The 72,089-nt window shown below is 36.3% G+C and overlaps 2 protein-coding genes, 1 non-coding gene and 2 pseudogenes across 4 annotated transcripts; 3 read left to right on the top strand and 2 right to left on the bottom strand.

The window, feature by feature from the left end:
* Window positions 1–26,651: 26,651 nt before the first annotated feature.
* On the top strand, window positions 26,652–28,044 carry LOC146926414 (aspartic proteinase CDR1 pseudogene; annotated as a pseudogene). Its single transcript, XR_015034128.1, has one exon. The product of XR_015034128.1 is annotated as an aspartic proteinase CDR1 pseudogene (transcript).
* A 1,055-nt stretch (window positions 28,045–29,099) lies between these two features.
* On the bottom strand, window positions 29,100–35,028 carry LOC146926413 (uncharacterized). Its single transcript, XM_085706905.1, has 3 exons — window positions 34,429–35,028; window positions 33,322–34,056; window positions 29,100–29,360 (listed from the first exon to the last, which is right to left on the bottom strand). Exons 1-3 carry the CDS (start codon window positions 35,026–35,028, stop codon window positions 29,100–29,102), a joined length of 1,596 nt encoding a protein of 531 aa, XP_085563031.1.
* Window positions 35,029–52,096: 17,068 nt separating this feature from the next.
* LOC146926412 (aspartic proteinase CDR1 pseudogene) lies at window positions 52,097–53,472 on the top strand (annotated as a pseudogene).
* Window positions 53,473–54,747: 1,275 nt separating this feature from the next.
* Window positions 54,748–57,559, top strand: LOC146926411 (PKS-NRPS hybrid synthetase cheA-like). The gene is made up of 2 exons (XM_085706904.1): window positions 54,748–55,177; window positions 55,272–57,559. The coding sequence occupies exons 1-2, from the start codon at window positions 54,748–54,750 to the stop codon at window positions 57,557–57,559; spliced, it is 2,718 nt and encodes a 905-aa protein (XP_085563030.1).
* Window positions 57,560–61,186: 3,627 nt separating this feature from the next.
* On the bottom strand, window positions 61,187–61,292 carry LOC146926410 (small nucleolar RNA R71). Its single transcript, XR_015009228.1, has one exon. It is a non-coding gene; the product is annotated as a small nucleolar RNA R71 (small nucleolar RNA).
* Window positions 61,293–72,089: the final 10,797 nt, after the last annotated feature.

Raw genomic sequence — 72,089 nt, 5'->3', positions numbered from 1 at the left:
ATATTCAGCGAAGTGACAATTATATGACATTTCATTACTCAATATAAATCAAAGAGACTTACATCCGTCAAGACCCTCTACGCTCTTGAGGCTTCTGCCTAGGCTTGTTCACAAGGGAGGATCTTTGGAGTGTGGGCAGTTTCTTCTTCACAATGAAAATGCAGTGTCTTGAGCTGTGAGCTTGTGACTTACATGTGGTTTTTGACTTCAATGTCAGCATCAGGATTCAATAGTATCACAATAAGTTAGTCCAGATTTTCTCGCATCATTTTTGTTGTTTGAGCTGCTATATGGAAAGCATTATCACCATCATCATCCTGCACAAAAATTACATTAGAATCATAACCTATTTATCAAAATCAGTCCCAAATTTGCTAATACACCCAAAATCAGTCCAAAATTGCTTTAAAAACAATGCAACAAGACAGCTCCCCAAAGGTTCACAACCAGCTAGCAAAATCAAAACCATACCTGAAGTGACTTAGCGTCGATAGCCATCAAGTTGGTTATTATTCCAGATGCACATTGTTTTTTGCGCTTCATGAGTAAGCGTTAGAAACCTGCGAAATATTGCAGCCACCTACAAGGAAGAAAATTGGAACACCCATGACTTTTTGAAAATATTGAGCTTCACATAACACTCCCAAAGACCTACCAAACTAAATTGTTCAGATATCATTAATCAGATTCATTTATTCAGATTCATGTATTTCAAATATCAGAAATTGTTCTTGTAAATAATTTCAATACAAATTCACATAGTATCTCTTCCATTGCTAACATGGCGGATATAAGTTAATTTCAGTTCAAGATCAAAGCTTCTAATTGAGCCTTAAATGCCAACGAACATGTTATCAAAGCTTCTACTTGAGCCTTAAATGTCAATTAACATGTTATCAAAGCTTTTGGAAAACAGAAAAATGAAACAAGAAATTAATATGCAGAGTTTCAAACAACTCCAAACTATTATTTTTTCTTGTATGATCAAACTCATTAATTGACTTATGAGAACCAATCAACCATATCAGAATTCAGATATATAGATGTGATGCAACAAATTCAACTGTACATACACGAAAGAAATGTAATTCATGTGTCATTAATTGAACAATTCAGCCACAGAAAAAGAAAATAAGAGCTGAGTTCACTTATTGCTGCATGATAAAAGAACCGAACTGCTACCCCACAACAACCAAAATGTCATATAAATACCCACCAAAGAAATTTAAATTGCACCTTCAGTGAGTTAGGTATTGCAGCGAGAACACTCTGAAATCCAGCCACAAAACTCTTATACTAAAGACGAGCATCTTAACAAGACGTCTTTTCACAGTCATCATCAATCTTAAGCTATAATCAAGAGAAATCAACATGATTAATATACACCTGAATAGAAAAGTAATGACAAACCAGAATAGAAAAGTTTAATAGACACACCTGAGTTCCAAGAAGTTCAGACAACCTTTGGCACAAGTGCCTTCAAACTGTATTTAGGTGTTACACCCTTTGGATGTCCCTAAAAACATCAATGTCATGAAAAAACTTCAGTTACTACCATCACACTTCTCTAACACTTATAGTTTCTCAAACTCTTCATCAGGAAATCAAAACATTCAAACATCAAATACGTAAAAAGACAACTAAAATGAAAACCCCATAACCATATAAATTCAAATACTAGATTAATAAATCACAGCAAAGCAAAATAAACAAACAAAAAAAGAAACAAAAACATTTCACCACAACCAGAAATAGAGAGAAATCAGTCAAGCTTTCCAAATGGTAGAATGAGAGTTGGAGAATTCAAAATCTCTTCAATCTCACTCATTTCCTCCAAGAACAGTCAAAATGCACAATATGAATTCAAATATGATTTTAACCTAGTGTTTTATCTTGGTTTTCGGGTGTCAAACATTGATTACGTTTGAACCTTTTAAACCGGTGATATCTTATTTTTTTCTTGGGAAGGGAAAAAGTAAGCAAAACCCTTGAGAATCGAGGTCCGGGAGTTGTTTTCGCTACGGGAAGGTGTTAGGCACCCATAACGACTATAGTATCCTATAGGAACCATCTTTAACTTCTACGCGCGCGCTTTATTTTTAAATGCTATTTTGAAAGTGTTTATTAAACCTAAAAGTATTCTAAGTGAAGAATTGGAGGGAGAAGAATGTTTTTGAATTTTTATTTTAGTTGAATTGAAGGAATTTTGTTCCTTGCCTACGTACCCGTTTAAGGGATCAAATCCACCGTAGTTCTCTTCCAAAAAAGGTTTTTTGTTTTTGTTGGTTGATTTTAAGTTTGAAAATGGGAATTTGAAGAATGGAGATTGAGAGGCCTTAAAGGCATGAGATTATGAAATTGTGAGGTTGAATTAGTCATTTGCAAAATATGGTCTAAGTATGATTAGAGTTCATTAAGGTTTTGATTAAGGAAAAGAAAAGGAAAAATTACAATGGGATTTTGATCCCAAGGTTTATTTAGAAAATGGTTTGAGTGATGTTGTTCACATTTTTTTTGGAAAATTGGTTTTTTCTAAGTGTAAATCCTAGGCATTCATCTAATCATACAATCCTAAACATACATCTAAACATGCATATTCTAACTACATACCTAAAGTGATGTGTGTGCATGTGTCGGTGCTTGTGTCGGTGTACATTATTAGAGTCCATTGTCCTTTACATCATTGGCCTAGATACATTCTATGGTCTTGCAAGGAATTTAAAAAGGTATGAGGAAGAAATATTACAAAATTTCCTAAGTTTTACACTCTACTTTTTGCATGAGCTTTAAAGTGTAGAAAAATAAAAGGATGAAGATGTGAGATGGAAGATGAGATGCTCATGATGTGTGAAATACAATAGAGGAAATTGTTAGTAATATAAGGCATAGAGAATAGAGATATAGGTAAGTAAAGCTATCATAACCAAAAAGAAAAAAGGATGTAAGATAAGCAAGAATAATGTATAATAGATCTAAAATTTCTCACCAAGGCAAGGCTTAACTATGACTCAAAATTCTCATGGTTCAACATATTTTCAAGACATGAAATCCAGGTTTAAAAATGAGGATCTAAGAGTTTATAGTGAGCCTTACATCTTAATGTGAATTTAGACCTATTTACACTATTTACTCACCAATCATTACTTGCAAAGCAAGCAAGTAAACAATATATGCTCATGACCAGTAAAAAACATTCAAACTGAGGTAAACTCTTCACCAAATCACATATCATGAATCACAAGTGCACATCAAGAATTAGAAACAAAATTAAGCTAATTTTTACCAATTTTTAACATGAAATTCAAGAAATGAAACAAGAAACTATCTCAAAAAAATTTTATCAAGTTTTTCAGCATAAAACCAGCACAAAAACATCACAAGAATATTAAGGAAGCTCTAAAAAAATTTCTAAAATTTTCTGAAACATTTTAAGCATGCCAGGGGTGCAAATACGAAATACAGCGTAGGAAATAGCAAGAAAATTGCAAGGAAGTGTGGTCTGCGCAGAAAAACAGGCCCAGGCCCAAAGGTGGATGGATCTTGGATCATCCAAACGCACCAGGGGCGTTGGATTGATCCAGATCAACCTAACCTAGATCAGACGGTAGCTAACACATGGTTCAGGAGTGAACCAGACTGGTTCAGGTGAACCGGTCTGGTTCACGCTCCTTTAAAAGTTCAAGAGGCCGGTTCAATCTTCATTTCCCCTTTCTCTTTCTCTCTCTTCTCTCAAGTCTAGTGTGAGAAGCTCTCACTTCTCTCTAGAGCTCCGTCGTCTTCTCCGACGAGCACAATGGTGCAGGTACGGTGGCTCGCCGGTGGCGCCGCCGTACCTGAGGCTTTTTCTAAAAAAATTTAACACCATTATGCTCGTCCTGGCCTCCTCTTTATGATTCCGATACTGATTTTTTGAAACAGGGCTTTGATGAAAGCAGATCTAGGTTTGAACTCTACGGTCCTTCAGGTTTTCAAAAAATTTCGAAACTTCTTGAACTGAAACCCTAATCTACACTATTTTCTATGCTGATTTCGAATATGTGCTTGAATTTGCGAAATAAATGGTGAATCTTTACAGACTACATTTCTAGGGTTTCGGTTTCAATCTTTTTCGAATCTTTTTGGAATTTCTGCTTCGATTCACCGTTTATTTATGCTTATAAACCTTCGATGATGATTCGAAACAAAAAATGAGAAGGTTTTGAGAGTTTACCTGGAGATTCAAGCGAGAATGCGAAGAGGATCTTCGTGAATTTCCTCTGAGTTTCTGGTGAGTGATTTGTTGCTGCGAATTGAACCGATGAACTTCCTCTTCTTCTTCTCTGATTCGAATCTTCTTTGTTCCTTCTTCTTCTCTCTCAAACTCTCTGTGATCGTACGAATTCCCACCTCTGGTGGAGGATTGGTGCTTGAATTGCAGAGGAACTCCGTTCGATGATGAAGACTCGTCTTCGAGTCACTGAGAACGGTGAAGAAATTCTTCAATTTTGCTCCATTGGTGATTCTGGAGAATTAGGGTTTGGTGATTGTTCTTGTGTTCTTGGAATTTCTGTGTTCTTGATCGTAACAGAACGGAGAGAGAAAGTGTGAATCTGTTTGTGATGATTTGGCACTGAGTGAATGGTATATTCTGACACATGTGATGAGTTGGCTGGTATTTATAAGCCAGCTTATAAATTCTGCTCCAATGAACCCTGGACACCTGTACTGGACCGTAACTAACTCTTCCTTGGCTGGAAATTGGTTTTGAGGACCTTTGTGCAATTCTGGAAAGTTGAGGGACTGACCTGCAAAATAGAAAAGACTAAAAAGATGACCTGGACAAGAAACGGACCACTTTGCAATATTTTGGACAAAAAGGACTTGTTTGCAAAAAAAATTTTAGAAAATGTTTAAAGGACTGCAGAAGAAAAAAAAAGGACCAAAAATGCAATTACTAAAAATTAAAAGACTAAAAAAAGAAGTGACAAAAAGGACTAGTATGCAATTTTTAGGAATTAAAGGGCTAAAGTGCAAAAAATAAAATAAAATTGAATTAAAATTGGTAAAATTGACTAAACGTAAAGTGAAACAATTAAAACTGACAAAACGGACTAAAATGAACCAATGGCTTAAATGAGGTACTTTAAAGTAACCTCTCTCTGCCGAAATTTCGTCTGAAATGACCAAAATGCCCCTAGGGCTAAAACGACTAAAAATGACTCAGATGCAATTTTAAAATGGGTTTTTAACAAGGAATCAAAGCAAGAGCTTATACAAGCAAGTTAAAAGACTCAGAGACAATTTTTAGAATTTAAACAGGGCTTTAACACATGAAAAGACTAAAATGCCCCTAGGGGCAAAACTGACTCAAAATGACTTCAAATGCAATTTTTGAACTGGATTTTGACACAGAATTGAAATGAAGACTTATCAAACTATTTGAAAGAACTCAAACAATTTTCAAGGATTAAAATGAGTTGAATGCAGGAAATGACTAAAATACCCTTCTATCTGAATTTTGCAAATAACATTGAAATAAAATGCAGAGAAAGATGTAATTGATCAGAGACAGTTCAAATGACTTATAATGCAAGAAAAGAAGAATTGAATAAGTATTTTTAGGTCCAAAATTAGGGTATAACAGCTGCCCCTATTTAAGTTTCTTTGTCCGGAGAGTCAAGAGACGAAGTCTTTGAGTTGACGGGACGAAGATACTTAAATATTAACATTTGCACTGCTTTTGGACATAAAAATACGCTTTCAGAGTTGCAAGGATATGAATGCCATGCAATACTTTGATTACGAATGCAAGACAAACAACTGGAGCCCATGGAACATGTCATGTCACTGGGGATTTAGATGGACATTGACAGGGTGGACAAACCAGGGGATAGAAAATAAGGTACAAGTTGTTCTTTGGATCGAACTAGCCACTTGACCAAGGAATACAAAACAAGAGATAGGTACAAGCTGCTCTTGGGATCGAACTTGGCACTTGACCGGAAACATAGACATATAGGCAGATGCAAGCTGTTCTTTGGATCGAACTTGACACTTGATTGGAGATACAAACAGATAGGCAGACACAAACTGTTCTTTGGATCGAACTGGCCGTTTGGCTGGAGATATAGACGGAAGGGTGGATACAAACCGTTCTTTGGATCGAACTTGCTGCTGGATCATCACCTCATCATGTCGGTAGGTGCAAACTGTTCTTTTAGATCGAACTTGCCGTTTGACCGATAACAAAGCACAAGCTGGGTACAAACTGTTCTTCGGATCGAACTTGTCGTTTGTCCGGAAGTATAGGTATATAAGTGGGTACAAGTTGTTCTTTGGATTGAACTAGTCACTTGACCGATAACAAGACATGTTGGAAGTCTGATTTGACAAGATACCTATTGAGGGTGAATTGTCATTGACTTGATTTGAGGGTAGACATGACCATTTTTGTTGGCCCAAAAGCAAATTGAGAGTGAATTGACATTGATTGGAATTGAATTGGAAGTTGACATTGAAAGAGACATTGAGATTGATTAGAAACATAGACGTAGACATTGGATTGGAGATTTGAAATTGACATTGAGATTGAATTGGGATTGAATTGAAAATTGAAATTGACATTGCCATTGAATTGAAATTGAGATTGGATTGAAAATTGGAGATTAAGATTGAAATTGAAATTGAGATTGCTTCGAATTTGACACTTGAAATTGAGATTGCTTCGAATCGAGATTGAATTGAATTGAAATTGGAATTTGAGAGTTGAGATTGCATCGAATTTGACAGTTGAAATGATTTGAAATTGAGATTGGAGATTGCATCGAATTTGACAGTTGGATTTGAATTTGGCAGTTGAAATTGAATTGGATTTGACAGTTGAAATTGAATTGAATTTGACAGTTGGAATTGAGATTGAAATTGAAATTGAGTTTGACAGTTGCAATTTGGATTGGAATTGAGATTGGAATTGATTTGAAATTGGAATTGGAAGTGGAAACTGATTTAGATTGGAAATTGAAATTGGAAATGCAGCATGTATGTTGTTTTATCTTGGTTTTCGGGTGTCAAACATTGATTACGTTTGAACCTTTTAAACCGGTGATATCTTATTTTTTCTTGGGAAGGGAAAAAGTAAGCAAAACCCTTGAGAATCGAGGTCTGGGAGTTGTTTTCGCTACGGGAAGGTGTTAGGCACCCATAACGACTATAGTATCCTATAGGAACCGTCTTTAATTTCTACGCGCGCTTTATTTTTAAATGCTATTTTGAAAGTGTTTATTTAAACCTAAGAGTCTCTAAGTGAAGAATTGGAGGGAGAAGAATGTTTTCGAATTTTTATTATATTTGAATTGAAGGAATTTTGTTCCTTGCCTACGTACCCGTTTAAGGGATCAAATCCACCGTAGTTCTCTTCCAAAAATGTTTTTTGTTTTTGTTGGTTGATTTTAAGTTTGAAAATTGGAGTTTGAAGAATGGAGATTGAGAGGCCTTAAAGGCATGAGAATTTAAGAAAAGGTGAGGTTTGATTAGTCATTTTGCAAAAGAAGTCAAGTATGATTATTTTTCATTGAAATTTGATTAAGAAAATAAAAGAGAAAATTACAATGGGATTTTGATCCCAAGGTTTATTGTGAAAATGGTTTGAGTGAAGTTTATTCATGTTTCTTTGGAAAATTGATTTTTTCTAAGTATAAAGCCTAAACATCCATCTAAACATACAATCCTAAACATACATCTAAACATGCATATTCTAACTATATACCTAAAGTGGTGTGTGTGCATGTGTCGGTGCTTGTGTCGGTGTACATTATTAGAGTCCATTGTCCTTTACATCATTGGCCTAGATACATTCTATGGTCTTGCAAGAATTTAAATGACATGAAAGTAAAAATACAAAATGTCCTAAGTCTTTACATTCTAATTTTTGCATGAAACTAAATTACAAGAAAATAAAGCTATAGCCACAAGATGGAAACAAAAGGGTTAGTGAACCAAAATGCATGAAATGATGGAAATATGGCATAAAAGGAATGGTAAAGAGCATAGAAACATTGAAAATACAAGAGGCAAATTCACATATGGCATTTCACTCATCTTGGAAGCAAGAATTTCAGCCAAGTCATAGGACAAGAAAATTGCAATTAAGCACATATTTGAAGTATTTTTAAGGCAAGAAAAGTATCAAAACATAGGGTAGGAAAAAAAATCATCATAACATTCATTTAGAATCATTTTCAAGTGCAAGAAAAATTAACCAAATCACAAGTAAAAGATAGAATAAATTTACAAGGCATGGCACCTATTTTTTTGGAGCGTTTTTTATGAGCGAGAAAATCAAACAAAGTGCAAGTAAAAAAGGAGTCATTATTAACAACTTGCGAAGAAAATTGAAACTAACAAAAGATAGTATACACATTTTTTACATTTTTAAGAACGAGATTCAATCCTAAAAATGATCAAGGGACAATCAAAAGGAACAAAGCATATGGAACTTTCATCTACATTTTTTACAAAACATTTATCAAGAACTAAGGAAAAAAAGTAGCAATATCAACTACGTTTTATACATATATTTTTCTAAGCAATTCTAACATGTAAAACACATCAAGAATTAACAAAAATATCAAGAAAAATAACTAGCAAAGTTTTAGAAATTTTATTAAGCAAATTAAGGCAAACAGGGGTCTACCTGGCAAAAAGTGGTGTGCAGATAGCAAAAATACAGCAAGGAACAAGAACCAAGCCCAGGCCCAAAATCAGGAAACGTGAATCATCCTTCTTCCTCGTTGCTTATCTCAGCTTTTGTTCATTATTGTTCCTATAGCTTCTTCTTCTTCTTACCAAGATGTGTTCTAGTCTCTCTCCCTCATTATTCCTACAAACTTTCTTAAACAATTCCAAAGCCACCACTTGTAACCGTTTCCCCCAATCAATAATCCTCTTTCTCGACACATCTTGTTCCGAAACAAGAAGTTTCTCAACAATCTCAGGAGCAGAATCAAGCAGCGAGACCAGCACTTCGCCTCACGCACAGATGACAATGCTCCAGATTCGACAAAATCGAAGGAATCAACGGTTCAACGATCTCAGATTCGTTAATTCGCGAGAATCGGATTTACCGGTGATTTCGAGGTAGAGAAGAAGGAGCTTCTGAATGGTGTGATTGTCGCAAGTGAGGACATAACGGATGACGGTGATGAAGCGTTGCGGGATGGTTTCGCCGTTAGGGAGAAGCATGATCGCTTTTTGAGAGCTTCGATTCTCGCCGCGACGTCGTTTCCTTCGAGAGGTTCTTTGATTTTGGTTGCAAGTGCTGGTGTTCCTTTGTCGAGAGGGACGATGAGGCTGCATGATTTCTCCATTGTTGAAGGTTTGAAGGTTGATTGAAGGTCGTTGATGGATTTTGAGCAACAATACCTTACTGTTATGAACAAGAAGAAAGAAAAGGAAGAAAAAAAAATGAAGAAAAAATGATGAGTGTGGTGGTTAGGGATGAAGATTGAAGGTGGTTAAAGGTTGTTGTGGTGGTTGAAGGTGGTGGAAGAATTTAGTTAGGGTGGTGGAAGTTTGTTAGGGATGAGAAAGTTAGTTAGGAGAGAGGGAAAATTGAGAGAAAATAATTTATGAATTTTTGTGATTTTTTTTGTGGAATTTTTGTGAAAAATGTGATAATGATTTGTTGAATGAACCTTGACCAACTTTGACCTATTTATAGATGACATGGTAAGCTTTGGACCAATGACTGGCTGCCACATGGCACTGGACTTGTAACAAACTCTTGACTTTGACTTTAACAAACTTAAAAAGGGATTAAAATGCAAATAACAAAAATACAAGGACCCAAATGAAAATTAAAAATTGAATTTGAAAAAGTAAATTGAAAAATTAACGTAAAGCGAGACGATTAAAAACAACAAAGCAGATTAAAATGAAACAAAAATATTATGTGAAATGACCAAAATGCCCCTAGGGGCTTAAAACGACTAAAATGACTCAGATGAAATTTTAAAATGGATTTTTAACAGGAAATTAAAGCAAGAACTTATACAAGACTCAGAGACAATTTTTAGAATTTAAACAGGGCTTTAACACATGAAAAGACTAAAATGCCCCTAGGGGCAAAACTGACTCAAAATGACTCCAAATGCAATTTTTAAAATGGATTTTGACATAGAATTGAAATGAAGACTTATTCACACTATTTGAAAAGACTTAAACAAATTTTTAAAAGATTGAAAGAAATTTTAACACAGGAAATGACTAAAATGCCCCTAGGGGCTAAAATGACTCAACTGATACTTTTTTGAAATGAATTTTGACATGAGATTGAAGCAGGGACTTATACAAACCAATTTAAAAGACCCAAACAATTTTCAAGGATTAAAATGAGTTGAATGCAGGAAATGACTAAAATACCCTTTTATGTGAATTTTGCAAATAATATTGAAATAAAATGCAGAGGAAGATGTAATTGATCAGAGCCAGTTCAAATGGCTTGTAATGCAAGAAAAGAAGAATTGAACAAGTATTTTTAGGTCCAAAATTAGGGTATAACATATGTATGGCATAACAAGATTATTGAATGTATGAGCACATAAAATGCATGATTATGCATGTATGAATGCTTGAAATGCATGATTGGTTTGTAACTTGACAGAGAAGTTTCACAAAGGCAGACAAAACATTGGAAGATTGGGCACGTAGTGGCTCGTGCTGCAACACATTCACAGGGGAAAACCTCTTTGGAGAGACCGTCGTTGAGAGGCGTATCGAAACCATGGCTGAGGGCAATAAAACTTGTAGAGGAGGTAACCTTGGAAGATTCTTGGATACAGGTTGCCGTTGCTAGGCGTGTCAGTGCTGGGTAAACATTGGATGTTCGCATCTGTGGTCAATGCTTTTATTTCATTTTCATTTTTCAATCCCTTTTTGCCTGAACCGCCCTTTCGGGTTTTCGATTCACCGGGGAATAAATTCTTTTCATTGCCCCATTTTTGCCTGAATTGCCTTCAGAGGTTGTCAATCAGCGGGGTGCTCATTTTTGCCTAAGCCGCCCTTTCGGGTTTTCAACTTAGCGAGCTTTTCATTTGCATTCTTTCAATTTTTTCATTTTTATTCTGTTTTTTCATTCTTGCCATTGACCACAGATCATCCTGGGGGAGTAACCTGCTTGTAAAATGTATTGAAATAGACATTGACATTCATTGGTTCATGCATGTTTCATTGAAATGTACCCTATTGCTCAGGTTTGTTTTCAAAATAGACAGAAAAAGATTTTTCAATTTTCAAAAATGTTTGTTTCAGACATTGACATCATCAAATAGAAAGAAAGTATTTTGTATATAACATTGAAAGTAGAAAGAAAAGTAGAGTTTCAAACAAATAGCACAGGCTCAAATTGATGTATAAGAGTGGGAGTCAGCCAAAGGCATGACTTCACAGATTTACAAAGCTTGAAAAATGGTAATTTTATTGGTTGGTGATACATTGAACACGATGACCGCTACATCTCATAGAAATTTTGAATTCACAAGTACAGAAGCCTCTGATGAAGACGATCATTGACAGTTGCAGATGCCCCAAGGGGTGATGGTGATTGGCCAGATATAGTTACTTGTCTTTATTGTTAACCTCATTTTTGCATGAACCGCCCTTTCGGGTTTTCGGCTCATCAAGGCGCTCATTCTTGCCTGAGTTGCGTACAATCTCAGCGAGCTGTTTCATATTCATTTTTTTGTCCCTAACTTTTGCCTGGATCGCCCTTTCGGGTTTTCGATCCACCGGGAAGCGCATTTTTGCCTAGGCCGCCCTTTCGGGTTTTCGACCTACCACGCTGTTCTTTTCTTTTTAGACAAAGTATTTCTTGACTATATCGACATTAACAGGATTTGGGAGTTCAACACCATCCATGTGTGTAAGAATCAAAGCACCACCAGAGAAAGCCTTCTTGACAACATAAGGACCTTCATAGTTGGGTGTCCACTTGCCCCTTGGGTCGGGTTGCTGACTTATCCTTCTTTTCAATACAAGTTCGCCTTCCTTGAATTCTCGAGGTCGAACTTTCTTGTCAAAAGCATTCTTCATTCGCACTTGGTACAACTGTCCATGAGCCATAGCATCCATACGTTTCTCTTCAATCAGATTCAATTGATCATACCGACTTTGACACCATTCAGCCTCAGTTAACTTCGCTTCCATGATCACTCGAAGAGATGGAATCTCCACTTCCAGAGGGAGAACTGCTTCCATGCCATATACCAAAGAGAAAGGAGTTGCCCCGGTTGAACTGCGCACCGTAGTACGGTAACCTTGCAAGGCAAAAGGTAACATTTCATGCCAGTCTTTGTATGTTGTGACCATCTTCTGAACAATCTTCTTGATGTTCTTGTTAGCGGCCTCAACTGCGCCATTCATCTGGGGTCTATAAGGAGAAGAGTTGTGATGTTCAATTTTGAATTCTTCGCATAAAGCTTGCATCATGCTATTGTTCAGATTGGAACCATTGTCAGTGATGATCTTGTTGGGAACACCGTACCGACAGATGATGTTATTCTTGATAAACTTGACAACCACTTGCTTGGTCACATTTGCATAGGAGGCAGCTTCAACCCACTTGGTGAAATAGTCAATTGCCACTAGAATGAAACGATGTCCGTTGGAAGCTTTAGGTTCAATCCTTCCGATCATGTCAATGCCCCACATACAGAAGGGCCATGGGGAAGATATAACATTGAGAGCGTGTGGAGGCACATGAATCTTGTCAGCATAGATTTGGCACTTGTGGCATCTCTTAGCATGTTTGTGGCAGTCACGTTCCATGGTTATCCAGTAATAGCCGGCTCTTAACAGTTTCCTCGACATAGTGTGGCCCGAAGCATGGGTCCCAAAGGTACCGTCATGTACATCATGCATCAACTTCTCAGCTTCTTGTTTATCAACACATCTCAATAAGACCATGTCATAGTTCCTCTTGTATAAGATTTCTCCGTCTAGAAGGAATTTACTAGCCCATCGTCTCAAAGTCTTTTTATCCCTGTTAGAAGCACCAGACGGGTATTCACGATTCTGCAAGAATTGTTTGATGTTGTAATACCAAGGTTTTTTATCATTCACATCTCTATCAGCTTGATCTGGCATATTTTCAATAGTAAACACATGAGCGGGTCTATCAAGACGCTGCACTTTGATCACGGGCACATCATTCCAATGGTTCACACGAAACATGGAAGACAGAGTAGCAAGGGCGTCAGCCATCTGATTTTCATCACGAGGGATATGGTGCAGCTCAACCTTGGTAAAGTATGTCAACAGACGTCTTGCATAGTCACGGTATGGGATCAGCTTCTCATGATGAGTCTCCCATTCACCCTTTATCTGATTAATAACAAGCGCAAAATCTCCATAGATGTCCAGGTGCTTAATCCTCAGGTCAAGGGCTTCTTCAATGCCCAAGATGCATGCTTCATATTCAGCTATGTTGTTTGTGCATTCAAAAGTTATTCGAGCGGTGAAAGGAATGTGGTGCCCCTGTGGAGTTACAATGATGGCTCCAATTCCTTTACCATAAGCATTAACAGCACCATCAAATACCAATCCCCATTTGCTATTGGGATCTGGCCCTTCATTGATCAGTGGCTCTTCACAGTCTTTTGCTTTCAGGTACATAATCTCTTCATCAGGGAAATCAAACTTAATTGGCTGGTAATCATCAAGAGGCTGACAAGCAAGATGCTCAGCAAGGACACTTCCTTTGATTGCTTTCTGAGCTTTGTACACAATATCATATTCAGACAACAACATTTGCCAACGTGCAATCTTCCCAGTAACAGCAGGCTTTTCAAATATGTACTTGATTGGATCCATTCGGGATATCAACCAAGTTGTATGATTCACCATGTAATGACGCAGGCGTTTGGCAGCCCAGGCTAAAGCACAACAAGTCTTTTCAAGCATTGTATACCGAGTCTCACAGTCGGTGAATTTCTTGCTCAGATAGTAGATGGCATGCTCTTTCTTACCAGTCTCATCTTGTTGACCGAGGACACAACCCACGGAATCATCTAATACTGACAGATACATAATCAGAGGCCTTCCTTCCACTGGCGGGACGAGGATAGGTGGTTCTAACAGGTATTCTTTAATGCTATCAAAAGCTTCCTGGCATTCATCATTCCATACAACAGGCTGATTCTTTCTGAGTAATTTGAAAATTGGTCCACAGGTAGTAGTCATGTGAGATATGAATCTTGAAATATAATTCAGACGTCCGAGGAAACCTCTGACTTGCTTCTCAGTTTGAGGGGCTGGCATCTCTCTGATGGCTCGGACTTTGTCAGGATCAACTTCAATGCCTCTTTGACTGACAATGAAGCCCAGCAACTTTCCAGATCTTACACCAAATGTGCACTTGTTAGGATTCAACCGCAGCTTGTACTTTCTCAGTCTTTCAAACATCTTTTTCAAATATACAACATGCTGTTCCTCATCACTTGATTTCACAATCATATCATCAACATATACTTCAATCTCTTTGTGGATCATATCATGAAATAGAGTTGTCATACCTCTTTGATAGGTAGCACCATCATTTATCAAGCCAAACGGCATCACTTTATAATAGAATGTTCCCCACGGAGTGATGAAGGACGTCTTTTCTCTATCTTCAGGTGACATTCGTATCTGATTATAACCAGAGAAACCATCCATGAAAGAGAACACTTTGGATTAAGCAGTACTGTCAACAAGCACATCGATATGAGGCAATGGGAAGTTATCTTTTGGACTGGCTTTATTCAGATCTCTGTGATCAACACACATTCGGACTTTCCCATCTTTCTTTGGTACTGGTACAATGTTGGCAATCCATTCAGGATATTCAGCTGTCATGAGGAAACCCGCATCAATTTGCTTTTTTACTTCAGCCTTGATCTTAAGAGCCATGTCTGGACGAGACCTTCTCAATTTCTGTTTGACAGGAGGACATTCAGGTCTTGTCGGTATCCAATGTTCCACAATCTTGGGATCTAGACCCGGCATATCTTCATAGGACCATGCAAAGACATCTGGATAATCATGGAGGAGCTGAATAATCTTCCTTTTCACTTCTGGCTCAAGTGCAGCACCAATCTTGATCTCTCGCTTGTTTTCCTCAGTACCCAGGTTGATAAGCTCAATCTCTTCCTGGTGAGGCTGAATGGCTTTTCTTTCTTGCTCAAGCAGTCGAGTGATCTCATACGGTATCTCTTCATCATCATCCTCATCTTCAGCTTCATATACAGGGAATTCAAAATTTGGAGGAACCATAGGGTCACTGTGTTCAACGGGTTTATTGTGGTTCAATCTGCATAATATGATTGGGATGATTTTAGAAAAATGTTTTCTATGCAGATTTTTGAAATTAATAAGAAAATACAGATGTTTTGGTTTTTTCTGGCATTACCATTATTTCCAAGAAAAAGGCACTAAAAAGTAAAAACAAAGAGTCGTGAGAAAGACGACAACTTTTATTGATAACGGCAATGCCGAAACAAACATGCCCTTACAATGATATCACTTTCGCCTTGGGCAGAGCGAAAGGATTGTTATTTTGAAAACAAAAAACATGAGCAACAAGACACATTACATGGAAGCATGCATGACTAAGGGAACATCAATGGCCTCCCAATTTCTCACGGTGCCTCCTGGTACAACGAATGTAGGCACATGGCTTCTTTCAGCAGCATCTTCAGCAATAGCGTTGATAAACCCAGCACTGTAGAAGGTTCCTGTTGAAACACCAGAGGTTGGGGAGAATCCAAGGCCCTCTTTACGCTTGTTTTCCAGAATCTGAATCACTTTGCCCCAGCCAACAGCTTGCCCTTCTTGAACAGCCTTCTGGGCGTCTTTCAATGAGGCCATGCTAGCACCAGCCCTCCAGGGTTCTGCACCCTCAACAGTCAAGCCTTGAAATGACGTCCCTTCAGCGGACCCTGCTTCAACACAAGAGAAAGATGACACTTGGCTAACCAGATATGCTTCTTCACCATGTACAGTGACAATCTTACCGTTCCTCACAAATTTGAGCTTTTGATGCAAAGTAGAAGTGACTGCTCCAGCGTCATGAATCCACGGTCTTTCGAGGAGACAGCTGTAAGAAGCATTGATGTCCATGACCTGAAAAGTAATCTGAAATGTCTCGGGACCAATGGTAATTGGCAAGTCTACTTCCTCAAGAACATCTTTGCGAGATCCGTCGAAAGCCTTAACCAGATAGCTACTTCCCCTCAAAGAGATTCCATGATGGCTCAATTGCCTTAGTGTGGACTCAGGCATTACATTCAGGGATGATCCAGTGTCCACTAGCACATTGGATATCATGTCAGACTTGCAGTGTACCGAGATATGCAGAGCCAAGTTGTGGTGTTTCCCTGCTTCGGGGAGTTCATCGTCGCCAAACCCCAAGTTGTTGCAGGCAGTAATATTACTCACTATCCCATCAAACTGATCCACAGAGACTTCGTGATCAACATAAGCTTGCTCAAGTATCTTCATCAACACCTTCCTGTGAGCCTCTGAGCTCATGAGCAGAGACAAGATGGATATCTTTGACGGAGTTTGCAGCAGCTGGTCAACAATCTTATAATCACTCTTCTTAATAAGCCTCAGAATCTTATCTAGATTAGACTCTTCAATAGATTGGCCTGTTGGGCCGGGGTTCTTGTCAATAGGAGGATCAACTAGTGGAGTTATGGTGGCAATAGGTGTGACCACCTTCTTTTGAAACAAGGGTGGACGGACCTTCCCGCTTCTCAGAGCTGTAATTTCACTAGCAACATTATCAACTGTAGCTGGGGATACAAGAGGCACCTCCACTCCATTCTCAATCATGGTTGCATTGTACTTGTAAGGGATTGCTCTTGTAGAGGTGTAAGATACAGGACCAGGTAACCTAATCACCAAAGGTTCAACATTCCTTGTTTGGGGTGCACTTCTGGTAGGGGAATCATGAAACACTGGCACAATCACACATACATCACTGACGATCAAGTGTTTGTCATCCATCAGACTCTGGATATCATCTTTCACCACACAACAGCCCATAGGATTTTGGAGACACTCTGAACAAGAAGCATGATCATGATTGAATAATGAAGCTTGACAAAGCTTGGTATGTAGTGGTACCAAGGGAGTAACGACATTGCGGACATCCAGCATGGGATCCTCTTGAAGAACGGGGATTCCTTCGAAAACCTCGATCATATTAACAACAGCATGGTTTGGAAGCGGATTGTCAAGAACATGAGGAACACTATTCTCAAAGGTCAACCTTCCTTTTTCTATCAGATCTTTCACAATATATTTCAAAGCATAGCAACCTTCAATATCGTGGCCTTGAGCACCCTGATGGAATTCACATGTAAGATCATGCCGGAACCTGGGAGGCAAAGGATTAGGCGGAGGTTTGCCTGGTCTAGTGACACAGTGTCCTTTAGCAAGTAAAGTTGGGAGCAGCTCAGCATACCGCATAGGTATTGGCGGAAAAGAAGGTCTGGGTCGGGGACCCTGTTGTTGTTGCTGTTGCTGTTGAGCAGGAGGCTGTTGTTGTACTTGTTGAGCAATGGCATTGACGGGCACTGGTGGTTGACCCGGTGGCAGAGGATATTGCTGATAGAATGGCGGGAAGAAAGGATGTTGAGAGTATTGCATGTAGTGATAGGGCAAAGGTATTTGAGTAGCAGCCGCAGATGGGTTGCCAGATACCATCCCTACTTCAGATTCTTTCCTCTTATGGTGGCCATCACCGTACTTCTTTGGTGCACTGGCTGAAGATTCACCTTTCTCAAGAACAATAATACCCTCTCTAACAGCCTCCTCTAGACGAGTTCCCATGGTAACCATATCAGAGAAGTTGTTTGGAGCAGAGACTATCATTCTTTCCTTATATTCCTTTTTCAGAGTCTTCAGGAATGTTTGTGTTAATTCTTCCTCATCAAGTCGAGGAGAGACCCGAGCAGCTGCCCCTCTCCATCTCTGAGCATATTCACGGAAAGTTTCATCTGACTTCTGAGACAAGGACTTAAGGGAGTCTCTATTTGGCTTCAGACGAGTGTTGAACTCATAATGACTTTCAAAAGCAGCAGCGAGTTCCTCAAAAGTATGGATGTTGTCTTTGCTCAAACTAGTGTACCAATCTGCTGCATCATCTGTCAAGCTACTCTGGAAGCAGTGGATCATTAGTGCGTCATTATCTGCGTAGTTTGCCATCTTTCGGACGTACCGGATGACATGGTTGTGTGGACAAGAAGTTCCATTATATTTGTCAAATTCTGGCTCTTTGAATTTCTTAGGAACCTCAAATCGGGATACCAAGCATAGATCACGAGCTTTAGCAGGAACACCATTGTTTCCCCGGCTAGCCTTGACCTCACGGAGTTCTCCAGCCAACTCCCTTAACTGTCTTTTCATAGCTTCCATTGCGGGATCTTGCCCACGCGGAGTATCGACATCAATCACATGTTGCACAGTGTGTACAATAGGGTCGGTAACAACAGTGGTTACTTGAGGCATAGCAGTGGATACAGGAATCTGTCCTTGACCAGTAACACCAGAGACACCAGCAGCAGTATTAGGAGAATAGTAAGCTGAGAGGCCATAAGGACGGCCATTGGGCATAACAAACCGAGCATCGGTAGCCACAGTAGACAGTGGGATAGATGGAATTGTTTCAGTAGCAGCTGGAATAGATGTGGCTGGCTGTTCTTGTGCAGCCATCATAGCGGACATAGCATCATGAGCCTTAGCCAAGTCTTCTTTCATAGCAGCCAATTCGGCACGGAGCTGAGCATTTTCTTCTTCAAAGTTAGCCATTATCCTTCTCTTGTGAAATCTTGTTTGATGAATTCTATCTGGTTGGTAGACTTTGCGAACACGAGCCACTTTTCAGACTGCGGCGGACAAAACCAGGAGGCAATGAGCACGAGAGAAGTTTTTTGTGACCAATGAAGGCATATGATGCATGAAATGTGCTATATGCAAAAAGACTCTTTTTTGTGTTATCGAAGGGTTTTAGACAAACTAGAAACTTGTAAACATTACTAAACAACAATTAACATAAACGGGAAGCAAACAACCTACATATAGTTTTACAGGAGCCAAGGGATAGACTTTGAAATGTAAAACAACATAAACAACTGGAAATAACAACAGGAAAAGGAGATCCTCAAGCATAGGAAGTGGAAGCATCATCCTCAGACTTAGACTCATAGCTGCAGTATCGGGCATAGAAGTTACGGGCACTCCTAGCCCTCTTAGAGTCCCTCATAAGCAACCTATCTTTCTCTTCAATCTCTCTCTTAGCCTTAGCTAACTCTTTCTTCAGTGTCAAGACCTCATGAGTCTGCTGCTCATCCTTTCCATCCAAAGTCATGATCAAATTCTCAGCCTCATAGTATCTAGCCCTCCACTGATGCTTCTCCCGACTCTCCATAGCTAGATGTTCCTGATACATCTCTTGGGTAGGTGGGAGCAGAGGCAAAGGCATGGTAGGAACAGATGCAGACACATATCTCATAGAGGGGTAAGGCATACCAATCTCCTCAGCTTGGTTTATCACCCACTGTGTATAGGCCTCATGAGCAACACCGGACCTTACACCCATGTGCTTCACCTCTTTCTTCCAAAACTTGGACCAAGCATCCATGAAATCCTCTTTTATTCCCGTGGGAGCATTGGAGTAGTGAAAGAAGTAAGGAGCTGTAGCAAGATTGATGGGCTTTTCTTTCATCGGGAAACCAAATTGTCGCAAGGCGAGCTCCGGGTTATAGTTGATTCCACCCCGGGTACCAAGAAGAGGTACATTAAGAAACTTTCCACCACCAAAGATAATTTCCTTAGCTCTAGAAGCGGGAGTGAGCCAAACCACTTCATTAGGAGTGAGAGCCATAATCCTCTGTGAAATAGACCAATTCTCCGGATTGTCGTGGAAAGACTTCGGAAGGTGCGAAATAAACCACCTATAGAGGAGAGGCACACAGCAAAGAATATATCCACGACCCTTGCCGGAACGATCGTGAATAGCATGGTATGTGTCAGCTAGCAAGGTAGGAACCGGATTCTTGGAGTGGAAGATCATAATAGCATTCATGTCCACGAAGTCATCAAGATTCGGAAAGAGAATAAGCCCATAGATGAGAAGTGCAAGAATAGCCTCGAGAGTGTCCTGACAAGTGGTATTGAGGTTGGCTTTCCCAAGAAGATACTCTGAAGTGAACCCTCGGATACGGGCCTTAGTAACAAGATTCTTGGAGACATCGGTGGTCTTGAGATAGAGATCTTTAGCAATAACCAATGGAGTAGGAGGATTTTCAGGTCCTGTGAAAGGCACCCCCTTAGCAATAGATAGACTCATCAAGGAAGAATAAGCCTCTAGAGTAGGCACCAACTGAAAGTCGGGGAAAGTAAAGCACCGATACTCCTGATCATAGAATTGCACTAGAGTGTGCACAAGCTTCTCATCCACATTAGTCTGGAGAATAGAAAGTAAAGCCCCGTAATGATGTCGGAAACCAGTCGGATCCTCAACCTTGAGTGCCAAATCTCTCAAACTAGCCAAATCCACTTCCTTGAACTTGTAGGACTTAGTCTTCTTCATTCCTACAATGTTTACAAATTCAACTTGTCTAAGCCCTTCGATAACAATGCATGGAAAAAGTTTATGCATGTATGCATGTATGCATGAATGCATGATTATGTTCAAGTTCGGAGAAAACATGGTGGGTTTGAAGTTCAAAGTCGAGGAGTCATGGGCGGACACGGTGTCCGGTGAATCTAAGGCTTTAGGAAATAGTAACCGGGTTCTAAAAAGGTTCCCAAGTTGCAACCTCTCCGACGTATGTCACGGTGTCACGAGACAAACACTCGCTCCATGATTATCCGTGGAAGGTCTAACTTGAGTGTAGTATCGCGTGACGACTAAAACCCGAGACAACACTCGGTTTAGCCTCCGCACTACGTCCTAGAAAATGGCCATGGATGGGTTTGGTTATCTACGGTTCATAGCGTCATAGAACAATTAGAAGTAAAGTGCCTAAACGCGACAACACGCGCCGACAACATCACCTCCAAAATGCCTTAGCTATGTGGGATTGATCGCATAATCCAAAGCACGAGGCAACCCCCGGAATGAATTGTCGATTATATTCCTCCTAAATCCTAAGTTCACTCAGCCCGGGTGCAGGACTTTTGATATTCTCACCCCACACGTTTGCAAGAAATTAAACATTTATTCACATAGGAAAGCAAGTAAAGGAAGCAAGTAAAAAAAAAGCGCAAGCGTGGAAATAAAGACTAGGCGTAACTCTCGAATCTCCCCAGTGAAGTCGCCAGCTGTTTTATCTTGGTTTTCGGGTGTCAAACATTGATTACATTTGAACCTTTTAAACCGGTGATATCTTATTTTTTTCTTGGGAAGGGAAAAAGTAAGCAAAACCCTTGAGAATCGAGGTCCGGGAGTTGTTTTCGCTACGGGAAGGTGTTAGGCACCCATAACGACTATAGTATCCTATAGGAACCGTCTTTAACTTCTACGCGCGCGCTTTATTTTTAAATGCTATTTTGAAAGTGTTTATTAAACCTAAAAGTATTCTAAGTGAAGAATTGGAGGGAGAAGAATGTTTTTGAATTTTTATTTTAGTTGAATTGAAGGAATTTTGTTCCTTGCCTACGTGCCCGTTTAAGGGATCAAATCCACCGTAGTTCTCTTCCAAAAAAGGTTTTTTGTTTTTATTGGTTGATTTTAAGTTTGAAAATGGGAATTTGAAGAATGGAGATTGAGAGGCCTTAACGGCATGAGATTATGAAATTGTGAGGTTGAATTAGTCATTTGTAAAATATGGTCTAAGTATGATTAGAGTTCATTAAGGTTTTGATTAAGGAAAAGAAAAGGAAAAATTACAATGGGATTTTGATCCCAAGGTTTATTTAGAAAATGGTTTGAGTGATGTTGTTCACATTTTTTTTGGAAAATTGGTTTTTTCTAAGTGTAAATCCTAGGCATTCATCTAATCATACAATCCTAAACATACATCTAAACATGCATATTCTAACTACATACCTAAAGTGATGTGTGTGCATGTGTCGGTGCTTGTGTCGGTGTACATTATTAGAGTCCATTGTCCTTTACATCATTGGCCTAGATACATTCTATGGTCTTGCAAGGAATTTAAAAAGGTATGAGGAAGAAATATTACAAAATTTCCTAAGTTTTACACTCTACTTTTTGCATGAGCTTTAAAGTGTAGAAAAATAAAAGGATGAAGATGTGAGATGGAAGATGAGATGCTCATGATGTGTGAAATACAATAGAGGAAATTGTTAGTAATATAAGGCATAGAGAATAGAGATATAGGTAAGTAAAGCTATCATAACCAAAAAGAAAAAAGGATGTAAGATAAGCAAGAATAATGTATAATAGATCTAAAATTTCTCACCAAGGCAAGGCTTAACTATGACTCAAAATTCTCATGGTTCAACATATTTTCAAGACATGAAATCCAGGTTTAAAAATGAGGATCTAAGAGTTTATAGTGAGCCTTACATCTTAATGTGAATTTAGACCTATTTACACTATTTACTCACCAATCATTACTTGCAAAGCAAGCAAGTAAACAATATATGCTCATGACCAGTAAAAAACATTCAAACTGAGGTAAACTCTTCACCAAATCACATATCATGAATCACAAGTGCACATCAAGAATTAGAAACAAAATTAAGCTAATTTTTACCAATTTTTAACATGAAATTCAAGAAATGAAACAAGAAACTATCTCAAAAAATTTTTATCAAGTTTTTCAGCATAAAACCAGCACAAAAACATCACAAGAATATTAAGGAAGCTCTAAAAAAATTTCTAAAATTTTCTGAAACATTTTAAGCATGCCAGGGGTGCAAATACGAAATACAGCGTAGGAAATAGCAAGAAAATTGCAAGGAAGTGTGGTCTGCGCAGAAAAACAGGCCCAGGCCCAAAGGTGGATGGATCTTGGATCATCCAAACGCACCAGGGGCGTTGGATTGATCCAGATCAACCTAACCTAGATCAGACGGTAGCTAACACATGGTTCAGGAGTGAACCAGACTGGTTCAGGTGAACCGGTCTGGTTCACGCTCCTTTAAAAGCTCAAGAGGCCGGTTCAATCTTCATTTCCCCTTTCTCTTTCTCTCTCTTCTCTCAAGTCTAGTGTGAGAAGCTCTCACTTCTCTCTAGAGCTCCGTCGTCTTCTCCGACGAGCACAATGGTGCAGGTACGGTGGCTCGCCGGTGGCGCCGCCGTACCTGAGGCTTTTTCTAAAAAAATTTAACACCATTATGCTCGTCCTGGCCTCCTCTTTATGATTCTGATACTGATTTTTTAAAACAGGGCTTTGATGAAAGCAGATCTAGGTTTGAACTCTACGGTCCTTCAGGTTTTCAAAAATTTTCGAAACTTCTTGAACTGAAACCCTAATCTACACTATTTTCTATGCTGATTTCGAATATGTGCTTGAATTTGCGAAATAAACGGTGAATCTTTACAGACTACATTTCTAGGGTTTCGGTTTCAATCTTTTTCGAATCTTTTTGGAATTTCTGCTTCGATTCACCGTTTATTTATGCTTATAAACCTTCGATGATGATTCGAAACAAAAAACGAGAAGGTTTTGAGAGTTTACCTGGAGATTCAAGCGAGAATGCGAAGAGGATCTTCGTGAATTTCCTCTGAGTTTCTGGTGAGTGATTTGTTGCTGCGAATTGAACCGATGAACTTCCTCTTCTTCTTCTCTGATTCGAATCTTCTTTGTTCCTTCTTCTTCTCTCTCAAACTCTCTGTGATCGTACGAATTCCCACCTCTGGTGGAGGATTGGTGCTTGAATTGCAGAGGAACTCCGTTCGATGATGAAGACTCGTCTTCGAGTCACTGAGAACGGTGAAGAAATTCTTCAATTTTGCTCCATTGGTGATTCTGGAGAATTAGGGTTTGGTGATTGTTCTTGTGTTCTTGGAGTTTCTATGTTCTTGATCGTAACAGAACGGAGAGAGAAAGTGTGAATCTGTTTGTGATGATTTGGCACTGAGTGAATGGTATATTCTGACACATGTGATGAGTTGGCTGGTATTTATAGGCCAGCTTATAAATTCTGCTCCAATGAACCCTGGACACCTGTACTGGACCGTAACTAACTCTTCCTTGGCTGGAAATTGGTTTTGAGGACCTTTGTGCAATTCTGGAAAGTTGAGGGACTGACCTGCAAAATAGAAAAGACTAAAAAGATGACCTGGACAAGAAACGGACCACTTTGCAATATTTTGGACAAAAAGGACTTGTTTGCAAAAAATATTTTAGAAAATGTTTAAAGGACTGCAGAAGAAAAAAAAAGGACCAAAAATGCAATTACTAAAAATTAAAAGACTAAAAAAAGAAGTGACAAAAAGGACTAGTATGCAATTTTTAGGAATTAAAGGGCTAAAGTGCAAAAAATAAAATAAAATTGAATTAAAATTGGTAAAATTGACTAAACGTAAAGTGAAACAATTAAAACTGACAAAACGGACTAAAATGAACCAATGGCTTAAATGAGGTACTTTAAAGTAACCTCTCTCTGCCGAAATTTCGTCTGAAATGACCAAAATGCCCCTAGGGCTAAAACGACTAAAAATGACTCAGATGCAATTTTAAAATGGGTTTTTAACAAGGAATCAAAGCAAGAGCTTATACAAGCAAGTTAAAAGACTCAGAGACAATTTTTAGAATTTAAACAGGGCTTTAACACATGAAAAGACTAAAATGCCCCTAGGGGCAAAACTGACTCAAAATGACTTCAAATGCAATTTTTGAACTGGATTTTGACACAGAATTGAAATGAAGACTTATCAAACTATTTGAAAGAACTCAAACAATTTTCAAGGATTAAAATGAGTTGAATGCAGGAAATGACTAAAATACCCTTCTATGTGAATTTTGCAAATAACATTGAAATAAAATGCAGAGAAAGATGTAATTGATCAGAGACAGTTCAAATGACTTATAATGCAAGAAAAGAAGAATTGAATAAGTATTTTTAGGTCCAAAATTAGGGTATAACACCTAGAATTCAATTCCTCTAAAAAAACCTAGAAGAGAAAAAAAAAAAAAAAACAGGACAATTCAAACAAAAAAGACAAGCTATGGTTGGAGAGAGAAAAAACACTATTTGTATAGATATCACCTTTTTGAATTCACAACATTACTTAGTTGCCATTACTCATTACATTCACAACCTAAGATATAATATCACGGGTCAACAATTTGGGGAATAAAACTTTTGAAGGCGGGAAACAAATGGAACCGAATTCAGCATAACAGTATATAATTTTTTTTAACTCCCTAAAAAAAAGTAACACGTTTTAATTTTTTTTAATTTTTGTTGTTAAGGAAAATCATAATGGTGAGATTTGGTCTCATAGAAAAATTATATGTTCTTTCAAAAACAAAAGATACATTATGTATTACAAAACCATTATTACTTTCGGTACCACGTGATTCCATTTTTTTTATTTATTTTAATTGGCCAATAAAATATATTTAGAAACTTAATTACACCAAATTTGTTTTGACCAATTTTACTTGGCAACATTTGAAATATTAAAACATAAATTAAGACATTGATTTTTTTTAACCAATAAATAAAGACATTGATTGTATCCATATTTTTTTGGCAATCAATAAAATACATGATATATAATTGTCTCACATTATTATTTTGAAAATAAAAAAAATAATTGTACATTTCATTAAATGCCAAACTCATAACATTTCCTTGGTTTAGTTCACGATGGCACATGTCATATGAGAAAATGGTTTGGTTCAAGATGCCATATGTCATATGAGAAAAACATTACTATATGTATCTTTGAGAGAGGTCACAAATTTATATAATATAGAATATAGATATAGATAAAACAATAGGCGGTGTCATTTGATTAAGTATTATTACTAAAAAGAAAATATTACTCAAAAAAATATTCATGAAATATCAGTTTAGTGGTAAAAGATTAATTTTATAATTTCAAGAGACAAAATATAAAATTGTTCATTATCGTCAACGTTCTTGATAATAATTTTCTCTTTCAAAGTTTAAAAATTAAAAGCAAAATTGGGTGCTACAAGTCGTTTCTTAAAATATAAAAAAAAAAAAAAAAAGTATAAGTCGTGCCAGGCACTATTGATTTTATCAAATTACCTACATTCAACAAGTTTCCAAAAAAAATAAAAAATACGTGGCATAAGTTTGACCATATCATCATTTGATAACAATTTCCTAAAACAAATTTCCTTCAAAAACAAATTCCTAAAACAAATTCTTTTCCTTCAAAAAAGAATTTCTATATAATTACCTACATTCAACAAGTTTCCAAAAAAAATAAAAAATACGTGGCATAAGTTTGACCATATCATCATTTGATAACAATTTCCTAAAACAAATTTCCTTCAAAAACAAATTCCTAAAACAAATTCTTTTCCTTCAAAAAAGAATTTCTATATAAAATTTTCCTAAAAAATTTCTTTATTTTAATCATTAATATTATAGGGAGAACTAACAATGGTAATTTTTTGTGGAAACGTGACAAAGAGTGTATAAAAAGGCCATGAGTATGTGTTATTTTCAATTCAACCTCTCCAGATATTTTTGCGATAATAACAATGAATATGTGTTATTTTCTTCCTCTTCTATTTTTTTCTTTTTCTTGTTTTATGATTTCACTTTCTAATGCTCTAAACAATGGTTTTAGTGTTGAACTCATCCACCGCGACTCTTCAAAATCACCACTCTACCAACCTACACAAAACAAATACCAACGTGTTACCAATGCCATGCGTCGTTCCTTCAACCGCGTCAATAATTTTTACAAAGATTCCCTCACTAACACACCCAAATCCACTGTGATCCCAGCTAATGGTGAGTTTCTTATGACCTATTCAGTCGGTACTCCGCCATTTAAGTTATATGGTATTGTTGATACAGGTAGTGACATGGTTTGGCTTCAATCTAAGCCTTGTGAACATTGTTACAACCAAACGACTCCTATCTTTAATCCTTTGAAATCCTCAAGTTACAAAAACAATATTCCTTGTTTGTCTAAAAAATGTAAGTCTTCTAAATCTACCTTTTGTAGTAAAGATAAAACTTGCAAATATACTATTAAGTATGGTGATGGATCAATATCACAAGGAGATCTTAGTTTGGAAACTCTTACATTAGATTCCACCTCTGGTTCTTCTATTTCATTTCCTAAAACTGTGATAGGTTTTGGACATAAAAATACAGTGTCGTTTGAAGGCAATAGCTCTGGTGTGGTTGGCCTTGGAAATGGACCCGTGTCACTTATAAATCAATTGGGTTCATCAATTGGTGGAAAGTTCTCTTATTGTTTGGGGCCAGAGTCGTCTAACTCGACGAGCAAACTCAGTTTCGGAGAAGCTGCTGTAGTTTCTGGTCATGGAGTTGTGTCAACACCTTTAGTGAAAAAAGATCCACAAATTTTTTACTATACAACATTGAAAGCATTTAGTGTTGGAAACAGAAGAGTAGAATTTTCAAATGGTAGTGTTGATGGTAACATCATGGTTGATTCAGGTACAACATTGACATTTGTACCATCTGGTATTTATCATAATTTAGAATCAATTGTGGTAAAATCGGTTAAACTGAAGCGCGCAAAGGATCCAACTGGTGGTATGTTTAACGTTTGTTATTCTGTTACATCAAATAAATATGATTTTCCTATAATCACTGCACATTTTGAAGGTGCAGATGTAAAGTTGCCTTCTATTGGCACCTTTGTTCCAGTTGCCGATGGGGTTGTTTGTTTAGCTCTTATCCCATCTCAACTCAATGAAGGCATCTTTGGGAATTTGGCTCAACAGAATTTGTTGGTTGGTTATGATCTTCAACAAAAAATCGTGTCTTTTAAGCCTACTGATTGTACCAAACCATATTGAGTGTAGACTTTGTTTACTTTACTCCTTGAATTTATAATAATAATAATAATTTATTTTTACTTCATATCTCTTTATTATTAAAGTTAATTTACTTACTTTGGGTTCGTCATTATATTTGTTCTTTTTATTTGACAATATTTGAAAAGGACGATGACATCAACAACAACAACAACAACAACCAAGTCTTATCTCACTAAGTGGTGTCGGCTACATGAATCAAATTACACCATAGTGTTTTATCATAAACCATATTTGGCTCCAACTCATTGACCTCTAAATCATTTCTAATTGTTTCTCTTATAGTTTTTCTAAGTCATCCTCTACCCTCTTTGACTTGACTCTCTTCCATCTGATCTACTGTAACATCCCCAATTCTCATAACCAAATAATTTATTATTATTATTATTATTATTATTATTATTATTATTATTATTATTATTATAATAGATGTAACATCCCAACCTTACCTTTTAGTATTAGTGTCTAAATAAAATATTGTAGTATATTTTATATTTTAATATCTTATTTGTCAACCGATGAATTGTTGGAACAATTAGAGGATAAATAAAGTAGATTAGTAATAAGAGAAAGTATCTAGAAAATTACCATGTCCCCACTCATTTTTACCCTTAATTACTATCATGGGACAAAATATCTCTCTCCTTTAAGAAGTTCAGCCACGGCCCACCTCTTTGGATTCCAATTAGAACCTTTCACTCTCCATTTAACCAATTAGGAAGCATGCACCATCCCCATCTCATCTAATATGCCCATTAGTTTTGAAAAAAGAGTATTACTTTTCCCACCCTATGTCTTTCCTAGCGCGCCCTATTTTTTTCCAAAATTACCCTCGGGGATTTCCGGATTATATAATCCGGAATGAAGCAGTGCACAGAACTGAAACAGAACTGAAACAGATTTTCATGTCATTGTGGTTTTTATCATTTTTTTTTCAATAAATCATTATATATGTTTGTATAAAAGACAATTAACTTAAATATTATATCAAAAAATGATTATATATATATATATCATTATACCAAAAAAAGTTGAATTTATATCATTACACATTTCACCTAATGATATACATTTCAACTAAACTAATGATATATATCTAATCTATGGCGCCGAAAGATCAATGGGACTATCATCCACTTCAACCTTCACACCAAGAGCAGGACCAGCACCAACCCTCTCATCGGGATCAAGATTTTCAACAACGTACAACTCTTCATCATCTTCTATGACCTCAACACCCGTCGCCCGACTTAGCTCATTATAATCTGCCATCCGGTTGACATATCTATCAGGCCATGTGTCTGCATCCTCTCGATGGTATTGTCTCCATAGAGCGGAAGTGGGAGGAATCGGACAACCATCCTTCAATTTCAAGGCCATAAAATGGTTGTCATTCACATATGCAAGACATATCAACGGATCGATAGTTGGAGGCGGCGGTTGTTATACCCTAATTTTGGACCTAAAAATACTAATCAATTCTTCCTTTCTTGCATTTCAAGTCATTTGATATGTCTCTGATTAATTGCATCTTTCTCCGCATTTTATTTCAATGTTATTTGCAAAATTTACATGCAAGGGTATTTTAGTCATTTCCTGCACTCAACTCATCTTAACCTTTGAAAATTATTTGAGTCTTTTAATTTGGTTTGTATAGGTCCTTGTTTCAATCTCATGTCAAAATCCAGTTCAAAATTTGCATTTGAAGTCATTTTGAGTCAGTTTAGCCCCTAGGGGCATTTTAGTCTTTTCATATGTTAAAACCCTGTTTGATTTCTAAAATTTGTCTCTGAGTCTTTTAACTTTGTTTGCATAAGGTCTTGCTCTAATTCCTTGTTAAAATCCATTTTAAAATGTGCATCTGAGTCATTTTAGTCGTTTTAGCCCCAGGGGCATTTTGGTCATTTCACACGAAATTTCGGCAGAGAGAGGTTACTTTAAAGTACCTCATTTAAGCCATTGGTTCGTTTTAGTCCGTTTTGTCAATTTTAATCGTCTCACTTTACGTTTTTTTACCAATTTTAATCCAATTTTATTTTAAATTTCATTCTAAGTCCTAAAAATTCTAAAATTTGCATTTTGGCCCTTTTGTCATTTTATTTTAAGTCTTTGATTAATTTTAGGTCAATTTTCGTTTAAAGTTCTCTTTTTTTTAGTCAATTACATTTTGGTCCCCAAAGTTCCAAATATTGCAAAATGGTCTTTTTTGTCCAGGTCATCTTTTTGTTAGTTCTTTTATTTTGCAGATCAGTCCCTTAAGTTCTCAAAATTGCAAAAAGGTCCAAATGTCCAAAATAGGTCAAGGCCAAATCAGTTAGAATCCAATCCAGGTGTCACAGGTCCATTGGTCAAGGCAATACACATGTCAGCTATAAATACAACACATCATCATCACAGAGCCACACACTCATTGCCAACTCACCAAAATACAGTCACAACCCTTTTCACGCGCCCTACGCGCCACCCTAACAGAATCTTTCAGCCATTGAAACCACCGTAACAAACACCAAATTACACCAATTCGCCACAAATTCGAATCAAAACGATCACAAATTCACCAATTCATTGCCAAATCCACGAAAATCAACACAAGTTTTCAAGAATCGAAATCAAAAGCTTGCAATTCATCAAAATATTTTCGGATTCAACAAACTCTCAGGGATTACATTGCGTAATCATCATCATCGAGCTTGTTCCCTGCAATTCAAGCATGAATTTGTCACTGGAGTGACGAATCATACGATCACAGGGATTTGGGGAAGAGAAGAAGAGGATCGAAGCAAGATCAAATCAGTTCGAAGAAGAAGAAGATCAAAACACCGATTTATTTTCGGTCTCGAAGCTTACCAGAAGAAGCCGAAGCTTGCTCAAGGATCTTTCGTTCGAATCTCCAAACAAATCCAGGTATATTCAAGAAAAACCCTCTCGTTTTTGCCTCATAATCATCATCGAAGGTTTGAAATCAAGAATAAACGGTGAATCGAAGGAAGATTTTGAAAAAGATTCGAAGAAGTTCGAACGAAACCCTAGAAATGTGAATCGTCCAAGATTCACCGTTTATTTCATAAATTGAGGTTCAAATCCATAATCAGTGAAGAAAGTAGTTCGAATTAGGGTTTTGCTTCAGAAAAATTCGAAAAGAAAGTTAAAACCCTAAAAACCGTAAAGATCCAAAATCAAACCTGTGTAAAATACGTAGATCGAAACGTTTTGAGCATCCTTCTTCAAAGAACACATAGATCGAAACGTTTCGAACTCTTTCTCTTCGAAAATGTCAAGATCGAACGGTTTGAACGACTTTCTTCAGAAAATAGCAAAGATCGAAGTGTTTCATGTTCATTCTATGTTTGATTTGAGTGTTGCTTCATAGTTTATAGTCCAAAAATCATGTTTGATGTGTGAAAATCATGAAAGAGGCCATGAGAGAACAAGAGAGAACGAGAGAGTCTGAAGAGAAGAAAGAGAAACCTAGGTTTGGAATGAAAGGTGGACCGGTCTCCACGTTTTTATAAGAGAGTGAACCAGACCGGTTCACCTGAGCCAGTCTGGTTCACTTCTAGACCGGTCTCCCTTTCGTTTTACAACGTTAGATGCATGCAGTGGTGACGTGGATGGTCTGGATGCCTTGTTATGGTGGTCTTGTTTGCCTTATTGTGCGCCATACGTTTCCAGCCCTTAGATCTAGGTTTGTGATGGACTTGGATCAATCCAACGCCTCTGAGGCATCTGGATAGTCCAAGATCCATCAAGAACCTTGGGCCTGGGTCACTTTTTACTGGATCCCTCGTTTTTGCTCATTTCTTGCTATGTGCACCCCTGGACTTTGCTTCCTGCACCTCCTGTGTATCAAAATCTTTTGCAAAAAATTCCCAAGCATTTTTCCATGTTTTCTTGATGTTTTTTGGTGTTTTGCTAATACTTTTACACTGGAAAATTTGATAAAAAATATATAGACAATTTTAGTGTTATTTCTTGAATTTTATGTTAAAAAATTGGTGAAAATTGGTTCAACTTTGCTTCTTATCCTTGATGCACACTTGTGATACATGATATGTGTTTCTATAACTTTTTAGCCACTGTTTGAACATGATTTTGATACTTGTGTGTGAAGTTTAGTTAGTTGCTTGGCTTGCAAGTCACATTTGTGAATAATTTGTGTAAATATGTCTAAATTCACTTAAGAATGTAAGGCTCATCATGTGGTCTCAATTCTCACTCTTTGAAATAGAATGTATACTTTTAGAAAAAATGTACGAGACTATGAGAGTTGTGAGCTCTATGATGCTTGCATTTTATGAGTGAATTCTTAGTCATATTTTGCATTTGGTTTGGTTTATTTTGTGTTAGATTCCATGCTTTTATTATAGTACCTTTCTTGCCTTATTTTTCTCCATATTATCATGTGCTACTAACCATTTTCTTGTGTTTCATGCCTCATACATCATAAGCATACTCCCTATCACACTTTCTCATCCCATTCCTTTACATTTCTTTTGCCTTTAATTCATTTGTGTGGGATTAAGTTCTCACAAGGAAGTAGTGTGTAACTAGGCCAAATGATGTAAAGGACAATGGACTCTAATGATGTACACCGACACAAGCACCGACACATGCACACACCACTTTAGGTATATAGCTAGAATATGAATGTTTAGATGTATGTCTAGGATTGTATGTTTAGATGAATGCCTAGGATTTATACTTAGAAAAAAAATCATTTTCCAAAAAACTTGAACAAACTTCACTCAAATCATTTTCAAAATAAACCTTGGGATCAAAATCCCATTGAATTTTCCTTTTCCATTTTCTTAATCAAATTTCAATGAAAAATAATCATACTTGACTTCTTTTGCAAAATGACTAATTCAACCCCACTTTTTACAATCCCATGCCCTTGAGGCCTCTTTCTATTCTTCAAAATCCCATTTTCAAACTTAAAATCAACCAACAAAAACAAAAACATTTTTTGGAAGAGAACTACGGTGGATTTGATCCCTTAATCGGGTACGTAGGCAAGGAACAAAATTCCTTCAATTCAAATAAAATAAAAATCCAAAAACATTCTTCTCCCTCCAATTCTTCACTTAGAATACCTTTAGGCTCAAATATCATTTCAAAATAGCATTTAAAAACAAAGCGCGCGCGTAGAAATTAAAGACGGTTCCTATAGGATACTATAGTCGTTATGGGTGCCTAACACCTTCCCGTAGCGAAAACAACTCCCGGACCTCGATTCTCAAGGGTTTTGCTTACTTTTTCCCTTCCCAAGAAAAAATAAGATATCACCGGTTAAAAAGGTTCAAACGTAATCAATGTTTGACACCCGAAAACCAAGATAAAACAGCGGTGGACCACATAGAGGGAAAAAGGTTTCTGATTTCCCAATGGACAACACTACAACAGTTTGGTTGAATTTCTGTGCGATGAGGAACCCCATATCCGGCATTGTAATCCATTTATCCGGTGGTGCATTGCCAATACCGGAGTAGGATAGAGCGTCCAAGACCTCTTTATACCGCCTATCATCATTAATCATCCTCCGATAGCGGTCATTTTCTACACCGATAAGCTCTTTGTAAAGGTTGTACCGGACTATTACGTGATCATCAACAGTCAAGTTACGTAGGACCGCAACTGCTCGGAACCCACAATGGCCATCACCGGGTACATCCGTAACCTTTTCAATAAAGCCATGCATCCAAATTGGGATTTGGTCTTTGTTTGGTATGTGGACCTCAACGGGTGTTGGCTTCTTGGGATTTTTTGGAATTGGCTTAGGAGGAGTAGGAGACATGTTGCTTTTCCGTGCTCTCTTTCTAATTGTCCCTGTTGACCGTGTCTGTGAACCCTGTGTTTCTTGCTCTTGGGAGTCAACAATCTCCCATAGGGAAGGGGACCGCCTTGTCGATCGAATGCTTTGCTTATCTTTCTTTGGAGCTCCTTTGGTGGTGACCTTATTTGGCGATGGACGCATAGAGGTGGTTTCCGGTAAAACAAATTGCCGGAATTGTTCTTTCAAATGCACTTTCATGTTGTAATCGGCGTCCTTGAACCGCGCCTACAATGTGTAACAAAACAGTCAGAGGAAAACCAGTCAGAAACATGCCATTCTGTTACTACTGGTGACTTCCGGATTATACAATGCGAAATAGACAAGCTAATCCGGATTGTATAATCCGGAACTTCCTGATACACCCTTTGCATGAGCCTTAAATGCACTTGCATGGGGCGTAAATGCTACTTATCCGGATTACATATTCCGGAATACAACTGTTATGTCCGGATTATATAATCCGGATTGCACCAGTACATAATACAGAAACAGAAATCCTGGGCAGAACATAAACAGAGACAGTTTTGAAAAAAAAATCTGGAGAATATCTCATTCTGGCAATAGAGAGATGTCTTCTTTTTTAAGCTTCGGGTCAACCTCGTACTCGAACCCCAACCTCTTCCAGTGGGTGTGAATTTCTTCCAAATGAATGGTGGTGCCGTTCTTGATCTTCAAAGCTAGCATACATGCACACGGTAACCCGTATGTGATCAAACTCAAACAACCACATCTTGATTTATCCGTACCAATTTCAAGTGCTTTATTGTACTCCACTACGAGATGATGCAAAGCTTCCCTTGAAATGTTCCGGATCAACCTAGACCACAACACCTTGTCTTTGAACCGATGTTCAAGCATGATAATGCTCGTCTGAAATGAAGCATGTATTGCGGTATGTTGCAACTCTAGCATGGCATGAACGGATTTCCAGTTTGTGCTCAAATCACCCATACTACTACTCAGATACTTTTTCAACCGAGCGTGTGCAGATTCAGCTCTGTTTGTTGTAGTATTCCCCATATGAAGGTGTTTGTCAACCCAAAACCTCACAAACTTATCCTTAACCGGATCCAAAATTGTCTTTTCAACATAATCCAAAAACTTAGGAAATTTTGCGCATACAACTTTGAACCGGGTCCAATTATCAATATATGCTTCCTCCGTGTCGGAGTCCACAATAACCATCCATGCAGCCATCATAGACTTCACAACCGGAATACAACTCTTATGTCCAGATTATGTTATCCGGATTGTATTTCAACTGACCAACCCCAAGTTTCGCAAGTCCTCACGAGACAGGGTGATTTTCAAACGGTACGGATTATACATTCCGAATATTGTCCGGAATATATTTTTCGGATAAAGGGTATTTTGGTAAAACAAATAGGGCGCGCGAGAAGGTCATAGGGTGGGAAAAGTAATACTCTTGAAAAAAAGGAAAATGGAAAGGATAGAGAGGTGTTAGACCGTGAGGGAAGAAGAGAAGGCAATTCCAATATTTTCCTCACCATCAATCAATAACAGAAGAAACACTCATTCCCCTTTGTTTTCCTTCTGCTGCTCGTGAAAATAGAGAAAAATGAGGAAGCAATTTTGAGCTAGCTTTCAAGAATAGGGCATATATCTCAACAACCTGCGTATCTCCGTTTAGGGAATTTAAGGTAACATAGTCTTAAACCCAAATTAAACCTTAAAACCTCTCTAGGGTGTACTTAGGGTTAATAAAATTGATTTATGATTTATGAATGTTCTTTCTCTATTGTTGTTTGCATGCTAGAGAATGTGTTCTAATTATTGATTTCGTTTACAAATTCTGTTTTGGGTAGATTTAGAAATAATAGTATGGTTATTATTATGTTTTTCATGATAGAATATTTATGATTGATGGGAATGAGATAATTAGTTGTTATTAGATAATTATATGCGCTATAGTAGATTGGGAGCGAATGAAATACGATTATTTTCTGCATAAAAACATGATGACGTAGCTGAGTTAAATCGAGTATAGAGTGAGCAATTTGAATCAATTTTGAGTGAAACCAATTAGGTTTGAAAGCTTACTTTTACTACTTAAATACTGAGAAGTCTTGTAATTTTATATTGATTATGTGATTTGTAGTGATTTTATGAATTGAGTTGTCTAAGTTGCAAGATTCTAAACTAGTTTGGTGAATGTGTGACTGACTACTAGTGTTTAATTTTGCTTTAACTATATGAATGTTTGTTTACGCCTTTGTGTCATCTCTTCACTAGCAGGTAAATATTCTTAAATATACTCATGCTCAAGACAACTTAAACATGAAAAGAAGAATAAGATAATAATAACACTGTAGGGCAAACCTGGGTAACAATGGATCTCCAGTAGAAAGGCAAATCCTGAGTGTTCAGTTAAATTTTAACACTGCAGGGCAAACCTGGGTAACAATGGATCCCCGATAGAAAGGAAAATCCTGAGTGTTCAGTTAGATTATAATATTGCAGGGCAAATCTGGGAAACGATGAAAATCCAGTAGAAAGGCAAATCCTAAGTATTCAGATAAAATGAATGACACTGCAGGGCAAACCTGGAAGACAATTGAAATCCAGTAGAAAGGAAAATCCTGAGTGTCGAGCTAAAGTAATTAACAACTACATTTAATTTAATATAAGAATAAAGACACCTATATATAGAAATCATCTTTATTTTGTAATATGGTTATTAGGTGCAAGAATTTATTATTTTAGTAATATTAGTGAGAGGATTTTCTCTATGCCTAGTACACCAGGCATGGCTGAGAGCATCATAATTCATTTTATATTCTATGTTACTGAGTCTTTGTGCTCATGTAACACCCATACTAAACATATCTAGAAAGTTTAGTACATGTGTTCTTATTAGTACTGGATACATTAAAATTTACAACAATAAGACTTCGAATGAGTATTTATATAACAACATGCGTTCGTACAATGATATTACAACTCATCTTTTCTAAAGTATACTAAATACGTTCTTAAATATCCATAACATCCTGCTGCGAGTACGAACGATCACTTGTTGAAACATCCATTCAGCTACTAGCTTGCCATCTGACCTGTTTATCTGAAACAAATAAGGATTGGGATGAGACATAATGTCTCAGTGAGTTCCCCTAAATCCTAGGTTATAGGTAACCTCAGGGGAAACCTACGGTCACCACGTGTCTACAATACAACCTGACGGTTGATAATACGTGTGTGGTCATGCTTTCCTAGACGGTAGTGCATACTAGATCCGTCGTAGGCTCATCTTAACTTGTTATAGGCTTCACTTCTTATACGTGTCATGGCGGTCGAGGGGAATCTAAAACCGCATTGCCAAGAATATGCTCTACGTATCGAGACCTAAACATAACGTAATCATGACACGATTCTAAATCGGACGATTAGGGAAACCTAAGATCGTCATCGGTATTACATTCTTTACTTGTTTTACATAACTTGTACTTGATAATAGCATCATGTGCTCTTGATCGTTAACATAGTCGTATATGTATCCATTCTTTCATAAACACAATTATAGTCATAACATACATAAACGTGCATAAGTTCATTCACTCTGTTAGCATTGAACAAACATTCATTATCTTGATTCATTTTACGGAGAGCCCCGGGTGGAGTAACCCCGAGTACAATCCCATACATGACCGATGTAATCCTAGCTAAGGTACATCGGACTCCCTCAGTGTCATGCGGCTCCCTTACGACTTGAATTGTTCCCCTTGGAGAACCTCTTGTATACCCCTGACGTGGATAACAAGAGACACGAACACCTACATCTTGATTACTCAGTGACATGCGGGTTCCTTGCGGCTTGAACCATTCTAATCATGAAAACCCCTTGTATCCCCCTGGCATGGATAGCAAGAGACATGCCACCTACATTATATTAGTCATGGTCTTGTCGTTCATGAAGGGCTAAACCTATACATGCTTACATGTTTACCTCGAAACCTTGATCGATCCGATTAGTGGTAACTTCATACTTTTCATTCATGTATATATTTAAACATGGGGGAGAGAAATAACTTATCAATCCACGACTTACATACTTGCTTAGTCATTCTAGCTCATGTGCGAAGAGTTTTCACTTCGCGTCTTACTATACTTAACATTCTAGTACATATATTAGTCATGCCTTGGAATTCTTGTTACCATTCTAGTTCTCGACAAGCTATGTCGAGGCTATACATTCATTCCCCTTCTTAGTTCATCACTACCAGAACATATTGCATAACTTATCACTCTAGCGTATCATTTGTCAACAAACATTGTCAATGATTTACCGTGCCTTTCCTTTATTTAAAAACTTGTTTGGAATTGTATTTTAGACTCTTGGAATTGAGGGGTTCATATTTTAATAAAATTTTGCAAGAAACGGAGCTCGAATGACATTTTTGGACCACCGAAACATTTCGGAACATTTTCAAAAAATGATGTCTAAAGCTGTCAAAAGTGTTGTCTAAAGTTGTTCGCTTAAGCGAACCTGCTGTACGCTTAAGCGAACCTGTAAGCGAACGGCTCTAGTGGAATCCTAAAATAGGCAGAATCCATCAATTTTGATTGCGATTTTACGATTTCTTATAAACTAAGTCGTTTATGACTATATTTATAACATATATTTAGTATTATATTTTTTTGGTAAAATCCATCGATTTTGATTGCGATTTTACAATTTTCTCTATCGATTCTACAAAAGTCCTTGAGTAAAATCCTTCGATTTTGATTGCGATTTTTCAAGTCGCGATTTTGCTATTCCCTTTCGACCTGAAGTATAGTCCCGGTTTTAACAACCTTGATTAAAACAACAATAAGAACAAAATTATGTTCCTTAGATTATAGATGTTGTCCTCCCTCTCTCTTTGTTAAAGTTCAATATCAATACCCTTGATGGAGAGGTTGGGCAAAATCGTTAACCTAAGAAACATAGTTGTCCAGTTAATAGGAAAATTTATCTGTAATCTTATTATGTGAATTAATTTTATGATATGATGTACTATATTTATGGTATGGTGGTTGGTTACTATTTAGGAAGCAACTTAACCAAATAAGGCTGTTGACTCACTTCATCAAGAAGAAAGAGGTGGTTTCAAGGGTAGGAAATTTTGTAAAAATGTGAAATCGGTTGAAAAGGTTACAATTATTGTTGATTTAATAGTACTTTCTAGTTTACTCTAAATTTTCTTCTGAACTATTTTTTGTGTACCATTGTTGGTGTGGACTGTGGGAAATTCTTATCCTTTCTGGTTTTATATTAATTTTTTTTTTTTAAGAATCTAGTTTTATACATTTTGAGTTAAACTATCTTTTAGAATTAGAATTAATAACTATTTAGTCTCTTCTTTTCTACATTGTTTTTTTTTCATCACGTGTTTATAAATTTGGTTGTATTATATATATGTCTAAAACTTTTATTTTGTAGGGATATAAAATTGAATGGATCGGGTTTCTTTGTGATCCGAGTTGTGTGAGTATGCATCTACTCTTACCCTAAACTAGCAAACAAGCACGAAAGAATCCAAATCTAAATGTCTACAAATTTACTAAGGGATGAAGAGTTAAAGTGTAGAACATATGGAGAGATTGTGGACTTATTAAATAATCCAGAAAGGAGGTGATGAAGAAAATAAGGATTAGAGTCATAAGAAGGTTGTAACCAAAAAAAAAAAAAGAGTCATAAGAAGGTTACATGTTTAATTCTCCTTGTAATAAAAATAACAACTAATATTGACCATTTTAAAAAAGTTGGTAAGAAAATTTTGAAAAGAGATTTCATTGCATTGCTTTAAAAAGAAAAGGGTAAAAGAGAGCTACGGAGGTAAATTCAAAATTGGTGCAAAGAAAGAGTGAAAGAAATAGGTCTTCTCTAAACCATTGATGAACTGTTCACAAGTGGACCCACTGTTGTAGCTTCCCCTTGTTCCCATGGGGCCATGATTATGCAAAAGAGATAAGATACTTGTACAAACATTACTTCTTCTATGAAGGTACGTAGCTGATAAACTCTACATGCTATTAAGCAAAACACCTTTTATTGGAGATGCTCTAATAATTATGTACGCAGTCAATTAGAGAGTACAATTTAGAAAAGAAAAAATTAATCTTGTATTGAAAATTAAAATGGATTAGTCATTTTATAGCTTTTTTTTTTTACAAAAATGTTAGTTATTTTGGGATAGAGAGAATACTTAAATGTATCTTAATAGTAAGAAAAAATACATGATAATATTTACCAACTGTTAAAACTAATTGATAATACTTACCAATATTTACAAACTATTAAACATAATTATGATTTCTAAAAGGGTTGTATTTTTGTCGAAAAGGTTGTATTCTTGTCGACATACCCTAAAAAAATAGTGTTAGTTTTCATTGTTTTTTATAGAGTGAGTTTTCTCTCCTTAGTGAGAAGTTAATTTTCCCTCCTTAGTGAGAATTCCATTGTTTACTAAAATAGAGTTTTCTTAGAGTGTGTTTGGATTAGGTAATTTGGAAATTTTAAAGAATTTAAAATTCTAGGCAATTTACCTTAAAGGATTTGAATTCCCTCGTAACATTACATTTCCTCACCATTACATTACATTACATTCCCCCATCCAAACAATGAAATTCACCTCAAAGTATTTGAATTCCCTCATAACATTACATTCCCTCAAAATATTCCCCCATCCAAACACACTCTTAGAGTGAGATCATTACAAGCACTTGATAACTTGTCATTTCCTTACAAGTTTTTCTCCAATTTAACCAATAGTCATGGAGATCCTACATTTGAAAGAGGAAGACGATGAGATTGAAATCCCAAAGGAAGAATTGGTATGGGGTGGAAGAGGTTTTGATCCAAAGTTGTGTCTGATTGGGAGATTCTTATCAAATAAACAAGTCAGAACACATACGATGAAGGAACATATGTAGGGTATCTGGTGACTAGTGAAAGGTGTGGAGATAAGAGAGATCAAGGTAGGGTTTTCATCTTTCAATATTTCCATCAACAAAATATCCAGAAGGCACTAAGATGGGGGCCATAGTTTTTCAATAAACAAATAATGATCTTGGGAGCAATGGCAGAGGGGTAGAATCCGGAACAAGTAATGCTTAACACAATTCCCTTTTGGATTCAAGTGCATAATTTATCAGTGGACTATATGGCGGAAACGGTGGGACCGAATGTAGGAAACTGTGTGGGTGAACTTCTGGAGTACGATGAGAAAAACAGTTGGCATTTCTGGAGACGATATATGAGAATTAGAATTATGGTGGATGTCAGGAAGTCATTGGTTTGCACAATGTGTCAAGAACAAAGGGGAGGGCGACTGTTATAGATAATCTCAAATATGAACTACTAGGCATCTTTTGTTACTACTTGGAAAGTTAGGGCATACAGAAGATTCATGTGAGAAATTATACGCCGTGGAAAACAACGATGGAGAAGCAACTAGTGCATGGAGGAGAGGCATAAATGAATGCTTCAATAAAGACCAAAATTCAAACTTTAACAGCTGCTAATAATCCTTTCATGTATTTATGAACATGATAAGATATATATTATTTGTCCCTGCACTACTAGAAAATGCAAAATTAGAGAGGGAAGTTAGTGACGGAAAAAATAAAATCACTCATAAATTTCTTGGTCGCAAAATTTAGTGACGGAATTTGAGAGGGATTTCATGTTTTTCCTCACTAAATTTCCCTCACTAATTTTTGTTTTTTTAGTAGTGCTGTGAGCTTAACTCAATTGGCAGGGACATTGTATAATTTATGCAGGGGCTGGGGGTTCGAACCCCGGACACCCCACTTCTCCATATTTAATTGTGTGAGCTCTAGCCACTAGGCTACTAGACCAAAAAAAAAAAAATATATATTATCTTTAAATGATAAAATTATTCTTAACAAAAAAAAGTGATAGAATATTCTTATGAATCAAATACAAAGATTTTTTTTTATAAAAATACAAAAAGTTATTATTATTTTTTTAATAATATAAGCGATGATATAAAGTAGTATTGTGAATTCTCTTTCAAATCATCACTAACCATAGTAGCAAGTTAAACAAGAGATCTAATTAACACAGTACCGTTTTATAATACATGTTACAATATTTTTTTTTTTTGAAGGAATGTTACAATATTTTTTAATGTGTACTAATTACGTGGTTTACTTCGATCATATTATAGTAAGAGGAACTATTATTATTATTTTTAATAAAAATCAATTTTGACATCAACAATCCCGTGTACTGCAAGTATTACTATCATATAATTACTCTTTCTATTAAAAAAACGCAAGTGAAGTGCAATGAAGCCCCGATACCGATACGATACGATACCGATACGGCGATACGGAAAAATTTACAAAATTTCCGATACGATACGGCTGAGATACGTTTAAAATATCAAATTTAAAATTAAATATATAAATGCACAATATATAAACATTAGTAAAATTGATGATAAACTAACATTCAAATTACTCAAAATGAGCAAACAAGTGACAATTACATATCTTAAGTTAAGTACTATCATAAAAAGACATCATTAGTACTATCTCAAAAAATCATCATCAGTACTACCCAAAAAAGACAGTTTAGCTATCCATAAAGAACTTCATAGTCCAACGTATCCAATGAAGTAGGTTAATTATTATTATTCTTTTAAAATGAAGTGGGTTAATTAAAAGCTAAATAAAAAATAAAAATATCTTGCCTACGTATCGAATGAAGTATCGGTTTATTTATCCGTATCGGGGTATAAGTTAGCCGTATCCGACACGTATCGGTAATTAATTTAATTTTTAAATAAATTTAATTACCCGATACTTCTTTGATACGCGTATCGGGACATATCGAGACGTATCGGTATCGGATACATGTCGGATATGATTCGTCGTCATTTTTGGAGTATCGGGGCTTCAGAGGTGAAGTGCCTCAGTTAACACGTTCGTGCATTTTTATGATGTTCACATCAAACAAACCATTAATGTCAATTACACTAGAATTGAACTGACGTAACTATCAATTATGCTAGAATTGAAAAATGTGAAATGCAAATAACTATAATTTTGATTTGATACGCAATCAATTATGAAAATTGATACTCTCAATTTGTTTCCATATGTTTCTCGACTTCCATCTTTAAAACTCGTTTTCCCATATTTCTTTCTCTCTCAGTCAGTCATTTGCTATGAAACAATTGAGATTTCAACGGATCCTTAATTTGTGATATGCAATCTGGTGTAATTAATGATAAATACATTAGAGATATGACTTATTAATATATAAGTGACCATTTCGATATCAACAAGTCAGGGCTCTCTTTTTCAACATTCTAACTATTCACCCACTAGCAACTCTCTTTATCTGATTTCACTCTTCTTTCATCCTTCTCTTTCCAAAGCAGTAGCCTTCTAGTTTAAGCTGCCACTAGGAGGCAAGGTGTGTAATGACCGTCGAGGCTCGGCCACAACCTCTGTGGAGCAGCCTTGGGCATGGGTGGAATTGGAAAAACAGTGAGGTAAGTTTCTCTAATTTGTTCTTTACTTGATCTTGTTTTCTCTTTTGTAAATTTCAGTTTTCACTTCTTTGTTTTAACTTTTGATAATTACTTTAAAAATAAATAAATAATATATTTTAGTGATTTAGTGATTGTGTTTTGTCACACACACATGTATATTGTGCATAGGAGTGTCAAATCAATTGCACATAAGAGGGAGATGACATGACAAAACAATAAAAAAGATTTGGTCAAAACAAAACAATGAATTTTAATTGAGTGTCCTAATTTTTTGTACATATTCATAAAATCCAAAAAAAATTGTTCAATAATTTTCATAGGTCAATATTTTGCTTCATACAAGTGAGGTAAAATTAACTTATAAACGCTCTTAGGGACATATTCTAGAGAGAATACTGAAAAATTATAAGCACATCTAAGAAATCACTCCAACGAAATTAAGCACAGTTTTTGTTATCAAATTAAACAGGTATTATCACATCTAGGCTCTACTTGCATAGAAAACATAATTAAGCACTTATCATATAAGTTATTTCTATAACAAATGATAAAATAAAGTCAATCTGTTTTCCTAGGCTATCCTTGATAAATGATTGAAATAAGTTGAAAATAGATTACATCATAAACTGATTTTTATAAGCTCTCACAAGTGTTTATGCCAGTAAATATATTTCAATAGACAAAATCAAATAAGTCAATCCAAATAATCTTTAATCTACGTATCTGCCCGTTGTTACTTTTTGTATGTTTGAGGCTTACAACATCTATGATGGTTAGGTTGTTCATCTAACTCACGACATGGAATTTCAAAATTTGAGCTTAATGCATCATGGATTTAGTTAATTTAATTAATTGAATCTTAATCAATTACATGTGTAGGACCTCAGATAGGGATCGACAACGTGAACTCTCTCTCTCTAATTTCGTCTCTAAATTTTGTGATACGAATTTATGGAGGAATTTCAATTTTTTCCATTGTTATTTTTTCTTTTTTCTAATTCAAACAATTCAAAGAATATTAACATCTTCTATATGATATCTAGAATCTAGATGTCTTGCCCGTTCAATTTTGATAATATTGGTTAAAGTATATTAACATCTTTTATTTTATATATATAGGGTTCTCTTGCCTGATTTGCAAAAATATTATGGGTACACCAGTGACAACACCATGTGGCCATAGTTTTTGCAAGGCATGTTTGGAAGGAGTTTTTGCTGGTCAAACCCTTGTGAGAGAAAGAAATATGAATGGAATAGAGCTTCATCCTAAAAAAAATATAATGAAATGTCCTTCTAGCTATACGGACATTGATGAATATCTCCATTTTCTAAAGGTGTGTCAATGTTTTTTTTCTTTCTCGATATTTAGAATTTTATTATCAGATTTTGTTAGAATAACAAATCTTAAATAAATAAGAATCAAATGATTTATCACATAGTTTGAGTAATTATGTCAATGTCTCTGACAATATAGTTGTTTTTGATGTTTTTATTATTATGTTATGTTTAAGGATACAAAGTACAAATTTGTTAATAAAAAAAAAATTGAGTGAATATTTATTAGTGAATATGTCTATTTATTAGTGAATATTCATACACGATAGTTTTGTTTAGCAGTATAAGAACATATCTTAGAACTATAGTTTTTGAATTCGTTGGGATTTTTTATGTGTTTATGTAACAGGTTGATGTAGATTTAACAAAATCAATTGAGTCCATGAAAGCCAACGAATTGGGTGAAGAAAAGTAGTGCAAGGAGTTTGAAGACATGCATAATACTTTTTCGTAGACTATTGATGCCCTCACCAAGTTAGAAATCTCAAGGTGAATCTCTTATCTTATACTCCTGGAAACATAAATATTGTAATAAAAAATACATGTATCTAGTGATATATTTGATTGTATCTATTATTCTCTGATTACCATATTGTAAATTATTTTAGCTGATGAGTTTTGTCTCCATTTACAAGTCAAGAGAAGACAAACTTGAGGTGATTTGAATATACCATAATCCTTTTTTTCTTCTTTTATTTTGATGTGAGTTTTAATTTTGGAAGGGTCAAAATTAATTGTAGATGTTGTAGAATTTATTTAATCATATTTTGATGATTTAAAGGAAATTTGATTTTGCTTGTAAAGTTGATAACATAATTGTGAACTGCTTTGACTTGTTTATGTTTTTATGGAACAGTTAAAGGAGATGATAGTCTATGACGTTGACCAAGCTGTCCAAGAATCAAAAGTTTCTATGCCTCTTGATTAGTTTCAGTGTTGCTTTAATTGATTTGAATTCAAAAGGTTGTGGTTTCCTTAGTGAAGACGTGGGGGACAATCAGTTTTTGATGGAAGAAGTGTTGTCTGTTGCAATTACCCTTTTTTTGTCGTTGTACTATGTATAAATAGTAGTTTTCTAGCACTCGAAGCACAAGCGTCTAGAGAAAAGAGTCATACAGAATATATGTAATCTGATTCGAACCACCTTTACATCAATGCAATGAAATTTACCCTTTCTTTAAGTTTATGCATTTTAAACTTTTAAAGACTTTTACTTGCATTTACTGCATTTTCTTTTACTTTTTTCTGTCGTACGACACTACACGGATTTGTCTTGTTCATAAAGCAACCTATGAATTTGATGAACGTTCACTCACTTTTTGGAAAAACTTTGCACAACATGTAATAGGATTTCTGGTTTGATCCTGCTTGTAATAACCAAAACAAGTTTTTCTTGTTTACCAAAAACACTGGTAAACAAGTATATATGTCTAAAACTTTTATTTTGTAGAGATATAAAATTGAATAGATCTTTTTTGTTTTTGATCAGAGTTGTGTGGATAGAGTATGCATCTGCTCTTAGCCTAGACTAACAAACAAGCACGAAAGAATCCAAATCTAAATGTCTACAAATTTACTAAGAAATGAAGAGTTCAAGTGTAGAACATGTGGAGTTATTAAATTGAGATTGGGAGGTGATGAATAAAATAAGGATTAGAGTCGTAAGAAGGTTACATGTTCAATTCTCCTAAAATAAAAGTAACAACTAATATTGACCATATTTTAAAAAAGATGGTAGAAAATTTTGAAAAAGATGTCATCGCATTGCTTTAAAAAGAAAAGGGTAAAAGAGAGCTAGCAGATTTAACTGAGCTAGGCTATATTGTCGAAAATTGTATTATGCTAAAAAATGATTTATTTTCAAACGCTATGGTTGATTGGCTACATATACGGTTAATGCTCGAGTTTTTGACAGTTTACCACGTCGTATTCATGATATTGTTGTTAATGAAAAGACATATGTTTTCCTGCCACAAAAAAATAGCTAAAGTTGTTTGTTAATTGATTGGAAGTCCTTTAAATATATTAATTTCTTCACAAAACAATTGAACTATTCACCAATAAAAAAAGGTAAAAACCTCCTATTTGCTAGGATCTAGTGTCAGATTATTATTTGTTAAATTTTAGCTACAGATTTGTTGTGTAATTGCTATATTAGTCATAGCTATGTTGCTGTGGATTTGTTGGGAAAATGCTATGATAAGTCGTAGTTAAGTTGCTATGGATTTGTTGGGTAATTGCTACGATAAGTCAAAGTTATATTGCTACGGAAGTTAAATTTTGAATACTTGTTAGATATGGATTAACTTGATTTTTGTTAGGATATTTTTTCAAATAACTATGTATTTATGAAGTAATATTTCGCTTGCAAATTTGTCTCTCAATACATGCTCCGGCCAATCCAATAGGTATTCCGTAGCATATCTCTAGCTAACTTTGTTTGCTAAGAATTAGCCATGAATTAGCTACAAATTATGTCGCAACAAATCACATTTTTTTTGTAGTGGTAAATTGGTGCAGAGAAAGAGTGAACGAAATAGGTCTTCTCTAAGCCATTGATGAACTGTGGATCCACTCTTGTAGCTTCCCCTTGTTCCCTTGAGGACATAATTATGCAAAAGAGAGACAATACTTGTAGAAACATTACTTCTAAATAGTACTACTTTTTATTTCTTCTCCAATGGTGGTAGCTAATAAGCTCTACATGCTATTAAGCAAAACACCTTCCATTGAAGATGCTTTAATAATTATGTACTTAGTCAATTAGAGAGTACAATTTAGAAAAGAAAAAATTAATGTTGTATTGAAAATTAAAATGGATTAGTCATTTTATAGCGATTTTTTTTTACAAAAATGTTAGTTATTTTGGGATAGATATAATATTTAAATATATCTTAATAGTAAAAAAATACATGATAATATTTACCAATTATTAAACATAATTGATAATATTTACCAATTATTGTTTGTCAAAAAATATTTACCAACTATTAAACATAATTATGATTTCTAAAAGGGTTGTATTCTTGTCAGCACAGAGGACCCTAAGAAAATAGAGTTAGTTTTCATTGTTTTTTATAGTGAGTTCTCTCTCCTTAGTAAGAAGTTAATTTTCCCTCCTTAGTGAGAAGTGAGTGAGAATTCCATTGTTTACTAAAATAGAGAATTTTCTTACAGTAAGATCATTACAAGAACTTGATAACTTGACATTTTTTTTACAAGTTTTCCTCCAATTTAACCAATAGTCATGGAGAACCTACATTTGGAAGAGGAGGATGGTGATATTGAAATCCCGAAGGAAGAATTGGTATGGGGTGGGGGAGGTTTTGATCCAAAGTTGTGTCTGATTGGGAGATTCTTATCAAATAAACAAGTCAGAACACATATGATGAAGGAACATATTTAGGGTATCTAGTCACTAGTGAAAGGAGTGGAGATAAGAGAGATCAAGGTAGGAGTTTTCATCTTTCAATATCTCCATCACTACAAGAAAATATGTGATTTTCTACGCCCATTTCTGGAGCTAAATCGCAGCTAATTCCTAGCAAACGACTTTAGCTAGAGATATGCTAGGGAATACCTACAGATTCGGCCGTAGCATGGATTGAGAGACAAATTTGATAGGGAATTATTCCTTAGTAAATCCGTAGCTAGTAAAACATAAATCCTAGCAAATATTTAGTTAATCTGCAGCAGAAAAGCATTCAAAATTAATTTTCCACAGCAAAATAACCATGACTTATCGTAGCAATTTCGCAACAAATCTACAGTAACATAACTAAGACTTGTCGTAGCAATTCCATAGCAAATCAACAGCAGAAAATTAACAAAATTTTCTTTAATGGATCCTAGCAATTAGGACCTTTTAACCTTTTAAAAAAACATTTAAATCACAACCAATCAATTAATAATAAACTTTAATTGAACACAACAAGAAATGCAAAATAGTATTGATAACAAATTAGGTCTCATACAAGTAATTCAACATCAAGAGAGGCTAAACACAATCCCTCAAAAGAAAAAAATAAAAAAGAAAAAAAAACAGGTCATTGAAATTCCACAGTTACGCAACATGGGTTCAGAGCCATATTCACTTGTTTTGAAGGCCTGTAAATCAGCAAATAATATTCAGCGAAGTGACAATCATATGACATTTCATTACTCAATATAAATCAAAGAGACTTACATCTGTCAAGACCCTCTACGCTCTTGAGGCTTCTGCCTAGGCTTGTTCACAAGGGAGGATCTTTGGAGTGTGGGCAGTTTCTTCTTCACAATGAAAATGCAGTGTCTTGAGTTGTGAGCTTGTGACTTACATGTGGTTTTTGACTTCAATGTCAGCATCAGGATTCAATAGTATCACAATAAGTCAGTACAGATTTTCTCGCATCATTTTTGTTGTTTGAGCTGCTATATGGAAAGCATTATCACCATCATCATCCTGCACAAAAATTACATTAGAATCATAACCTATTTATCAAAATCAGTCCCAAATTTGCTAATACACCCAAAATCAGTCCAAAATTGCTTTAAAAACAATGCAACAAGACAGCTCCCCAAAGGTTCACAACCAGCTAGCAAAATCAAAACCATACCTGAAGTGACTTAGCGTCGATAGCCATCAAGTTGGTTATTATTCCAGATGCACATTGTTTTTTGCGCTTCATGAGTAAGCGTTAGAAACCTGCGAAATATTGCAGCCACCTACAAGGAAGAAAATTGGAACACCCATGACTTTTTGAAAATATTGAGCTTCACATAACACTCCCAAAGACCTACCAAACTAAATTGTTCAGATATCATTAATCAGATTCATTTATTCAGATTCATGTATTTCAAATATCAGAAATTGTTCTTGTAAATAATTTCAATACAAATTCACATAGTATCTCTTCCATTGCTAACATGGCGGATATAAGTTAATTTCAGTTTAAGATCAAAGCTTCTAATTGAGCCTTAAATGCCAACGAACATGTTATCAAAGCTTCTACTTGAGCCTTAAATGTCAATTAACATGTTATCAAAGCTTTTGGAAAACAGAAAAATGAAACAAGAAATTAATATGCAGAGTTTCAAACAACTCCAAACTATTATTTTTTCTTGTATGATCAAACTCATTAATTGACTTATGAGAACCAATCAACCATATCAGAATTCAGATATATAGATGTGATGCAACAAATTCAACTGTACATACACGAAAGAAATGTAATTCATGTGTCATTAATTGAACAATTCAGCCACAGAAAAAGAAAATAAGAGCTGAGTTCACTTATTGCTGCATGATAAAAGAACCGAACTGCTGCCCCACAACAACCAAAATGTCATATAAATACCCACCAAAGACATTTAAATTGCACCTTCAGTGAGTTAGGTATTGCAGCGAGAACACTCTGAAATCCAGCCACAAAACTCTTATACTAAAGACGAGCATGATCTTAACAAGACGTCTTTTCACAATCATCATCAATCTTAAGCTATAATCAAGAGAAATCAACATGATTAATATACACCTGAATAGAAAAGTAATGACAAACCAGAATAGAAAAGTTTAATAGACACACCTGAGTTCCAAGAAGTTCAGACAACCTTGGCACAAGTGCCTTCAAACTGTATTTAGGTGATACACCCTTTGGATGTCCCTGAAAACATCAATGTCATGAAAAAACTTCAGTTACTACCATCACACTTCTCTAACACTTATAGTTTCTCAAACTCTTCATCAGGAAATCAAAACATTCAAACATCAAATACGTAAAAAGACAACTAAAATGAAAACCCCATAACCATATAAATTCAAATACTAGATTAATAAATCACAGCAAAGCAAAATAAACAAACAAAAAAAGAAACAAAAAACATTTCACCACAACCAGAAATAGAGAGAAATCAGTCAAGCTTTCCAAATGGTAGAATGAGAGTTGGAGAATTCAAAATCTCTTCAATCTCACTCATTTCCTCCAAGAACAGTCAAAATGCACAATATGAATTCAAATATGATTTTAACCTAGAATTCAATTCCTCTAAAAAACCTAGAAGAGAAAAAAAAAAAAAACAGGACAATTCAAACAAAAAAGACAAGCTATGGTTGGAGAGAGAAAAAACACTATTTGTATAGATATCACCTTTTCGAATTCACAACATTACTTAGTTGCCATTACTCATTACATTCACAACCTAAGATATAATATCACGGGTCAACAATTTGGGGAATAAAACTTTTGAAGGCGGGAAACAAATGGAACCGAATTCAGCATAACAGTATATAATTTTTTTAACTCCCTAAAAAAAAGTAACACGTTTTAATTTTTTTTAATTTTTGTTGTTAAGGAAAATCATAATGGTGAGATTTGGTCTCATAGAAAAATTATATGTTCTTTCAAAAACAAAAGATACATTATGTATTACAAAACCATTATTACTTTCGGTACCACGTGATTCCATTTTTTTTATTTAATTTAATTGGCCAATAAAATATATTTAGAAACTTAATTACACCAAATTTGTTTTGACCAATTTTACTTGGCAACATTTGAAATATTAAAACATAAATTAAGACATTGATTTTTTTTAACCAATAAATAAAGACATTGATTGTATCCATATTTTTTTGGCAATCAATAAAATACATGATATATAATTGTCTCACATTATTATTTTGAAAATAAAAAAAATAATTGTACATTTCATTAAATGCCAAACTCATAACATTTCCTTGGTTTAGTTCACGATGTCACATGTCATATGAGAAAATGGTTTGGTTCAAGATGCCATATGTCATATGAGAAAAACATTACTATATGTATCTTTGAGAGAGGTCACAAATTTATATAATATAGAATATAGATATAGATAAAACAATAGGCGGTGTCATTTGATTAAGTATTATTACTAAAAAGAAAATATTACTCAAAAAAATATTCATGAAATATCAGTTTAGTGGTAAAAGATTAATTTTATAATTTCAAGAGACAAAATATAAAATTGTTCATTATCGTCAACGTTCTTGATAATAATTTTCTCTTTCAAAGTTTAAAAATTAAAAGCAAAATTGGGTGCTACAAGTCGTTTCTTAAAATATAAAAAAAAAAAAAAAAAAAAAAGTATAAGTCGTGCCAGGCACTATTGATTATATCAAATTACCTACATTCAACAAGTTTCCAAAAAAAATAAAAAATACGTGGCATAAGTTTGACCATATCATCATTTGATAACAATTTCCTAAAACAAATTTCCTTCAAAAACAAATTCCTAAAACAAATTCTTTTCCTTCAAAAAAGAATTTCTATATAAAATTTTCCTAAAAAATTTCTTTATTTTAATCATTAATATTATAGGGAGAACTAACAATGGTAATTTTTTGTGGAAACGTGACAAAGAGTGTATAAAAAGGCCATGAGTATGTGTTATTTTCAATTCAACCTCTCCAAATATTTTTGCGATAATAACAATGAATATGTGTTATTTTCTTCCTCTTCTATTTTTTTCTTTTTCTTGTTTTATGATTTCACTTTCTAATGCTCTAAACAATGGTTTTAGTGTTGAACTCATCCACCGCGACTCTTCAAAATCACCACTCTACCAACCTACACAAAACAAATACCAACGTGTTACCAATGCCATGCGTCGTTCCATCAACCGCGTCAATAATTTTTACAAAGATTCCCTCACTAACACACCCAAATCCACTGTGATCCCAGCTAATGGTGAGTTTCTTATGACCTATTCAGTCGGTACTCCGCCATTTAAGTTATATGGTATTGTTGATACAGGTAGTGACATGGTTTGGCTTCAATCTAAGCCTTGTGAACATTGTTACAACCAAACGACTCCTATCTTTAATCCTTTGAAATCCTCAAGTTACAAAAACAATATTCCTTGTTTGTCTAAAAAATGTAAGTCTTCTAAATCTACCTTTTGTAGTAAAGATAAAACTTGCAAATATACTATTAAGTATGGTGATGGATCAATATCACAAGGAGATCTTAGTTTGGAAACTCTTACATTAGATTCCACCTCTGGTTCTTCTATTTCATTTCCTAAAACTGTGATAGGTTTTGGACATAAAAATACAGTGTCGTTTGAAGGCAATAGCTCTGGTGTGGTTGGCCTTGGAAATGGACCCGTGTCACTTATAAATCAATTGGGTTCATCAATTGGTGGAAAGTTCTCTTATTGTTTGGGGCCAGAGTCGTCTAACATGACGAGCAAACTCAGTTTCGGAGAAGCTGCTGTAGTTTCTGGTCGTGGAGTTGTGTCAACTCCTTTAGTGAAAAAAGATCCGAAAATTTTTTACTTTACAACATTGAAAGCATTTAGTGTTGGAAACAAAAGAGTAGAATTTTCAAAGCACTCAAATGGTAGTGTTGATGGTAACATCATGGTTGATTCAGGTACAACATTGACATTTGTACCATCTGGTATTTATCATAATTTAGAATCAATTGTGGTAAAATCGGTTAAACTGAAGCGCGCAAAGGATCCAACTGGTGGCATGTTTAATGTTTGTTATTCTGTTACATCAAATAAATATGTTTTTCCTATAATCACTGCACATTTTGAAGGTGCCGATGTAAAGTTGCCTTCTATTGGCACCTTTGTTCCAGTTGCCGATGGGGTTGTTTGCTTAGCTCTTATCCCATCTCAACTCAATGAAGGCATCTTTGGGAATTTGGCTCAACAGAATTTGTTGGTTGGTTATGATCTTCAACAAAAAATCGTGTCTTTTAAGCCTACTGATTGTACCAAACCATATTGAGTGTAGACTTTGTTTACTTTACTCATTGAATTTATAATAATAATAATAATAATAATAATTTATTTTTACTTCATATCTCTTTATTATTAAAGTTAATTTACTTTGGGTTCGTCATTATATTTGTTCTTTTTATTTGGCAATATTTGAAAAGGACGATGACATCAACAACAACAACAACAACCAAGTCTTATCTCACTAAGTGGTGTCGGCTACATGAATCAAATTACACTGTAGTGTTTTATCATAAATCATATTTGGCTCCAACTCATTGACCTCTAAATCATTTCTAATTGTTTCTCTTATAGTTTTTCTAGGTCTTCCTCTACCCTCTTTGACTTGACTCTCTTCCATCTGATCTACTGTAACATCCCCAATTCTCATAACCAAATAATTTATTATTATTATTATTATTATTATAATAATAGATGTAACATCCCAACCTTACCTTTTAGTATTAGTGTCTAAATAAAATATTGTAGTATATTTTATAATTTAATATCTTATTTGTCAACTGATGAATTGTTGGAACAATTAGAGGATAAATAAAGTAGATTAGTAATAAGAGAAAGTATCTAGAAAATTACCATGTCCCCACTCATTTTTACCCTTAATTACTATCATGGGACAAAATATCTCTCTCCTTTAAGAAGTTCAGCCACGGCCCACTTCTTTGGATTCCAATTAGAACCTTTCACTCTCCATTTGAATCCTGCTCTTTACCCAAATCATTTCGCTCATTCCCAAAGTAAAATACCAAACTACCCCTGCGCAACTTAACATGCGTTACGCAAGTTAACATGCGTAGCGTGACTTAAGTCACGTAGCGTGACTTAAGTCACGCTAAGTGCCGTTTTTAGTTCAAAACCCAGCATGCAAGCCCAAAACACCATTTTTTCTTTCCCTCCACCTCCTAAAACCCAAAAAGTGCGAATTTTTGGGTCATAATCTCAACTCCAAATCATTGCAAATCGTCAGGAAGCAAGTTTCTACGTTCATCAAGCATCAAAGAACAGGTAATGTATCACCAAAACTCATCCTATTTTCCTGGTTTTTCTGCCTGTCACGTCAATTTGGTCAGTAGGTTCTAGGGCTGAGCGTGAGTTAACTCACGCTAGTTGTGAGTGTTGCGCAACTTAACTTGCGTAGGAAGTTAACACTAGCGCAAGTTAACTCACGCTAGTGTGTTGCCCAGATTTTGAAATTTTGCACCACTTTTTTTTTTACATGCTTTGCTTGCCGCACAAGTCATTTATTTATTTTTTCTTTGTATTTTTTATTGAGTAGACATTGAGTGGCATGGTGGAACATGTGGCGGAGGATGGCGTTGAGCCCAAACCAGGTAAAAACAAAGCTTTCGGTGAACCTTCCGGCGTAGGCAAACCAACCAATGAAGTGAAGTTTAAAGTGAAAATTCCTTTTCAAGTTGAAGCTCACATACTTCACAATCAAGCAAACCCGGTACCTACCGGTAACTTTGAAGAGAAGCCTAAACTGGTACCTACCGATGTTCGTGTTATTGAAGAAAACACCGATTCATTTTTTACAACAAACGAGAGATGGAAAGATCGAGAAGAATTGCTTGGTTGGGTTCGTCGACAAGCGGCTAGGGCGGGATTTACTATTTCTATAGATAAATCTAGTACAATAGCGCCATACATGACGATGCAATGTGAGAGGAGTGGTGAATACAAGCCGCCTAAGACGAGGAAGAAACCGAAGCTTGAAGGCACGGGATCAAGGAAGTGCAATTGTCCGTTTAGGTTGAAATGCTTCTTTGGAAAAAAAAACACAAGAATGGTGGATTGCAATGCTTTGTGGAGTTCACAACCATGAGTTGGCGCCAAACTTATCCGGCCACCTTCTTGCGGGTCGACTAAAAGGGGAGGAGAAGCAAAGAGTTATCGACATGACAAAGAGTTTGGCAAAGCCTAGGAATATTCTCACGGATTTGAAGGAAAGAAACAAAGAAAGTGTGACAGGCATCAAGCAAGTGTATAATGTACGAACTAGATGGCGCAAGGGACAAAGGGAGGACAAGACCGAGTTGCAATACTTGATTACAAAGTTGGAGAAGCATCAGTATGTCTATTTCATAAGAGCAAATAGCGAGGAAACCAATCTTGAAGATTTATTCTTTGCTCATCCGGATTCAATTGATATGCTCAACACTTTTCCCACCGTTTTGGTCATGGACTCCACCTACAAAATCAATACATACCGAATGCCATTATTTGAGATTGTTGGTGTCACCTCTACCAAATTGACCTATTCGGTTGCGTTTGCCTTTCTTTCCTTTGAAAGAGAGAATAACTTCATATGGACACTTGAGATGTTGGTTGGTCTTTTGACCTCAAAACACAACATGCCTAAGGTGATTGTCACGGATAGGGACCCCGCTTTGATGAAAGCCATTTCCGTAGTTCTCCCTAAAACGGACCATGTATTTTGCAATTTTCATATTGAGAAGAATGTAAGATCTAGGTGCATCACGTATTGTAAAGTCAATGCCAATCCTTCGAAAGGAAAAGGAAAAGTTGTTGCCAAAGAAGCAAAGGAAGCGGATGATGACAAGCAATGTGAGGTTGTTAAGAAAATAGTGAATGCTTGGAGAGATGTGGTTAACTCTCCTACGGAGGATTCATTTGCAATTGCATGGTTGACATTCAAAGATGAGGTATGCGGACCTTTTCCATTGTTTGTTAAATATGTTGAGGAAACCGTTTTGCCCCTTAAGAAGCATTTTGTGAGGGCATGGAGGAATACATACTTGCATCTAGGGTGTAGGAGCACCAACATTGTTGAATCGGCTCATGCACAATTGAAAAGATACTTGATGAGTAGTGTGGGAGATTTGGCAACATGTTGGGATGAAATAGACAAAATGTTGAAAAACCAATTCGGTGAGATACATGGGAGTTTTGGGAGGAGCAAAACCGTCATGGTGCACAAATACAAAAAAAACAAGTTATTCTCCGAGTTGGAGGGGTTTGTCTTTAAGGCCTCTTTGGGTTTCATCGATGAAGAATATGAACGCTCTAGGAGATTCGGCTTTGCCAAAGAAGATTGTGGTTGTGTGCAAATGGCAACGTTCAGGTTACCTTGTGCTTGTATTCTTGCCGAGAAGAGAAAGAAAAAATTGCCTATTCTTTTGGATGAAATACATCCACATTGGCGAAGGTTAGGTGTAATTGGACAAGAGGTTGATGCCAATTTTTCCATTATGGAGGAATGGAACGCCATTCAAGAACGTCTCAAGAGGGCCCCTTACAAGATGAAACTCTTCATCAAATACAAGTTACGTGAACTAGGGTTTCCGGAGGAGACAATGTTAAAGCCACCTCCGAAAAATATGTCCACTAAGGGAGCACCTAAAAGGGTGAAGGCTACACCGAAAACGAGGTCCACGGGTCGAATCCCCTCTAGGTGGGAAACTATTGATGCTCAAAATCCCGATAGTCAATGCTCACATGGCAAGAGTAAGTCTCATAAGACTAAAGGTTCTCGTCTTGGCCCTTGCTCCCGCTCACAAACTTCAACTCCTACTTCAAAAAAACAACCTTATTTGCAAATACCATACATTTCACAAATTCCAAATTTCATGAGACCTTACGTTGAAGACATTGTGAATGTTAGAGGTGATGGTAATTGTGGTTTCCGGGTCGTAGCTAGGCACATGGGATTTCATGAGGATGATCATGTTTTGGTTCGTCATGCACTTATTAATGAGTTGAAAACTCACAAGAGTGACTACTTGCCAATATATGCTACCGAGAGCCGTTACAAACTTATCTTGGATGGTTTACACCTTCCAACAAGTAAAAGTGGTATTGCACCTCCAGAGAAGTGGTTGACCACTCCGGATATGGGTCACATTGTTGCTAGTTGCTACAATAGAGCGGTTGTTCTATTGACTTTGCCCGAATTGGGTGGTTCATGTGAGACATATTTTCCAATTCGGAGTGCTCCACCACTTAATGCACATTCCAACATAATGTGCCTTTGCTTGATTTCGGACCACTTTCTTCATGTGAAGTTGAAAGAAAATTGTCCGCTACCACCTCCTCCTAAGGAGTGGATGACTCGCAAGATTGGTGATGCGAAGCAATGACTTTTTCAGTTTTTGGATAGAAACGCCGCCTTCGATGAGCTCATGTCTAAGGAGCCAAAGCAGCCAAAGAAACCAACAAATGAGCACAATCCTATTACTTTGGACACCCCCGGAAAAGCCAAAGCAAGAGAACGAAGTCATGGATGAAGATGGAGATTATGCACTATCACTAGTTTAGTTAGATAGGTTATGACACTTTTGGGTTCGTGGGTGTTCGTCCTATTTTTTGGTGGTATTACATCCCGACATATTTTTTGCTGGCCTATTGTGTAATTTTGATATTTATGGCCAATATGTAACTAATATTATATAAATATATGAAATGAAGTATTTTGGATCGTTTACGTGTCATTAAGTGTGTTTAAATTATTACGGGTCATTACCGGCGAACTTATGAAATTTGGACCTTTTAGATCGTTTATATTTGATTACGTGATTGTGAGAAAAACGATGTTTTTAAGTAATTTTGATCAATTATGTCGTATTATCCGATAAATTTCTTAAACTGGCATAATTTGGTTAAGTTATGAATGTTGCGTGATTACAAGTCTTTCTAGACTTATCAAAAGTCTGTTCTGTTACCGCATGCATGCATGCAGTTTCTGCTTCTGCTATGAACGTGAGTTAACTCACGCCAGTGCAAATGGAAACGTGAGTTAACTCACGCACTCCATTACACTAACGCATGTTAACATGCGTTATTTTTTTTTACAAATAACACCAACGCATGTTAACATGCGCAGTGTTTTCAACAAATAACACTAACGCATGTTAACATGCGTTAATATTTGCACTAGCGTAACTTAACATGCGTAGGGGTAGTTTGGTATTTTACTTTGGGAATGAGCGAAACGATTTGGGTAAAGAGCAGGATTCTCTCCATTTAACCAATTAGGAAGCATGCACCATCCCCATCTCATCTAATATGCCCATTAGTTTTGAAAAAAGGAAAATGGAAAGGATAGAGAGGTGTTAGACCGTGAGGGAAGAAGAGAAGGAAATTCCAAGATTTTCCTCACCATCAATCAATAACAGAAGAAACACTCATTCCCCTTTGTTTTCCTTCTGCTGCTCGTGAAAATAGAGAAAAATGAGGAAGCAATTTTGAGCTAGCTTTCAAGAATAGGGCATATATCTCAACAACCTGCGTATCTCCGTTTAGGGAATTTAAGGTAACATAATCTTAAACCCAAACCTTAAAACCTCTCTAGGGTGTACTTAGGGTTAATAAAATTGATTTATGATTTATGAATGTTCTTTCTCTATTGTTGTTTGCATGCTAGAGAATGTGTTCTAATTATTGATTTCGTTTACAAATTCTGTTTTGGGTAGATTTAGAAATAATAGTATGGTTATTATTATGTTTTTCATGATAGAATATTTATGATTGATGGGAATGAGATAATTAGTTGTTATTAGATAATTATATGCGCTATAGTAGAGTTAAATCGAGTATAGAGTGAGCAATTTGAATCAATTTTAAGTGAAACCAATTATGTTTGAAAGCTTACTTTTACTACTTTAATACGGAGAAGTCTTGTAATTTTATATTGATTATGTGATTTGTAGTGATTTTATGAATTGAGCTGTCTGAGTTGCAAGATTCTAAACTAGTTTGGTGAATGTGTGACTGACTACTAGTGTTTAATTTTGCTTTAACTACATGAATGTTTGTTTACGCCTTTATGTCATCTCTTCACTAGCAGGTAAATATTTGATGACATGCTGTCATTACGTAATTTTTAGGACTTATTTTGACATTTTGATAGAGTTCTAAGCAACATTAAGTGCCCAGGAGATGATAAAAGCAACAAATTTGGAAGATCTGGAAGCTGCCAATCGTATTGCGATTTTCAGCATCGCAATACGATTTCTTGAAGTCAGAGAGCATGTTTTTGAAGGTGCTGAATCGCAATACGATCCAGCCAATCGTGATACGATTTCAAGAAGGGCTGAAAAGGAAATTAGGGTTTAAAGTACCAATCGTGGTACAATTTGTGCCATCGTGGTACGATTTTGGGCGATCAGAACTTGCCTATTTAAGCTGAAGTCAGTCTGAAACAAAGGGGATTACGATTTTGGAGAGCTAAAGTGCGATTTTAACACCCAGAAGGCTGCAGCGGAGAGGATTTCATCATCTCTAACCCAGTTTATGTATGTTTTAATTCTTCCATTGATTATGCTATTTGTAAACTCAATTATGAGTAGCTAAATCTCTTAGAGATTAGGTCGGAGATGAACCTATGTAACCCTAATTGATCATATGTTGCTGTGAAACTCTATTATTTATTAATGAATTTCTAGTCTTTATTCAATTCAATTGTTCTTAATGCTTTTTATATCCTGATCAAATATAAACATGATTTTGTGAGATCGAATGACTACTGACCATAGCTTTCGACTTAGACCTAATTGAATTGTTCTGATAAACATGGTTAGTCTAGGAATAGATAATCGTTTGTTAGTGATATTAGGTTAACGTTCATAAAACCTTCAAGGATTATTAGACCACCTAAGGAATTAGGGGCTGTAGTTTAAGGAGAGGGTCCTAACTCAAGGGATTGATTAGGGCTAATTTGTTAACTATCGTGAAACTAGAAAGTCATTAGTAATAATAGGTGCAGTAACCAATTAGGGGAAACATAGAGGATTCGAAGACCTGATCTCATCTCTCTCCATATTTTCTTAATCAAATCTTATTCTTTTATTTGATTTCATAAAATCAAACCAAATCTACTGCCTAGTGGCAAACAAAAATAAACTTTTATACATCCTATTTTTATAACGCAATTGAATTATTGAAGTTAAAAACAGTCCTCGTGGGATCGATATTTTTACTACTTCGATAGTATTTGGTGCACTTGCCAGAGATCTATCAAGTTTTTGGCGCCGTTGCCGGGGACTGTTGAATTATTTCAACAAGGCAATTACGTTATAATTTAGGGTTTTTTGCAATTTAATTTTCTGTTTTTAATTTTTATTTTTCTGTTTTCATATTCACTTGATTACTTTGCGTTGTGCAGTGCTACTAAGGTATTTTGCTGTTTATGCGAGGTAAACAGAGCTCAGACGACTTAGAGTACGATCCGGAAATTGAAAGGACTGCTAGAGCACTTCGGAAAGCTGTCCGGTCACAAAGGTTAGCTCAGTCCGTTCCACCAGGTGTTCGAGAACAAATACCGGAACAACTCTCAAGTGAATCTGAAACAGTCTCTTCTCCTAAATCTGCAACTATGGAAGGAGAAGGAGTTGTACCACCGAGACCTAAGCTAGGAGACTACGGGTTAGCCACTCATCGCGGTCAACTGACCCACACTTTTCAACCCGCTAACCCCGTAGCTTTCGACATCAAGACAACTGTCCTCAACGGTTTGAGGGACAAGCAATTCGATGGGACTGAAGCTATGAGTCCTCATGAACACTTGAGCCGTTTTGCTGAAACCTGCGAGTTTTGTGTGCAACCAGCCACCGTGACTGAAGCACAAAAGAAGCTAAGGCTATTTCCTTTCACCTTGACGGGAAGAGCAAAAGATTGGTTGCTAACAATTCCAAACGGAACTGTCCAAACATGGGAAGAGTTAGAGCTGAAGTTCTTGGAGAAATATTTCCCTATGTCTAAATATTGGGAAAAGAAGATGGAGATCTCTAACTTCAAGCAAGGAGAAGGTGAATCATTGTATGATGCTTGGGAGCGATTCAATTTGCTTCTTAAGAGATGCCCTAATCATGAGTTCACCGAGAAACAATACCTCCAAATCTTCACTGAGGGGGTAACACCAAACACTAGAATGTTCTTAGATGCTTCCGCGGGAGGTAGTCTCAAGAGCAAAACTGATCATGAAGTTCAAGCTTTAATTGAGAACATGGCTGGCAATGAGTATCGTGATCAAGCTAAGAAGAAAGAAAGAGGAGTGTTTGGGGTGAGTGAACAAACTGCTATCCTTGCTAACCAAGCAGCTATGAACAAACAAATCGAAGCTCTAACTAAGGAGTTTCAAGGCTTCACTTTGGCTCATAAGCAACAACAAGTAGCTGCAATCAAGTGTGACTTATGTGGTGAAGAACATCCCAACGGTGAATGTGTTCCGGAAGGATCAAGTGAAGAAGCTAACTTCATGGGAGGTTATCAAAGGCAGAATCAATACTACAATTCAGGCATTAATAAGCATCCAAATCTAAGCTACTCAAACAACAATGCTTTGAACTCTCAGATGCTCACTCCTCCTCAACAACAACAAAGGAAGCCATCAGCTCTTGAGGAAACTATGATGAATTTTATGAAGATGACTCAAGGCAACTTTGAGGAGATGAAGAAGAGTCAAGAAGCTGAAAGAAAGAACAATGAAGCTTCTAGGAAGATGCTTGAAACTCAACTGGGGCAATTAGCTAAGCAATTGGCTGAACAAAGTAAAGGCGGATTCTCAGGTAACACTAAAGATAACCCTAAGAATGAGTCTTGTAATGCTATTGAATTGAGGAGCAAAAAGGTTTTGACACCTTTAGTTCCAAAAGCTCCAAAGAAGGTTGATGCAGTAGTTGAGGTAGAGGAGGATGATGTAGTTGAAAAAAGTGATGAGGGCGTAGTTGAAAAAGAAAATGATCAGGGAGTAGTTGAAAATGAAAGGAAGAAAAAAATAGAGGGAGAAAAAAGTGAGAAATTAATAGATGAAGATTCGATCTTGAGGAAGTCGAAGAGTCAAATATTGAAGGATGGAGACAAACCACAAGTTATTCCATCATATGTGAAGCTTCCATACCCTCACCTTTCAAAGAAGAAAGAAAAGGATGAAGGGCAATTCAAGAAGTTCATGCAACTTTTCTCACAACTACAGGTGAACATTCCTTTCGGTGAAGCACTTGATCAAATGCCGTTGTATGCTAAGTTCATGAAAGACTTGTTAACCAAACGAAGGAAGCCTAAGGATGATGAGAACATAGCACTTTCTGAAAATTGTAGTGCTATTCTTCAAAAGAAGCTGCCACCTAAGCTGAAGGATCCTGGTGCTTTTACTATCCCTTGTTCAATTGGACCTGTAGACATTGGAAGAGCTTTATGTGACTTGGGAGCAAGTATAAATCTGATGCCTCTTTCAATGATGAAGAAGCTTAAGTGTGGGGAACCAAAACCAACAAGAATGACCATTACTTTAGCTGATCGGTCAATCTCTTATCCTTTCGGTATACTTGAAGATGTGCTAGTCAAGGTTAATGACTTGGTGTTCCCAGCAGATTTTGTGATCTTAGATATGGCTGAAGATGAAGATATGCCACTCATTCTAGGAAGACCTTTCCTTGCAACTGGCCGTGCTTTGATTGATATTGAGAAAGGAGAGCTAATGTTGAGATTCCATAAGGAGCAAGTAGTGTTTAATATATTTGAGGCCATGAAGCACAAAGATGAAAATCCCAAGTGTTACCGGATTGACATTGTTGAAGAAATAGTTAAAGATGACTCTTGTGAACATCAACCAACACACCCTCTTGAACGTGCAATTGTGAATTCTATAGCAAAAGGTGAAGATGATGAAGATCTTGAAGTAAGTGATTGTGTGAAGCAACTAGCAGCAAGCAAGCAAGAGTTGGGTCCGGTAAAAATAGAAGAATTAATGGGTAAGCACTCTATGGATCCTCCTATTTTGAGTGGAGAAGGAGAGAAAAATCCAGAATTAAAAGAACTCCCTTCTCACTTGAAATATGTTTTTCTCACTAAGGATGCCTCTAAACTAGTAATCATCAGCAATACCTTGACACCTTTGGAAGAAGAAAAATTAATGAGGGTGTTAAGAGACAATCAAGGAGCTTTGGGGTGGAACATTTCTGATTTAAAGGGTATTAGTCCAGCTTATTGCTTGCATAAAATACACATGGAGGCTGAATACAAACCGGTGGTTCAACCTCAAAGGAGACTTAACCCAACAATGAAGGAAGTGGTAAAGAAAGAGGTGCTGAAGTTACTAGATGCAGGTATGATCTACCCTATCTCAGATAGCTCATGGGTAAGTCCAGTTCACGTGGTACCCAAGAAAGGAGGAATGACGGTGGTAGCAAATGAAAAAAATGAATTGATACCTACCCGCACCGTCACTGGGTGGAGAATGTGTATAGACTACCGGAGATTGAATACCGCAACAAGAAAGGACCACTTTCCATTACCATTCATGGATCAAATGATTGAGAGATTGGCTGGCCAAGCCTTCTATTGCTTCTTGGATGGGTATTCAGGGTATAATCAAATTGCAGTAGCTCCGGAGGATCAAGAAAAGACTGCCTTCACTTGTCCATTTGGAGTATTTGCTTATCGAAGGATGCCCTTTGGGCTGTGTAATGCGCCGGCAACCTTTCAAAGGTTCATGCTTTCCATCTTCTCTGATATGATAGAGAAGAACATTGAGGTATTTATGGACGACTTTTCTGTTTTTGGTAAGTCTTTTGATCAATGCTTGTTCCATTTAAATGTTGTACTTAAAAGATGCACCGAAACTAACCTTGTTTTGAATTGGGAAAAATGTCATTTTATGGTAACTGAAGGTATAGTTTTGGGACATAAAATAAGTGCTAAAGGCATTGAGGTGGACCAAGCCAAGATAGAGGTTATAGAGAAACTTCCTCCACCCGTCAACGTTAAAGGAGTGAGGAGTTTCTTGGGGCATGCCGGTTTCTATCGGAGGTTCATAAAAGACTTTTCTAAAATTTCCAAACCCCTCTGTAACCTCTTGGTCAAAGAAAACGAGTTTAATTTTGATTCTGAATGTCTAAATGCTTTTTCTTTGATTAAAAACAAGTTGGTAACTGCACCAATAATCATTGCACCCGATTGGGATTTACCTTTTGAACTTATGTGTGATGCAAGTGATTATGCTGTTGGTGCAGTCCTAGGCCAACGCAAGAACAAATTTTTTCATGCAATTTACTATGCAAGCAAGGTTTTAAATGAAAATCAAGTTAACTATTCCACAACTGAAAAGGAATTGCTTGCGGTAATCTTTGCATTGGAAAAATTTCGTTCTTATCTAATAGGCTCCAAAGTTATTGTTTTTACAGATCATGCAGCCCTCAAATATCTCTTAACTAAAGGGGATTCAAAGCCTCGACTGTTAAGGTGGATCTTATTATTGCAAGAATTTGATCTTGAAATTCGTGACAAGAAGGGAGTCGAGAACGTGGTAGCTGACCACCTCTCAAGGCTGGAGAATGATGAGGTAACAAAGAAGGAGAAGGCCATCAAGGCCGAGTTCCCCGATGAACAGCTGTTTGCTATTGGAGAAAGACCTTGGTTTGCTGACATGGCAAACTTTAAGGCCGGCAACATAGTTCCTGATGATCTGACCTACCCTCAAAGGAAAAAGTTCTTCAAAGATGCAAACCACTACTTGTGGGATGACCCGTATCTGTTTAAGGTAGATACTGACGGTTTGATTAGACGTTGTGTTGCAGGTGAGGAAGCACATAGTATCATGTGGCACTGCCATAGCTCAGCTTATGGAGGCCACCACAGTGGAGAAAGAACAGCTGCAAAAATTTTGCAAAGTGGATTCTGGTGGCCCACCCTTTTCAAAGATTGCCACGACTTTGTCACAAGATGTGACAGATGCCAAAGGACAGGTAACATATCAAAGAGGAATGAAATGCCCCTAAAAGGAATCATTGAAGTTGAACCATTTGATTGTTGGGGCATTGATTTTATGGGACCATTCCCTTCCTCTTACTCTTATCTCCATATTCTAGTCTGTGTTGATTATGTCACAAAGTGGGTTGAAGCGATACCATGTGTTGCTAATGATCCCAAAACAGTTGTCAACTTCCTTCAAAAGAATATTTTCACTAGGTTTGGAACCCCTAGAGTATTGATCAGTGATGGGGGGAAGCATTTTTGCAATAATTTTCTTGAAAATGTGCTCAAAAAGTATAACATTAAGCACAAAGTTGCAACTCCCTATTACCCACAAACTAGTGGTCAAGCAGAGGTTTCAAACCGACAGTTGAAACAGATTCTGGAGAAGACAGTTGCGTCAAATAGAAAAGATTGGTCTAGGAAATTAGATGACGCACTGTGGGCATATAGGACAGCCTTTAAGACCCATCTTGGGTTCTCACCCTATCAGTTAGTCTATGGGAAGGCATGTCATCTTCCAGTCGAGCTAGAACATAAAGCTTATTGGGCCATTAAGGCCTTAAATTTTGATCAAGTAGCCGCTGGAAAGAAAAGAATTTTGAAACTTAATGAACTTGAGGAGATGAGGCTTAGAGCATATGAAAATGCACTCATCTATAAAGCCAGGACAAAAAGGTATCATGACAAAAACTTAGTGCCTAGGGATATTAACTGTAGACAACTAGTTTTGTTGTATAATTCCAGGTTGAAGCTGTTTCCTGGGAAGCTCAAGTCAAAATGGTCTGGACCATTCTTGGTCAAAAGTGTGTCACCATATGGAGCTGTTGAACTAGTGACACCTGAAGGAGATCGAAGTTTCAAAGTAAATGGACAAAGAGTTAAACCATACCTAGGTGGCGACCTACCTAAAGGAAGGGTGGCACTCATTTTGAAGGACCTCTGAGGATCCTTAGCAGTCAAGCTAGTGACGATAAAGAAGCGCTGGGTGGGAGGCAACCCACTAGATTTACTTTGTTTTTCAATACATTCAGTTTTTATTTTCTTTTTAATGTCAAAAGTCCGTTGAACTAATTTCCCCTTTTGTGATAAATTTGCACTTGTTTATTATTGACGAATTTGTTTGTTATGTGACCTATTCCAGTTTAGTAACAGTTGTTTGATGAAACGGTATTCCAAAAGTTCTTAAGGAGGGGTGACTTGATTCAAAGGCGAAGTGTACGGCGTTGCTAGGTAGTCACATACTCCCACAAATCTCAGCCATAAGGTTCATTGTCAAATCTTGTTTTTCAATTTACTTATATTTAGATTAGTTTTCCATGCAACTACATTTCTAGAACTTGCATTGTTTCTCTATTATTGATTGGTCTTTGTCAATTACACACTGAGGCAAAAGTGCTTGGTCCTGTGAGCCTTTTTGAAGCCTACCCTGTTTTAATTTGATGAATTTATCCTTTCTTAACCAAATGTGAGCCGGTAGGATTAGAACTTTTTGTTCGGTGACAAACTACATTACAAGCCTAGAGACTTTTAGGACTTGTCCCTTAATGTATTTTCTGAGTTAAGGCATTGTAGAATGTTGCTAAAGATTAAGTTTGGGGTTGCTATTGGAATTTGCAACCAACTAAGTTTGGGGTGGGGGTACTAGAGAATAAGAGAACAAAAATGAAAGAAATATAAAATTGTCATGCAAAATACACACAAAAATGGTGTATCAAAAAAAAAAAAAAAGAAATTGAATGATGAAAAAGGGACAAAACATTGAAAATCCGAGTAACTTCAAACTCAAGTGTCCCTAAATGTTAAAAATGTTCTCTAGTACCTTTGCATTGATTGTATTTCCACAAGGTGAATGAATGAAGGAATGAATTTTGTGCTTTAACTTCCGTAGGAATGCCTAACTCAAATTTTGTGTAGCCTACTTATCCAAATATATCCCACCTTTCACCTAAGCCCCGTTATAACCCTAAAGACCTCAAAAGTGTGTAATGATATTGACTTTGATTGATATTTAGAAACTTTTCAAGCGTATGGTAATATGTAGACCTGCATGTCGACTGGTAGAACCCTATTTCATATTGATGCGTGGAGTTGTGAATTGGTGGATGCGAACAAGTCAAACTAGCTCATCTTTAGCTAGAAGGAGAATGAACTTTTGGGTACTATCGTTTTGTCAGGTAACTGTTATTTTAATGTCATTTGTCACTGTTGCAAGCAAATTCCTTGAGGACAAGGAATGGTTTAAGTTTGGGGTTGTGATGACATGCTGTCATTACGTAATTTTTAGGACTTATTTTGACATTTTGATAGAGTTCTAAGCAACATTAAGTGCCCAGGAGATGATAAAAGCAACAAATTTGGAAGATCTGGAAGCTGCCAATCGTATTGCGATTTTCAGCATCGCAATACGATTTCTTGAAGTCAGAGAGCATGTTTTTGAAGGTGTTGGATCGCAATACGATCCAGCCAATCGTGATACGATTTCAAGAAGGGCTGAAAAGGAAATTAGGGTTTAAAGTACCAATCGTGGTACGATTTGTGCCATCGTGGTACGATTTTGGGCGATCAGAACTTGCCTATTTAAGCTGAAGTCAGTCTGAAACAAAGGGGATTACGATTTTGGAGAGCTAAAGTGCGATTTTAACACCCAGAAGGCTGCAGCGGAGAGGATTTCATCATCTCTAACCCAGTTTATGTATGTTTTAATTCTTCCATTGATTATGCTATTTGTAAACTCAATTATGAGTAGCTAAATCTCTTAGAGATTAGGTCGGAGATGAACCTATGTAACCCTAATTGATCATATGTTGCTGTGAAACTCTATTATTTATTAATGAATTTCTAGTCTTTATTCAATTCAATTGTTCTTAATGCTTTTTATATCCTGATCAAATATAAACATGATTTTGTGAGATCGAATGACTACTGACCATAGCTTTCGACTTAGACCTAATTGAATTGTTCTGATAAACATGGTTAGTCTAGGAATAGATAATCGTTTGTTAGTGATATTAGGTTAACGTTCATAAAACCTTCAAGGATTATTAGACCACCTAAGGAATTAGGGGCTGTAGTTTAAGGAGAGGGTCCTAACTCAAGGGATTGATTAGGGCTAATTTGTTAACTATCGTGAAACTAGAAAGTCATTAGTAATAATAGGTGCAGTAACCAATTAGGGGAAACATAGAGGATTTGAAGACCTGATCTCATCTCTCTCCATATTTTCTTAATCAAATCTTATTCTTTTATTTGATTTCATAAAATCAAACCAAATCTACTGCCTAGTGGCAAACAAAAATAAACTTTTATACATCCTATTTTTATAACGCAATTGAATTATTGAAGTTAAAAACAGTCCTCGTGGGATCGATATTTTTACTACTTTGATAGTATTTGGTGCACTTGCCAGAGATCTATCAATATTCTTAAATATACTCATGCTCAAGACAACTTAAACATGAAAAGAATAATAAGATAATAATAACACTGCAGGGCAAACCTGGGTAACAATGGATCTCCAGTAGAAAGGAAAATCCTGAGTGTTCAGTTAAATTTTAACACTGCAGGGCAAACCTGGGTAACAATGGATCCCCGATAGAAAGACAAATCTTGAGTGTTCAGTTAGATTATAATATTGCAGGGCTAACCTGGGAAACGATGAAAATCCAGTAGAAAGGCAAATCCTAAGTATTCAGATAAAATGAATGACACTGCAGGGCAAACCTGGAAGACAATTGAAATCCAGTAGAAAGGCAAATCCTAAGTGTCGAGCTAAAGTAATTAACAACTACATTTAATTTAATATAAGAATAAAGACACCTATATATAGAAATCATCTTTATTTTGTAATATGGTTATTATGTGCAAGAATTTATTATTTTAGTAATATTAATGAGAGGATTTTCTCTGTGCCTAGTACACCAGGCATGGCTGAGAGCATCATAATTCATTTTATATTCTATGTTACTGAGTCTTTGTGCTCATGTAACACTTATACTAAACGTATCTAGAAAGTTTAGTACGTGTGTTATTATTAGTACTGGATACATTAAAATTTACAACAATAAGACTTCGAATGAATATTTTATACAACAATATGTGTTTGTACAATGATATTACAACTCATCTTTTCTAAAGTATACTAAATACGTTCTTAAATATCCATAACATCCTGCTGCGAGTAAGAACGATCACTTGTTGAAACATCCATTCAGCTACTAGCTTGCCATCTGACCTGATTATCTGAAAAAAATAAGGATTGGGATGAGATATAATGTCTCAGTGAGTTCCCCTAAATCCTAGGCTATAGGTAACCTCAAGGGAAACCTACGGTCACCACATGTCTACAATACAACCTGACGGTTGATTATACGTGTGTGGTCATGCTTTCCTAGATGGTAGTGCAATACTAGTTCCGTCGTAGGCTCATCTTAACTTGTTATAGGCTTCACTTCTTATACGTGTCATGGCGGTCGAGGGGAATCTAAAACCGCATTGCCAAGAATACGCTCTACGTATCGACACCTAAACATAACGTAATCATGACACGATTCTAAACCAGACGATTAGGGAAACCTAAGATCATCATCGGTATTACATTCTTTACTTGTTTTACATAACTTGTACTTGATAATAGCATCATGTGCTCTTGATCATTAACATAGTCGTATATGTATCCATTCTTTCATAAACATAATCATAGTCATAACATACATAAACGTGCATAAGTTCATTCATTATGTTAGCGTTGAACAAATATTCGTTATCTTGATTCATTTTACGGAGAGCCCCGGGTGGAGTAACCCCGAGTACAATCCCATACATGACCGATGTAATCCTAGCTAAGGTACATCGGACTCCCACAGTGTCATGCGGCTCCCTTACAACTTGAATTGTTCCCCTTGGAGAACCTCTTGTATCCCCCTGACGTGGATAACAAGAGACACGAACACCTACATCTTGATTACTCCGTGACATGCGGGTCCCTTGCGGCTTGAACCGTTCTAATCATGAAAACCTGTTGTATCCCCCTGGCGTGGATAGCAAGAGACATGTCACCTACATTATATTTGTCATGGTCTTGTCGTTCATGAAGGTTAAACCTATACATGCTTACATGTTTACCTCGGAACCTTGATCGATCCGATTAGTGGTAACTTCATACTTTTCATTCATGTATATATTTAAACATGGGGGAGAGAAATAACTTATCAATCCACGGCTTACATACTTGCTTAGTCATTCTAGCTCATGTGCGAAGAGTTTTCACTTCGCGTCTTACTATACTTAACATTCTAGTACATATATTAGTCATTCCTTGGGATTCTTGTTACCATTCTAGTTCTCGACAAGCTATATCGAGGCTCTACATTCATTCCCCTTCTTAGTTCGTCACTACCCGAACATATTGCATAACTTATCACTCTAGCGTATCATTTGTCAACAAACATTGTCAATGATTTACCGTGCCTTTCCTTTATTTAAAAACTTGTTTGGAATTGTATTTTAGACTCTTGGAATTGAGGGGTTCATATTTCAATAAAATTTTGCAAGAAACAAAGCTCGAACGGCATTTTTGGACCACTGGAACATTTCGGAACATTTTCAAAAAATGATGTCTAAAGCTGTCAAAAGTGTTGTCTAAAGTTGTTCACTTAAGCGAACCTACTGTACGCTTAAGCGAACCTGTAAGTGATCTTGTTCGCTTAAGCGAACCTAAGCGAACCAGTAAGCAAATGGCTCTGGTGGTTCTGACATTCCTTCGCTTAAGCGAACGTACGTTCGCTTAAGCGAACATTCATCAGTCCAGAAGTGCAGAAATCGTATTTTTGACTTAAAAACCTCAATTTCAAGTGTCCTAACTCATTCTAATCATCCAGAACATCATAAAAACAATCTTTATCATTTGCATGGTAACAATTAACAATAATTGATCATCAATGATACAAAGGGGTACTAAAACCCTAATTTCATAAACTAACATAACTTAGCAAAATTCATGTTTTCTCACAAGAACTGCACAACTCAAAGGTAGGATAAACTATCTAGGAACTCACCTAATATGCTTCTTGTGATTGCTCCAAGCTCAAGCAACCAAAACCCTAGCTTGCTTCCACAATCCTCCCAAGCTTTAGCTCAACAATCCAACTTTAAATTATCTTTCTCTTTGTCTCTTAACCATGAAGAAACCATACCTTGTATTATCCTTCAACTTACCAAGAACCAACCCTAGTTCTTGATTCTCTTCTAGAGAGGAGAAATAGAGAAATCAACAAAATCCAAGCTTCCACATGTTTTAGAGATCATGAGGGAACATAGGATAAAACCTTGCCAAGGAAGGATAGGGAGTTTTGGAAGAATTGATGGAGATGAGAAGAGGGAGAGTGGCGTGTGTTCTAGAGAGAAGGGAGAGGAAAATCCAAAATCAAAACCTAGAGAGAGAAGGCTCATGAGAAATGGGATATTTTGGTGCCTTAACCAAATAAATATCCCTTCCCGTGTAATTACCAAATTGCCCTTGCGTTAAACGTGTTACATCCGTCTCTGATACTAATTAACTCGTAATTAACTGATATCACATAATAAATATTTCCGATACTGACAGGCGGGATATTACAGCTCACTATGTTTGGGTTGATGTTTTCAGGTTTCGCTTGACATTGGAAAGTTGAATAGTATGTCCAGACTACTCGTCAGCAATTCAATGTAGAGCTTCTTTGTTATCGGATCACAGTTAGAGTCTTAGACTAGAATGTTTGTTTTTTTTTTTGTCGTATGATTTGATTAATTTTCATGAAGTTGTTGTATTAAAGGTCCGAAAAGGATTCAATTGTATCAGCTTTATTTTATTTCTATTTTGATTTGAATTTATCCTCATCTCTAGTATCAGACATCTTCCTACATGTTACATCTACTCTTCTT

The sequence above is a fragment of the Medicago sativa genome, chromosome 4 (assembly GCF_051527215.1).
Source record: "Medicago sativa cultivar Bolivia chromosome 4, Bolivia_mono, whole genome shotgun sequence".
In the NCBI taxonomy this organism is placed as follows: domain Eukaryota; kingdom Viridiplantae; phylum Streptophyta; class Magnoliopsida; order Fabales; family Fabaceae; genus Medicago; species Medicago sativa.
Note: the sequence above shows the minus strand (reverse complement) of the source record. Positions and strands in the feature narration are given on the sequence as shown.

Coding starts and splice junctions, on each gene's coding strand:
- LOC146926413 (XM_085706905.1), bottom strand. CDS start 35,028: ATGGCTGCATGGATGGTTATTGTGGACTCCGACACGGAGGAAGCATAT. Junction 34,057..34,428: donor GGTTGGGGTTCGAGTACGAG/GTTGACCCGAAG, acceptor TACACATTGTAG/GCGCGGTTCAAGGACGCCGA. Junction 29,361..33,321: donor TGTTTTATCTTGGTTTTCGG/GTGTCAAACATT, acceptor TTGAAATTGAAG/GATGGTTGTCCGATTCCTCC.
- LOC146926411 (XM_085706904.1), top strand. CDS start 54,748: ATGGTGGAACATGTGGCGGAGGATGGCGTTGAGCCCAAACCAGGTAAA. Junction 55,178..55,271: donor GAAGAAACCGAAGCTTGAAG/GCACGGGATCAA, acceptor TGCTTTGTGGAG/TTCACAACCATGAGTTGGCG.